We start from the raw sequence: 71,767 nt of genomic DNA on the forward strand, positions 1-71,767 counted from the left end.
GCTAAGCAGAAAAATGTGATTTTGATAATTTAAAAAGAAATTTCCTAGATTTTAGTTATACGGTTCGTGCACTAATCATAAACATGACTTCCTAATTTTATCATGATCTGCGCAGTATAGAAATGTAGAAAATGGTGTGTTTTGCCTTGAAGGGTACGAGCGAGGTGTTACCGGCAGTGACCAAAAACATCGTTTCCAACGGGCAGCACAGACATATTGAAGTTTGTTTTTGCCCTTACCGACCTGTTAAGCCTTTCTGGCAACACTGCAGAAGAAACTTATTAAAAACGCAAGGAAAGCCGACATAATCCTTGCCTGATTCCGACCTGCAATTGGCCGGCAAAACGAAACTAATTCGATGACTAGCGGAAACGCATCACGTGACATTTGAAGGCGAATTTTTAGCCTTTATTCTTCGCATGCCTTTCGTTTTATTGCTTCTATATACGCCGCTTATCTTATTGTCCAGCTTATTTCCGCCAGTTCCCGAGCATGAACAGTGTCGATGGCGTCACAGTTCAAAAAAAAAAAAAGATGAGGTAAAATAACAGCAAGCACGTGAGACTAAGCAGTATCCCATTGAAGAACGTCCGACCTGTGCAGTAAGGGAATATAACTGAGAAAGAAACTCGTGAAACAAGATTACAGCTGCTCAAATCATTTCAATAGTTTTTCGCAGTTCGCATTTTTGGACTGAACGGCTCATTTAGGAAAACTGTCTTTTTTGAACAGCGCAGCCAAAATTGACTCGGAACGGGCTTCCGGGATCCGAATTTTTGTTAGGTTGTATGATATTCAACAACAAGCAGTCATAAAACAATCATATGTTCCCCTTATCCTCTACGAGAGGCTTTCCTAGACTCACCTGTGCTGAAAAAGCGAAGAAATTGCAAGCATTTTTAAAACATTTCTCCTAAACTAACCTTCTCATTAGCTTACCTTCACGCAAACAACTTTTTGCAGTCATGATAAAATATTGAAATATTAGTTATGTTCTCATGGTATAAAGGTGCTGCATCATTGAAAATGTCATCGAAATCATCGCGATGGCTCAAAAATTGACCCTTCAGCACCGCATTCCCCTTAATTTGTCCCCACATTGGCAGCCGGGTGCTTGGCCAGGAGGGAGGGCGAATGCTTTTTCATACAGATGAACCACGTTATGACGAAGTCGAACGTCCTGCTATTTCTTTGTTACAGCCACTGCTTCTCTAGAGCCGTAGCTGACCTTGGCCGCAACTGTCGCGTGCCGACCGAGTTACATACCAGCATGAAGATGTGTTTATGGTTTATGGGGGATTTAACGTCCCAAAGCGACTCAGGCTATGAGGGATGCCGTAGTGAAGGGCTCCGGAGATTTCGACCACCTGGGGTTCTTTTACGTGCACTGACATCGCACAGCACACGGGCCTCTAGAATTTCGCCTCCATCGAAATTCGACCGCCGCGGCCCATGAAGATGTGTGTTGGTGTCGTTGTGGCCATCGTAGCTGGGCGTCCAAACCGCATGCTCCGTCCACAACCATCCAAAACGGGTGCTCGCGACGGAACTGCTGCCGCGCGCCCTTTTTACCGCAGCCTCTATTGGCTTCAGAGCCTATTGATCAGGCTAACAATTCGGAAGACGTCTTTTCCTGCCTACGTTATATCTCTAAGTGAGGCTAGGACAGGCAACCCTGGCGCCTCCACCGATGCGTCCGAATATGGGTACGCCAACTGAATATGTCAGCCTTAGTCACTCTGTTTTCTCCGGAGAGCATAGGCTACAGCGCAATGAAATCGGATCTTGGAGGAATAATGTCTTAGAGGACAGGTGACATCTATTACGAATGATTAGCTCCGATTCTTGACGTTTAAGCCATTATGTGCTCTGGTACAAACGGGGTAACGACGGCAATGCTGTCGCAAATACCCCTGTGGTTGGCTCCCCCGCGAGACGCACGAGCACGTCGAACACAGCAGCGCCACCACACGGTGTCACCATACGACAGCAGTGTCTCGCGGTATGGAATGGATACACCAGACCGAATGCTACCAGCGCTTTGATCATGGCCTGTCTTTTGTCAACATAAATCGTCTAGTGTTTTCGTTTTCCAGCACTGTCACTCATCTTGGTTTTTTGAAACCAGCGGGTTGTCGATGCAGTCAAGGATACCTAACTACCGAATGGACGTACCACGCGACCACTTCGCGAAAACAAGAACTAAGTTGTACACGGCTCCTAAGACGCGCAGCGGCGCGTGCGCAGCTAAGAGGTCGAAGAAGACGAAAACTCCAGTGACATTGACGGCTCTATCGTCTTTGCGACATCGTTCAGCGGGCAGCGAACTCGTGTTTCAGCGAAGATAGCTGCGCCGACATGAAAATTTCGTCCCGCGAAGCCGACGAACCATCCGGAGAAGCGCTGCATGCCATCCTCACTTGAGAAGGGAAACCCTTTGCGCTTGTTTGTGGGTTGCTCGACAGTGCTGGTTATGCGGGGTAGTTCCATGTTTCCGCTTCCGACAACTACGTAACTGCGGCGCAGCGTTACAAATCGGCGTACTCAGTTGCGAAATGGCTAGTGAAGTTCTCTTGGGGTTCGTTATACCACTCGTAGGCAAAAACGAGATATCAAATGCACGGTCTTCTATGGGAGCTTCAAAGTGGAATTGTTATTTATTCGTTATGCCCATTATTTCGTGCCAAACCGTTTAGTTATATCGAATTTTTTTTTCAGCTGTATATCTTAACGAGCTCCTCAATTTCCTTACTCTATTGCCGTGTGCCATGGCATGGGTCCCGGCTCTAACAGCCTTTCCACGGGCAGCTACAGGTAGAGTAAGAAGGTTTCAGCTCAGCCGTTTCTCAACCTCGTTTCACGTGGTACTTGTGGTCCTATAGCGCGTAATCACGGACTTGGTCGCTGGAAACACCAACAGCACTGTGAGGTACGCAGCGGTGGTGTCCACCTAACACGTTACGCGCAACGCGTTACACAGCCGCCGTTGTAACTCCTAAGTTGTTTCGAATAAATTCCTAGTACAAATCTATCACAGCTTTCGTTGTAAAATAATTGCTTTGCTGCATAGAAGTATAAACTGAGCTACGTCCTGACGTCGTAGCTTAGAGGACAGAGCACGGCACAAAACATATTTCAGCCATGGGCTCGGTTCCCGCCGACGGCACATCTCCTTTTCCTCCTGTCAGGTTACCATCTATCTAAGCGAATACGCAATTAGTTTTCCCGTTATAAACATAAACTTATGTGGCTTTCCTACCTTCCGCCTGCAGGTTTAAGGCATTCAGTCATGCGGGCACATTCACGTATTTGGATAAGCAGAGGAAGAGGCGTCGTCTAAACAAGAAAAGTATATGGTGCAAATTTGCATTTTGGCGCATGTTACGGCACGCTTGTGGCACCTCTCTGCTTCGAGTGAACGCATGGTGTCGCGCTGCACGGGCGCTGTTCTCCATGACGAGGTTCATTAGCAATTCCTGGAGGAAGTTTGATTAGACAACTACTTACCGATGGCGGTGGCCCAGTCTTGTTGAGAGTGGTGCCCATGTGGTCGTCCAATGCAGCTTGTGCAACAGCATTCGCTGCTAACTAGGGAGCGCCTCTGCCGAACTTGGCCCGAATGTTTGAGACTAGATTTTCCTACCGGGAGAGAATACAACTCATAATAACTAACTTAATCCCATTGAGACAGACAGCTCGCGTATACGATAAACAAGAATTTATATGCATTCCTTTTCACTGCTAACAATCTCGTTAACAAAGTGTAGCGTATGTGGGGTCGTTAAAAAAATAGTCGTGTAAATAATTGGTTGATCTACGGCATAATTTGTTCTGGATGCGACATGCTGACATTAAAACTGATATATATAAATCAGGTTGCGCTGGCTTCCGCAGGAGTAAAATTTAAGACGACAAGCATTTCTTAGTTGGCCGTTATCGTCGACGTTTCGGCAAGGTCATGGCCTTTCTCAAGACAGAGTTCCAAAGAGCTGTCGCGCATATTTCGAATTCAGTGATGCCCCCCCACCCCAAAAAAAAAACAAGTAATTCCAAACGAAGGAATTCCAGAACCTCGAAAGCTCGAAAATACCTTTCTTGATTTGCTATAGTATACAGCGAACCCATATTACCCCTCTGTGTCAAGTGTGCGAAATAAACAAAACGCAAAACCTAAATCACAAAAACAGACCGCTTTCGTTGGCACAAATTCTAGCAATGCCGTTGCGTTATACTGCCCACGCCCTTCCAGCCTATAGCCGAAACCGTTCGCCTTCGGTGTGTATATGAGAATCATAAAGCATAAAATGGAGCTAAACGCAGAGTTCGATTAGATTCGACCTTATTGCATGGCGCCTCATTCGGGATACTGGTATCTACAATTTCCGCATGTCCTTTCTCACCCACATATCGGAATGACCTCGATTAACGTTGTTGGTGTTCAAGGGGCCTTCTCGTCAGGTGCATTCTAGGTCCATTTTGCCAGCTTCTAATCTAGGCATGGCTTCAAACTGGCAATGTCCGGGGTGAATTCTTAAGGTGTTCATGTTTCCCTGTATAGAAGATATGACGGGTGCCAGTATGCTCAACTGGAGATGAGATCAGGCGCGGTGACCTCGAGAAAAACTTTCCTTTCGCCGGTGCCCTTCGCTCGTCAGCGAGGAGAGCGGCTCTGCATACATACTCGGAACTGGCGTGTTGTGAACTTGATACACGAGAAACTTAAGCATTTTGTGTGTTTATTTAGTTCACCCTTTAGCGTCTCCTGGCTGAGGTCATTGCGTGCTCAACGGGCCTCCTCCCGTGACGCGTATTCTGTCAGGGTTATCCTTCACTCGGTGTGAAAAGACAAACGCTGGGCCTGGAGGTTGGCAAACTTGACACGGTCCATCTGTGACAGAAGAAAATCGTGAGGTCTTCTGGGATACAGGGTGGCTAATTCCCCCTTGTCTGCAGAGCAACGAGAGGCGAGCGGGTCGTGCGCAGCAAACCGCTTGAAAAGCGGAATGGGAAAGGTTTCACCAAATTCTGCGTGCGCTGCGCGGCCCTTAAGACGCGGGAGACAAAACGCGGCATGTGCAATTGCTGCTCCCCGCCGCTGCACATTTAAACGAGTATCGACACCAAATTTCGCAGGCATGTTTTCTTCGCCACAATGATGCGGAAGACGGATCACCACGTGGCATTCGCCTACGACCGCTAAAAAATTTATAATCGAATTTTTCTCTTGTGCTGTTTCGGTTTCAACAGCCACACGATGACTGTGACGTCCAAGTGTGCCAATAGATCACGTGAGGAATGAAAAAACTGGGATATATTGGCTACTTCATGGTTTTAATTCACTAAGATGATATAACCTGCCTGCCTCAAAAGACGGAATGACAATAAATGTAGAAGCAGCGATTAAATTAACCTTTACGCACACATTGACGTCACAGTCATCGTTCGGCTGTTCAAACCGGGACTCGAACAGCACGAGAAATTCGATTATAAATTATTTAGCAGCCGTCAGAAAATTCAACGTGGTAATTCATGCATAATAATGTCTTCCGCATCATTACAAAGAAGAAAACGCGCACCCAAAAGTTCGGTGTCTATACTCCTTAAGAGTCACAGATGGGGGCATCGGTGAACGGTTTTGCGTGTATAGCATTGGTGTCTCAATTTTGCCGTCTTGGAAAAGGCATTGGTCGGTGCCCTAGGGGAACGGTGTTTGCCTCGCATTCGTGTACCGTGGTCGGTATGTAGCGTTTATGTATATTAACAGATGTACGACAGTGCTTGGCACACCTTGTTCTTTCTTTGCAGCACGTGGTTGGAGCCGCTGCGTCACGTGGCATAGTTACAGCGGCGCATAGGTCTTCGTCGTCGAACTGAGGGAGCTGCTGCCGGCTAATCCGCTCTCTTAAAGCAGTCGGTGTATATTTCTTTATTATTGTGACAGCGTACCTTCTGGAATAAACTAGTATCCTTCAGATACAGATAAGCACCGGATTCCCGAAGGGAGTCCAGCAAGGTCCGGGCAGTGGGGCCCCGAGATCCAATCTTCTACATCCGGCGGTCGACCCGGGGGCGGTCCGCATCGTTGAAGCGTTCGCTTTACCCAGCATGGACGGGAAGCATTGAAGGGAAGCGCAAAAGTGGTGGTTTGTCCCGCAGCAAAGAGACAGATACCGTGGGCACGACCTGTCGCATTCAGGGCTAAGCCCCCCGTTAGTTTTTTTTCCTTCCGGCGATTTCACCTAAGAACGGTCTGGTTGCATGCCTGGGTGATACACGCTTAATTGTGAAATGGCGCACTTTCTTGGAGCGAGCTGGCCGCACTTATTCTGCATCTGCGGCGTGATTTCCCCTGAGTGCCCCGACAGGATGGGAGACTGAATGTAAATGGGATAACGAGAAAAACGTTGCCACCGCCCTGCACTGTTTTCTTTTTCTCTCTTTCTCTTTTTTAATATTGACGAATTCTTTCGCTAAATGAAGGATGTATTTCGCCGCTTCAGGCACAAACTAGCAATGAGCCAAAGATACTGCAAAGCAAGCACTTAACGCATGAGCTGCAGCGGTCAAGGGAAACTCCCCTACACATTTTGCATTTACGACTCTGAAGGCAAGTTGACCGGCGATATCTGGCCGCATATTTATACCTGCTTCTTATTGAGGTCAAATATTATAGCTAACATGCACGCTTCGAAAGGAGGAGGAGGAGCAGGAGGAGGAGGGGGGATTTTTCGCTCACGGCCAACGCCGCCGACGCCGACGACACCGGCTTTTCTGCGACACGGGGCCCTTAACGCTGTCGCGTCAAAAATACCAGCATAGCGTACAACACATCAACGCCGGAAACGTTTCCTTTGCTTGTAAGTATGTGTATGAGCACACGGACAACCGTAAATTCCATGGTGCCATAAGCCACGACCCGCCGCGGTGGCTCAGTGGTTAGGGCGCTCGACTACTGATCCGGAGTTCCCGGGTTCGAACCCGACCGCGGCGGGTGCTTTTTTTTTATGGAGGAAAAACGCTAAGGCGCCGGTGTACTGTGCGATGTCAATGCACGTTAAAGATCCGCAGGTGGTCGAAATTATTCCGGAGCCCTCCACTACGGCACCTCTTTCTTCTTTCACTCCCTCCTTTATACCTTCCCTTACGGCGCGGTTCAGGTGTCCAACGATATATGAGACAGATACTGCGCCATTTCTTTTCCCCAAAAATTAATTATTATAAGCCACCGCACGCCTGTATACCAGTGAGAAAGGTGAACACCTCCCACTCCCCATCCCATACTTTTTGTGTATGAAGTTTGAAATATAGCCCTACTGAAAAATGTATATAGATTTGAACGGGTCAGCAAATAGGATTATGGCACATTTGGTTTGGCTTTATAGGATGTACGTCCCAAATCGGCTCAGTCTATGAGGGACGCTGTAGTGGAGGGCTCCGGATAATTTCGACCACCTGGGGTTCTTAACGGGCACTAACAATGCACAGTACACGGAATTTTCACATTTTTCCTCCATCGAAGTGCTACCGTAGTGGGCGTGTTCGAACCCCCGACATGCCTGCACTGTGTGATGTAAGTGCATGGTAATTAACCACAGGTAATGGTAGTTATACGGAGCCCTCGACTAAGAAGTCACTCAAAGGCTGAATCGCTTTGGAAGCTTCATCATATAATGTTAAACGAGATGTGCCATAATCCTATTTGTCTCCTGTTCAAACCTGTACACATTTTTCAATAGGGAGTTTATTTCTTAAAATACATGAGAAATGCATATCATACATAAAGAGATACCAGAGCAATATGCTGTAATGGGACCTCTTTTTTTGCATTTGCACGTAAATATAACCACCGAAGATGGGATGTTGAATCACGCTTCATGCAGTAATCAGCAGGGACAACGTTACGTCAGACGCAAACGAAGTATTTAAAGCTAACCGCACGAGGGAAGAGGACGGATGCAGGAAATTCTTTACATTTGCTATTGGGCGACCTGCCACGCGATGGTGTCAGGAGTTAATGGCGATGTAATGCGTTTTCATAAGCAACTCAAAGCAACTGAATATTCTCAGATGTTTCCCCCTTTAGTTATCTTGATTCACCACTCTGAAGACAGGTGCAGACTGGTTCGCGTTGCGTCATTGCGGGCTTCTACGACGGCTGGTGCCCTGCGGGCAAAATCATAACCACTGCACGACAACATACTTGATTTTCAGTTAGCTTCATTGTATTTAGGCTACTGACGCTCCAGCGCTCAGTTCCTGCCGCTACGTAATCATTACTTTCATGATCGTCAACCTGACTATGCCCGCTGCAGGGCAAAGGACTCTCCCATACGTCTACAATTCACCCTGTCCTGTACCAGCTGCGGTTACGCATCCCCCAAACTTGTTAATTTCATGAGGCCTAATAACTTTCTACCACTCCTGCCGCTCTTGCCTTCTCTTCGAATCCAGCCTGTGCAAGTCTTCCAAATCTGTGTGAGTGCACCAATGTAATGTGCTTCATCCGATTACAGCGTCATGTTATCAGTTTACCACTCGAAAAACCGACATCTGCTCATCAGCGCCGAGTACCAGAAACAATGCATAAAACGTTGTTGCGATTATAAGTAACTATCCTTGAAATTTAGATTTTAAACACCACAGAGGCCGCTTTCGAAGCACCTCGTAGACTTATCAGGGGCACAGCGCTAAACTGCCTGCCTACCGGAGTTTCGGTGCGAGGTAAAGAACCCGAACATTGTAGAAAATTTCCTTGAGCCATTTACTACCCTGTGTCACTGCTCACACGGTCCGTTTAAAGAACAACTCCAAAGGAAACTGCTCTGGGGAAAACCAAAGGGCATAATTACTTGCGTAAAAATTTTAATTACACTTAATTACACCCGCAACGTGATGCACGCCTCATTACCTGATATGATACCACAGTATACTTTCACAATCTATTTCCCGCATGGCATTTTAATTCTACGTGAGCCCGTCCTGTACGGCTTGTCTTTTTTTTTCCTTCTTGTGCCGAGGAAAAGTTGGAAAAATGAGAATGCGGCTTGTCACAAAAATAGACGGATTGCCATCTCCCGTTACAAACATGGGCTATAGAGAATCTATCGACTTCTTATAGACTCTATTGCCTCTCTATAGATGTTTATTTTGTGTATTCATAGTGTATAGACTGTCTATAAATAAAAGTCTACTACAAGTGTATGGCAATAAATCTATAGATTGTCTATGACTGTCTAAATGATATGTACTTCCTATAGACTGTACTCTAGGATTCGTCTATAGAGAGTTTATAGAGAGTTTATAAACAGAAGTCTACGGACAGTCTATAGACTGACTAAAAAATTTTTGTAATGATCTCGTGGGTAAAGTATTTGCATGACGCTGCGGCCTTACCGACCAATGGCCGCGACAGCAGCAAACCCCTTTCAGAAGACATTGAGGAGAAAGGAAAAGAGCGCCGGCTTCATAAGCAGGCGCGCGAAATCAATTCGGATTGGGGGCAAGGTGGCTGTGCGCAGTGAGGCATCTCGCGCCGTTACTGAGGCGGGCGAGGGGGCCTCACCGCCCTACCCCTCCGACGGCCGACGTGGTCGGATAGAATCGCCGACCTTGCGCACATCCACGAAAAACAATTTGCGCGGGCATCGAATCGTGCTATCGTTGCTTTCTTCCGAGCACTGCGGCACTTTGCGGCAAGGAAAGAAATGGAGCGTGCTCGCGACAGGCAGGCTAGCGCTCGAGTAACACTGCGGTGTGGTTCTGCTTAACAGTTGAGACACGTTGGTTAACGAGCAGAGTAGGCAGTGCAACGTCAGCCCCGGCACACTTCGCCTCGTAAGCTTTTCAGGTCACCTGTGAGCGCAAACATTTCATGCAGTTGTTTCTCCTCAACTAACTTCGACCAAGTCGACCGAATCAGGGACTAGACATTAGAACAAATTTATCCCGATCAGATCAGGGATACCAGAAGAATTGTATTCTGATCCCATTAGAATTAGTTCTTTCCATTTTTCGCCGTTGCCCCTAACGACGCCGTATACGTCCGGCTTTACCGGAGTCATCCTTGCAGAAGGCGCGGCGGAAAAGAATGTTGGAATAGAATTGAATAAAAAAATCGCTCTACTGGTCCAGCCTTGGACGAAAGTAGGAACTCGCCACAAATTTTGCTCTGATGCCACGTTCTATTCGATAGTCTGGTAAGTCCTACCGAGGAAAAATTGAATTTGAGTAAAGGAAATGGCGCAGTATCTGTCTCATATATCGTTGGACACCTGAACCGCGCCGTAAGGGAAGGGATAAGGGAGGGACTGAGAGAAGAAAGGAAGAAAGAGGTGCCGTAGTGGAGGGCTCCGGAATAATTTCGACCACCTGGAAATCGTCAACGTACAAACACTCGGGCGCCTGTTACGTTTGGCCTCCATCGAAACGCGGCAGCCGCGGTCAGGTTCGAACCCGAGTACTCCGGATCAGTAGGCGAGCGCCCTAACCACTGAGCCACCGCGGTGGAAATGCCTCATCGCTGCTTTTTATGAAAAACAGTAAAAGGAAACCTAGTACATGTAAAGTCACTTCAGAATTCACTGAAAGCCTCACCCCCGTTGCCCCTGAAGCGATGGGATCAGACCTTCACATCTTCCTCGACATCTTTTTAGGGGGTAGTTTAGACACAGCGCAGGTCAAATACAGAAGCTTTAGTTCTCTTGCAGACATATAATACAACTGGCAATGGTGATGATGACACTCAAGGAGACCACAGGCACATTGCAGTTATTTCAGTATCGTTCTCATCAATGTGGTACCATACAGTGGAACAGACGCGGAGATCCCAGACGATCAGGTTGCGTCTACGGCACAAACTCCTTGTGAGGAGTAACTTTTTAAACTTCGATGTTCTATAGACGCCCACTGCTACTAACCCTTAGAGCCCATCGGGTCCGGAATTATGGACACCTTGAACCTGCGCACTGTTAAGAGTTCATCAATAAATGCCTTTGTCGTGCTTGTTGAAAACTAGATACTTATGTCTCAGCAACTATTTCTTTTAGTTGTCACCATGAATTTGGTAGTACCTTGGTAGTTCATTTTGTGGTATAATTATTTGTCCAGCCAAATACTTTGGACAAGCTCCGCATTCTAGTTCTTAACTTCCGTGTTGATGATGTATAACTTTATGCAATGTAATAATGTGCACTTTCAATCATTAATAATTCTCATATTTTTGTTACTGTACTTTCTGCCCTCTCTACTAAGATCGGGGTTGATGGTACAAAATAAAAATCAGTAAATATGAGCTTCGCTTCTGTCATGCAGAATTGTGCCGTATTAAAATTATAAGAGATGGTGCGTTCTGCCTCCTTAAGCAAAAGAGCATGACCGCTCCCGGAACAGCTCCCCGTCCCTCTTTTAAATAAGTTGGCAGCGTCGGTTTCTCGCGCCAGTGAGAAACCCAAGCAGCCAGCTCTGTACAACTGCGATGCTGGCTGGGTTAACCTTGACATCCTGGTCTTCATTCCTCCTCCTAAGCTCTTAAGGCAAGACGTTCTGGTGCACTTTTTTGTTTTGTTTTGTTTTCCTAAGTACGTATTATCAAGGCATGCACGCAACTTTCCAATCAGGAGCCGAGGCAAGGCCGTCGTGGCCGGTTTACGTCCAGTCGTGGAGTTCCTGCTGGCCAGAGAGCGTGCGGAGACGTCATGTTCCACTCGTTCAGATATTTCTATGCAATGATAGGCTGCCTGCGCTCCACGTCCTAAAACGTTCGTTCTATACACGAATTGCATGCTAGTGCATTTTGGTGGAAACGTATACAGAGAAGGCACTGCACAGAAACTGATACTAAGATATTTGACGGCTTAATCATTACTCGAAGCGCTGATAGCGGCGTCGGGTTGCTTTAAACAAGGAATCTTCCTAACGTGGCCACAGTATCTGATGCGCGCGGGAGTTTCTTTACCTGTCAAGTATTTTTCAGGTAAGAACAAGGAAAGGAACAGTATTGCTTACTTAACACTTTTTTAGACGTTCAGTTACTCTCTGAGCACCAGTTTAAATGACATGTTTGACTTCTTCAGGGACTCAGTAATGGCTGGACTCAGTAATGGCGAACTCAAGCGGTCAACCTTATCCGCGCGGGGCTTGAAATGCCTGTGCTGCAGTCACCACTGCGTTACAACAGTGACCGTTTGTAGAAGAGCTTAAAAGGATCTGTAGCAGAGCGCAAAGGACTATGCCGACTTAAGATTTCTGGTTCGAGACTATGCGATGAAAAGTTGCGTCCTGTTTCAAGCGCTGACGTCCCGTAAGTCCTCATTCTCGTTTAAATGTAGGCTTCGTTACTTTCGCCGACATGAAATTGTCAAGCGACCCTTACTCCGCCCTTTTCAGCAGCATCATGCAATGAGCACCTTCTTTGGCCATCTGAAGAGACCGACTTTCTCGACAAACTACAAGCAGTTTTTTTGTTCCACTGCTTGGGATACTTACCATCGAGTTCTATTAGCGCTCTTTATTTTATTTTTTAACATCTTTCCATTTTACTAATTTTCGCGTGCTCCTCTTACAGCCTTTCTTCCCTCAAACACCTGTTCCTGAGCACAGTGTATAATGTCGGCCCTGTCTGCATGCTGACAAATAGTCTGCCCTTTCAGTGAACGTCTGTATATCACTCTCTACTGAAAAAACTTGCGTAGGAACGGTACCTACAGAAAGAGACCAGATACCGAAAGTTAGAGAATTTAATGTGGAAATGGTGAACCGGTTGATGAGTTGCCTTAAGGGACATTACTATGGCCTGCCATTTCCCTCACAAGGAAAATAAATGGAGATGCACTAGAATGTAAGGAACTGTACGGTGCAGTGTCGAAGTAATACTACGCGCGTGCGCTTCACTCTGTCCCTCAATAGTTATTTACTTATTTATTTAAAACACTGCACTTCAATGATCTGGTCCAAGCAGGAGAGGATAGAAAAGACAGCAGACAGAAAATGATCAGAAGAATAGAGTCAAAGAAGAAAACACACAGCCGCACACGAAAATTCAGCAGTAGAAACACGTTCTGGTTCGGGAACACGATTACTCTGCAACGAAGAAAAAAACGCGTCAGTAATAAAAATAACAGCTATAAAGTATAGGCGGTGCGCTCAGAGTAAGGCTAATAAATGCTGCTCAAGGGTCACAAGCATGCATAGGCTGCTCGGCGACTATCCCAGAGTTGTTCAATAAAACGTGTTCATTCTCTCACTCTCTCTTGAAGGAAGAAGCTTGCATGAAGAAGCGTGGCAAACCTTCTATCCGCCTTTACTCTCTTTTTGCACACATGTGTGCACTTGACTCCATTCCTTATTTTCATATTTCTCAGCGTGTTGAAAGCAAGTAGACGTCGTTCGCTTTCAGGAAACAGCTTTTTACTCTGCCTTTTGTATTTTGTTTACTATTAATGCCACAGCATTAGAGTTGTCGTGACATAAAAACCCCGCCGATGTCCCGGTGTCACGTAGTTCCAATTTTCTTCAAAACGGTGAAGACGTAACAGGTGTCGCGTGACCCCAGGGTACCAACCACAGAGCCCCGCCCTCAGGAGGCAAATTCAAACCACCGATTGGAAAGTGGATTACGACGGATCCACCCGAAGGTCCCGTTCTCGAGATAAGCCGGCGTCGGCAGCGTCACCAAAAATCAACATTGCTCAAGAGAGCGGTGACATAGAAATAAAAACAGTTTCGCTTAAAAGCAAACAGGTAGTCTAGCGGAATCAAAGGCTGTCTGGGGTCGCGAGCTGAGCACACTACCTCTACACTACTGAAGAGTGTTCGGCACGGTAAAGGTAGGTTAGGCGTCATCCAAGTGTTGTGTGTGCGTGCATGCGTGCGTGAGCGCATGAGCGCATGAGCGTGTGTGTGTGTGTGTGTGGGGGGGGGGGGGGGGGGGGGGGGGCGCACACGCATAATGACACGACCTTCTGTCAGAGGCGTCTCGTTACCCACACCGACCACGGCGATTTGTTATGGTCCCGGTAATCTATCGAATATCGACTCTTGGCTTCTCTACTGAACGCCCAGCTTCCTGAGAAAAGGGCGTGCACGGTGCAGCGGCACTGAACTCGTTTCCCAATTAAGTACAACGCGTAAGGTCGACTTCTCTTTCATCGTCCCTTCCCCCAACCCCTTCCTCTTCCGAACACGTAACCGTTTATAGTACGAGTCAGACCCAAAGGGCGTGCCTTGACGAGGTTCGCCTTCTGTTAACGCCGTAACAATCGACTGTCCCCCCTCTCCCGACGTCTGGCGTCAAGGGGGAAAATCCCGGACGGCGGGGCGGGCGTCTTGTTCGGAGAAGGTGCTGCCGGTAAGCAAAGAAGGGGGGGGCGTGCATATCGGGAGGTGGGGCTTACGTCCGGGGTGCTGCCATCGCCACGCATCGTGTAACCGAACGGCCGAAGAAGGTTCAAGGTTAGCCGTGCGCTAAATTGCTCCCGGTATTGCTCAAGCCCGGCCGCTCGCTGCCGGCTTGCGCCCGAGAACGCTCACTCCGCTGTCTGCTCTTTTCCCTCGGTCGCCGCCGACCTCCACGCGCCACCACCACTGCGTTGTTGGCCGCCTGAGTGCGAGACGGCCCAGCTGAGACCTACCGGCAGTTCTATTTCCTTTTGTTCTTTTCACTTGTTCGCCCTCGACTGGTTTCACAGCGCGGCCGGCGAGCCGCAGTCGAAAGGAGACCAACTGCGGTGACGGCATATACGCGCCAAGCCCGCCGCCGCTACTACTCTCTCGGTGAGTCTAGCGTCCGGCCGGGGCGCCGCCTTGTCCTGTATCTGCGGGCATCTGCGAGTCCAGAGGAGCGCATAAATGGGTGCGTTGGGGAGTGCGCGAGTAATTAGCAGAGGCCCTTGTCGGGCCTCCCGATACCCAAGGCTTCGCAGTCCGGCAGTTTCCAGCGTTTCTGTCCACTTTTATCTCCGAATGCACTCAGCGTACCCCTGTTTCTCATTTACTCTTTTAAACTTTCTACTCCGCGGGCGTCTAGCACTTAGCATTCAGTTAGTAAATGGATTAAACTCGACGAAACAGCGCATGCAGCAAATGGCCCCCTTGTGTTTACGCTTACGTGATAAGCGTTTTTTGGTTACAAGGGCGCCGACTGCGATGAACCTGTGAGATTAGGCAGTAGGCTGCGTTTTACTGTCGTGGAAAACGAGAACCTGCATTGTGCAACGTCGTGAATCGCTTCCCGTAAAGAAAGGGCGGCAGAGGGGGAAAAAAGAACAGAAAGACTCGCCGGTGGGACTGGCGCGTCGCGGGAGCGCTTCTCCGCCAGCGCCCGAGAAGATTCGACCCCGTGGGCGATTACAGAGGCCAGCTCGTGGCAGTGCACATTGCCGGGAATGATGCCGGATGGAAAAACCCCGCGGGCCGCAGCGCGCGGCCTGGTTGTATACGGACGACATGGACCCTTGCTTCCGAGGAGCGGTGCACAAGCGGTCAGGTCAGTCAGTCTCCGCACATACCGCAAAGCGTACTCCTCTCATGTTAAGCATGTCTCTTGACTCGCACGATGTATGATCTGACTTTGAACAGTTTCGAATATATTCCATTTACAATTTATCTTATTTCGACGTTTTCCCTCTCGACTCACTTTCCATGCCTCCGATTCCTCGATGTCGCGTTTTTATCTTCTTGAAGGCCTCGTTTGAATTCAGCCCCTGTTTCAATCGGTGTCGCAGTTTTTATTACTACCGGCTTCGTCAGAAGGGCAGAACTAGGAGGATGAACATAACCTTTACTTACTACAGTCGACTTGACCTCTCAGAGGCAGTGGACGAAGGAATAAAACTCAAATCGAACTAATATGGTTGACGAAGTTGAATGCAGCAGCCGAGTACCTCGAGCCATGCATGTACAAGTCGTGTTTCGCTGGAAATTCCTGCAAAGCAGAATATCCCAGTTGCGGCTCAAGGGGAAATTCGTGTAGACACGCGTGTCTGTCTACACCTGAACGGTGCTTGATTTTATGCGAAATGTCAATGTGTAAATGTCAATTTATCTGCGTGAACGTGCGCTGAGACTAGTCTGCACAGCCAGCCGTTCAGTTTGGTGTCGAGACATTTGCAAGCAACATGCAAGCGTATTTTTGTTCATCCGGCCCTCCCTTTTAACCTTGCTGCATGGCGGACTGCTTCGAAGGGTATAGCAAGGTCGTGGGAGCGCTGTCTACAACAATCGGAGGGACTCGTTGCTGTTAGCGTCCTCCGCAGCAGCAGACACTAAAACTGATTCTTATGACTCCGCTAGAAAACACTGTCTGGGGCCTAGTACGAGAACTCTAGTACGTCACGGACAATTTAATGCCAAAAAGGGGCCTCGTTTATCATTCCATAGGCAATGCGGGTAGTCAAAGGCATTCTGGGAGTTGAGATATTCTTTGTAAACTTTCCTCTACGTTTTTCCTTCGTCAGACCCGTGCTCAATGGCTATAGGTCAACCTTTCTATTTCATTCATAAAACCGGACCTGTTTTTTTCTGTAACAGAGCACGCGGTCGTTGTGTTCGGACACGCCGGAGCGAGCAACGACGCGATCGGTATTACCACCTAACAAAATACGGTGCTCTTGATCAAAACAGCTGCACGACCTGCATTCAGAACGCCCTAGAATATACACGACCGCTTCGACCTTTCTCGCCGGCCTTTTTTATTGTGGGAAAAGTGTTGCTGAGGACAGGAAATAACCCTGCTTCGGGCAAAGCCGAGCCGGTTCCGTATTCACGTGCGTAAGCGCAAAGTCGCCGAGTTCGCTCTGAATGCCTCTTTGTAACGCATGAATGAAGGCCATAAGTGCTTTCTCGGAAGCGCGCCCTTGACGCTGTTTAGTTCTTTAGTTTATTTGAGTGGAACGTTTGCCATCGAGGGTGGGCCAGTAAGTCTGCGCAAACCGCTTCCTGGAAAGTGCAGCACACAAGTGGTGAGGCTGCTAGCAAACGATTATTAATTCATGACGAAGCCAATCGCTTCTATCAAATTCCACCACGTTTCGGGTCTTATCGAAGGCTACACTATGTTATATGTCAGAGCGCTATTGCAGGACTGAAAGGTTGGCACAATGCAAGTTTTTTTCACTCTGCATACTACGATAGCTCTCTTAATATCCGTGTATTGTCATTAGACTGAGTTGGCTTGCAAAAAATATACGTGATGTCTTTGGTGATTTTTAATCCTTATATTGGTTTGAGTGGTTTATGGGTTTGAACGTCCGAAAGCTACTGAGGCTAATCCTTAAGTGGTATGGAATGTACCATTCCGTCTTAAGTATTCGGCATTCTACAAGGTTTGCGCCGCGTGTTCAGTAAGATCTTATAAATCACAAGCGCAGATTAAACCGTGTTAATGTAGCGAAAGTTATTTCCCATGTGCACAATAAAGCAATGGCCGCCACCGCAATAACCAGCCATTTCTTAACTAGCCATTTAGTGAGCATCCGCCTCGTATGCGAGAGGTGCGGGGTTCGATCCCCAGTGCCGCCAGGTGCCCACCGGTGATACAATGGGTACACTGGTGCTCGGCTTCTTAGGGTGAAATGCCTGGGAAATGGGTCATTGACCCTACCTTGTGAAATGAAAACTACCTTGTGTCATGGCCCTCCTTGGCCAAAGCTGCCATTGCGCCATAAAAATTCATCATCATCATCGTCATCATTTGTTAATTCTCCTTGCAGCACTATAAGCTTCCGAGTAAACTTCTGCGAGCTTCTGCAAGGTTAGTATCTTTCCGTCCTCCATTGTACACTGCAGCGCATTTTTGGATGCCGCTGGCTTTTGTTATGAAGTTGACGACATCAGGTTAGCACTTGTCTCTTGAAGTAAAAGAGCCCAAATAGTGTCTGTTCTCACGAAGGTGATCGTGAACACTGTCACATTGTAAAGCGTGCTAAAGCTTCCTTCCCGGCGTCTGAGGTTGCGTAATTCTTCGCGCCTTTCCTCATCTTAGAAAGGGACCAAACACCGAGGGACCTTGATACCTGCCCCAATGTGTTCTATTGTGCGGATACAACCGATGCTTGCCATGTACCGTGATTATACCGATTAACAAGCACGAGGTATACAAAGTGGCTAGAATATTTCTTCACAAGGAAGAAACCTATGAGCGCTGTTCGACCAACACAGCCTTGTTTAAAGTACTTTTTTCGGCGACTCCCCAAAGCACCCATACATGTGCCTTTCATTCAACAACCTCCCCTTTAGTACGCAGCCTGGTTGCAGTGTAAACTTTGTAGTAACTCCAGGCCATGCTTACCCCATTACCAACCCTGCCGACTCATGTCAACTAAAAAACATGACCGTGAAGTTTCTCACATCTCGACGCAACAGGCGTGAGTAGGCGTTTAGTACACCGACCCCTCGCTGCGCGCTAACCGCGCTGCGCCGAAGCAGGCCACACGTAACGAACGACTGGGGACGGAGCTATCGGCGCGGCGGAAAGTTCAAGGGCGGTCCGGCGCCTAGAAACGTTGGGCGACTCCTGGAAGCGCTGGCACAGTGGGTGCAAAGGGACGCTTCTGGAAACGCCGCCGTGCACGGGAATACAGTTGCCCAACTCGGCTGTTGACTGTACAGAGCCGCGCGTGCCCGGTCTCGCACCGTGGGAGCTCCGGCGGGCATCGCATCGCGGGCCATTCTTTCCCCGAAGGAAGAAGGGGGCGGTGTCCCTTTGTCGCGACGACGACGCACTTCCTCGCGCTGCTTTCGCTTACCTTGGGTCAGTATGCAAATATGCCCGCGTCCGCAGCCGCCTGTGTTGCTGCAGCGCTTACACGCGCTCCGCGCCTCGGCAGGCGCGGTATACATGCGCACGGAGCGGGAAAACAACAAACGGCGAACAGAAGGGCGAGCGGGCGCGTCTCGCATGCCAACGCGGAGGCAAAAGGCGCCCAGCGGCGGGATCGTCTCGCGCGGGTCGACTTTAAATGGGTCGACTTTTCCGAAACACCTTGGCTCAATCGGCGCCGCGCATCGCACGCTCGTGCTGCCGGCGCACGCGTCACGCGTCCGCCTGAACGGAGACGAGACCGCCGGGGCCCCTTCTCGTTTTTATTTTTTTTTTCTTCGTTTCTGCAGCCTGGCGTGCCGCACGCCTTCTTCTCTGGGGCGAAGGATTCCCGCCAAGCCGCCGGGCAGCGCCGCGGCGCACGCCAGTCGCCGGCACCGTTGCCTCGGGTCTCTCCACTCCGGCTGTCGCCGCTGCTGCTGGTGCTGCTGCTGCCGGCGTCGACGTCGGCGGCGGAGTCGACGCCGCCAACCGGAAAGGGAAGCCGCCGGCCGTCGGAGCACTGGAACCGGTAATAGCCTTTGCAGCACACCCGCGGCTTCCTACTTGCGCACACCCGGCCTTCCTCCTCCTCCGCATCCTCCTCCCCCGCCATCTCCGCCTGCTTGCTTTCGGAGCTCTCGCGCCTCGGCTTCCTTTTCGCCGGCAGGACTTTCTCGAAGTGAGCGGGTTGCGGAAACTTTTCCGGTGCTGCTGCTCGCTTTTCCGGAGCTTTCCGCTCGCCGAGTGCAGGGCGCATGTCGTTTTCGTTCAAGGCCTCCCCACCTCACGCGGAGTTCTCCAAAGGCTGCTTGCCGCGGCGGGATCTTTGGAGAATACTAGTCAAGTTTTACGTGGCCATGCTTCGCTCCTTCCGTTAGTATTCTTGGATAGCCTGTATTAAACAGCTTTGCATCGTATCTGTGACGAGTTGCGCAAGTCTTCTGCATTGTACGTTCCTGATTTTCTTTTTAGTGTGTGCATTAGCATTACAGCAGTCAGTGCAAGCAGAAATGGTAACCTGCCCAACGGGCTACAAACTTAGTGTGCTACCAGACGGAACTTAGTATACTACCTCGAATAGCAAACCTTTGTATGCCACCTCGGATATAATGTCCTTAATTGCGCTAACCACGGATATAACGAATTTTAGTGCGTTAACCTCGGATATATGGAACCTTGCTGTGCCAGCTCGAATATAACGAAATTTAGTATGTTAACCTCGGGTATACCGAAACCTAAGTGTGCCACCTGGGATATATAAAAAAAAAACTTTCGAGTGCTAACCTCGCATATAACGAATTTTGGTGTGTTGACGCCGGATACATCGAACCACAGTATGCCGCCTCAGATATAACGAACGTTTGCCTGCTAACTCATTCATACGATCTGTCGAGGATCGCCTAGAAGCTTTTTTTTTTCGCTTTATCAGTGCGTAAGGTGACTAGTACGTCACTGCTGTGGCGACTGCCTGAAAGGCGTGGGCGTTTAAGCAGAGTAGTTGACTGCTTCACCTATCATACTGAAAGAAAATAACATTAGCAATAAACACTAATACGTTTTCAAGGTACGTTTTCAAGGCCCTTGGACATGAGAGAGGAGCCTTCAATCAATAAAATATATCGCGCTCTGAGGCACCTTCGTAAAACCGACTGTAAATTTGTTACTCTCCCTTTTATTTATTTTGTTTGATACGCGTGGTTTTGGAAAATTGATATATTCGCCTGAAGATGATGTGCGATACGGTTCAAAAAGGTCTTTTTTTTCTGGGTGCCAACGTTACAGGACCAATAGACATAACAAAATCGTCTGTCTGTTTCATCGTTTAATGAGGTGTAGTCAAAGGAGCACAGCGCTGACTTCCTGGTTTAAGAAAAATTCCACATTTTCCCGCGTGCGGAATTCAGTGTCGAGCAGTATTTTTTCACGTTGTCCAAAATGACACACTCAGCTCTCTTGGATCTCCAATCACTCCAAAAAGAAAAACTCAAATATCCAGTTAGGCTGCTTATTTACATAAGGCTCACGAGTATTACAAACGGAACAACGCAATTTACGCAAATACCGAACGCAGAATGGATGCATGCCTCGTTGTGTCGTTAACCGCCTTGCTGAGGCCAGCGGATGGTATTGATATTTCTAGGGCACATTGTACAGTCTGACCTCGTTATAACGAAACGACTTATAACCAAATAGTGGGTATAACGAAGCAATGACTATTCCCCTTGGAAGCTCGGTCAACGCAAGCTATAACGAAGCTACGGCAATAACGAAGTAATCGCCGGGCCCCTTCAACTTCGTTATAAGGAGGTTCAACTGTATTACTCTCCGGTTTTGCCAATTCTCTCCCTTCACATCCTTGCACTGAAGTCCGTAGCACTGCGACCCTCAATGAGTTCAGGCACAGAGAGGGAAAACCATTTGGTTATATCGGCGTTACTGAATTGAAATAAAAGAATGGAACAGTTCCGACAAACTGCGCCAACAACCGCTGGGACTCTAAAGTCGCCGCGTGATGTCACAAAGTCCTCTCGCTCAGCGGCTACTTTAGCTCATTAGGTGGAACTGGCCACCGAAGGCGACAGTGTTACGCATAATGTTCAACATGTAAGCAGTCCCATTGTTTTCCGGATCAGTGACCCGTTCGATGTCCTGCTGCGCGTTATGCAGCGTGTGCTTCATTTTGACACGACCCGCCGCACTTTGTGGTAAACGGATGAATGCTTGTAGCAAGACTTGATGTTCTCTGAATAATATTAGCAGTTTCTTTGCATCAAAATTGCAAAACATGTTTACTCATGTTTCGAGAGTGTTCAAACCACTCTTACCATGTAAACTTTTCAGCTTGGTCACCCATCTTAATACTGTAATCCAATGCGAATTTTGTGTCATGGACCACAGCCAGAACTTTGTGCTTGGTATCACTTGGAATGATTTCTTTATTTTTCAAAGTTTATATTGCGGGATGAGCTTCTCATCCAACGTTTCAGTTCGTAAACAAGTGGTAGTCCCAGGTAAGCCCGTTGAAGCACATTGTTGCTTTAGCGCAAAGAGCTGGCTCTATAGAAGGAGCTAGTTAAATTAGCGGCATATATTCTAGCTCTGTGCTTGTCACTCTGAATATTTGGAGGGCGAGTCCACACCAAAGCATTTGTATTGAATTGTGGTCATATTATACCCAAGGATGCAAGCGGACGGAGTATAGCGTTTGAAAAAAGGTTTGCCCCAATGAAATGCACTGTATGACAGGTTGAGCATAAAATTTTCTTCTCCGGCTTCATCCTGAGCCAGTGACGTAGATGGAACAAACGTTTTCATCACAACGAATAAACATTTTGAGGAAGCGTGCAAAAGCAGTTAAGTTGGTTCCGTCGACTAGTTGTTCGAGACGTCAACTTCAATGAAGCAGGGGGGCGTGTCACTCGCCAGAAGGATGGATTTCTTTGTCAACTATTCCAAGGAGCTAACACTATCCGGAAGCGTAAAACCAACACATCGCTTGCACATCTTTCGTTTCATTCCTGATTGGTCTGAGCGCCTTTCGGCAAGTGAATAGACTCGCTCCTAAAGAACCTGAGGAGGTAGATTACCACGTGACAGGAAGTGTCAGAACTATTCACCTCTTATGTTCAGCCTTAGTCCCCATCACGTTTTTCGCTGCAGTCGTTCTAATCGATGCTTTTCGAGGACGGAAGCTCGATACCTCAACGCGCCGCTGCGTACCTTCAACGCTACAGTGGCAGCCGGAAGGGCCTTAGTATAAGCACGCACTCGTCAAGGACCTCGGCCTGTTATTAATCGACAGCGCGGAAAGCACGTCTCGCGGCTTTCTTTCGCCTTCTGTTCTTCTCATTACTCCAACCCCACTACCCAAGCACGAACGAATACGGACGACCTTGGGCGTTTGGTACAAAGCAGGGCTGGACCGCGGGTAGTATGCAGGTCTGACGCGCACGACCGCCTTGCATCCACGGGGCTGCTGCCGAGACAGACCTTGCTGCAAGCGAACAACGACCCGTATCCTTCCGGCAGCCCGATGAATCGAACACCTCTCCGATAACCGCATTCGTGCCTCCTAGCACCTCGTTCGACGCCACTTTCCCGGCGTTCTTTTCTATTGGCCGCGACGCGCCAATTACGGCGTGACATCACCTTCTGGCCACTGCCGGGAAACAGCATTTTCTCTGACGTCACGTGGTTGCGACACCCGACGCAACGATGACACTACCTGCGACCGGCCGGAGCAGCAGTATAGGCGGCCCTCATCCGCAACCAACATCATCCGCAACAACGGAGGAAGCCGGAGTGCTCGAGTCTTGCCGCGCTTAGCCGTAATAGTAATCCCGCAGCACTCGGGGACGCCGTCAGGCAGCACGTGCGGCCACAGGCCGGAAGAGGAGAGACGTTTTCGCCAGGGAGCGCATCCGTCGGGAAGTCCGGAGCACCGGGAGACGGCGCGCTTGGCCAGCGGTGCAGGTGTCGCGTCGCGCTGATCTGGGTCGCGCTGCGCGAGAAAGAGTTGGCCAGATCAACCTTGCCCGAGGCGTGCCTACTGACAAGCTCGTATAAAGGCTAGCCCAGCAGCGGTGGGTGGAGGCCTGTCGCCACGCGTCTCCTCTCGGCCGCTGCAGCTCTCCTCGCCGGCCGTGCTAAGGTATGTGGTGGCTGCTGGACGGCGCCGTTCTTTTCGCTTGCGGGCGCTTTGCCTCCCGATCAGCCGGGCCGACAATGAGCTCAGGTGCTACACCAATTACGCGCATTGTATCCGCGAGTGAATGGAACTGGCTGTTGTTGCACCTGCCGGTGTGAATTGAGACCTCATTAGGCGCCTTAGCGATTATAGCGGTGGACCCGCTCTTCGGAGAAGTGTTGCCGCCACCGCGGGAAATATGTTTCTTTTCCTGACGATTCTGTCCTCCGCAGTGCTTGCGTGTTGTATGTTTCGCGCGAAGAGGGTGCACTGAACTCGCGACACAATTGATTTGTTTTTTCTTTTTTACCTTACCCCGTGCGGCGCGGACTAAGCGTCTGCTGTTCAGTTCCCTGCACGATCGTGATCGTGCGATCATGACGAACTTTGACCTTCTGACATTGATGGCTGTTGTATTGGAGTGATGAATGAGCGCGGTACAAGGGGCACACGCGAGCCGCTCATCTTTTTCGTGAGATTGACGTAAGTGCTGTGGGAGCTCCCATTTACTTTTAGCCCCGGAGGAACGCGTCCTTGTCCCGTCTGCGCCTTGTGCCAGACATTGTTTCCAAGATGGTAATTACGGCTGTCTGGAAACGTTATTATAGCTTTCGATCGTGTACTGATGAAAAGGTGCACACGGCGCGCCCCATGCATCCGTCATGGGCGGTTTTCTCCCATCTTGTGACTGTTTTTATATCCGTGTATTCGCTTTTAACATCCATGTCCCGTCCTTTCCTGTCCGTGCATGTGTTTCTCCTATCCGTGTGTGTTTCGTGTTTTTGTATATATATTTTTTTATTTTCCCGCTCATGCTGCGTGCATCAAGATGTTTTGAATGCTTCCTTATAATTTTGCACAGTCAAACCTATCACATACTCAGTAAGCAGTAAAAAGTCATAAAATCGTTAAAATCAATTACGTTCGCTTAAAAATTCAAATAATTTTCTGTAAATAATAATTGATTCCACAACGCACGCTTTCGCGATAAAAAAAAAGATTCTAAAAACTTTCAAGTTGCGAATAAAGAAAACCCGTCGCAAAATCAATTATGTTTTGTTAAGAACTTTTCTAGATAATCACACTTATTTATTTCACACTTATTTATTTATTTCTGCTGTTTCTGACTCAACGATATGCACCGTTCTGCACCGCTATCAGCGAATAAGAATGAGTTTTTAAAACGCTGTGCGATCCGTCGTCTCTCATTTCACTCCATTTGTTCATACTGTCAGCTCTAATCAAGGGGCTATTCGTACAGAAGTGGATATCAAAACGTGGCACAGAAAAAAGAACAAACATTGAAACCAACACAGAATTCTATACATTGAAAATTCGCCACTTATACATATTATATCCATTGGTTAAGGATTAAAAAAATACCGACAGGAAGACTCTGTATTTTATCGTACATCGCCTAGAAACATGTCTTTGAGAAAGTTAGTTAAACCTGAACGCTAAATGGTGGCAAGAAACTTCTCTCTGCTAGAGAAACTTGAAGTAAAGCGCAATAAACTTTCTAAACATTCTGCACTCCGCGAACCTTCAAAATTCTTTTTCAAGTTTGGAGAGCAGTATATTTGCAAAAGCATGTTAAACGCCTGTAAAATTTCAACAAGGATATATGCGTCTAGGTAGTTGGTTTCTCTCGCGAAAATTCGTACGTCTTTATGCCTCTATACTAAGTGGTATTTGAGAAATCAAACCGTCTACATGCAAAAAAGTTTCGCTTGGCGGCATCCTGGAAAAACAGCTGTGTATAACTTTGCAAATACTACCTCCATGCGTTGCATCATGAGAATATCTCGACAACAGCAGTGTCGCCAGATGTTTCATTATTAAGCAGTGCTGGCCACTTAAGCATCGTAATGTATATCTCAAGCAGCACGGCGCCACGCGGGAAAGAAAATGTCTTTCCTACATTTCGTACACTCGCACACCAAAAATCACTTAGCAGTTTTTCTGCAAATATGATCTGTTCTTGAATGCGGCAGCACTGCTATCCTGTATGTTATATCTTGTGACCGCCCTGTAACGGCCTCCACGCCAACAGCAGTGATGAACACCAAATAAAAATAAATAATAAATTTTGCTGAGAACACTCGCATAAAAGATTTGTCGACGTGTGTGCGGGACGGCGCGTGAAGCAAGTGTTTGGCCTTGCGTGTAAGGGAGTGCAGTAAAATCCTCCCAGGTTCATAAAGACAGCCATTACATTACATAAGTGCCATAACGGATTGCATAATTTCTTTCGCTAAATTTACAAAAAGAATGATGCTTAATATCTCCTCAGTAACGGTCAACGTAGCACGGGCGGTAGTTCGTCTTCCTCGCGCGGACGACCAGCGGCAGGCGGTGACGAGAAGCGGAGAAGAAAAAAAGGGGAAAAAAAAAAGTCAGCTTTCGGATCGCCGCCAGCAAGCTCCACCATGGCTGCGCTCCACGCGAGCTGGCAAGCAATCAGCATCCTTTAACGCATTTAATGCGCGCTATTACGAGTCGGCTGCTTCCTCCACGCAGAGAATGAGGGGGAGAGAAGAGTGGTTTCGCTGAAAAGCGCTTAGATTCGTCGGCGATAGTCTCACGGTCATGGCGTGCTTACGAGGGCCTTACTAAAAGAGCGCCTAAGAGACTTCACGAAAATAGAGGCCGGAACGACGCGCAAGGGCGTTGCCTACACACCACACCACAGCAGCGCCGCCGGCTAGCGGGACTTCGCCTGCCGCAGGGTATGCCTGTGCCGCGGCGTTTGTTTTTTTTTTTTTTGCTCGCTTGTATTTCTCCTCCGAATCACGCATTCCACTCGATGTCAACACTCCGCCGCGAAGTGTACGCACGGAGCTGTCCGTCGCTTCAGGGTACGTAGACGCATGCATGCTTCTATCAATGCCGTTCGGGCTCGGTATCAGTTATGATCAACCGTCGGTGGTAACATTTCGTCTGGAAAGAAAACAAAACTAATCTGCCGCGTTCACATTCCCGCAATGCAAAAGCGACGTGCAGGGCACGCGTCAGTTGACGTAGTGTCGGCTTTGTTTATTTTTTTATTGTTCGTGTCCAGGACGAAGTTGTCCTGAAAAAGGAAGCTGCCCACAGCCAGCTAGTAGCAGTTGGCCTGTAGCGCCAAGTAGTTGCACGCTCGGTAAGCCGAAGCAAGTGACTGAAAAGTGAGTAGCTAGGAAAGAATGCAGGCGCAAGGTGAGATCGCAGTGGTCAGCCGGTGTTGTTGGCTGCCGTCATGAGGTATGGCAGGCTGGGCTGCACTGTTTTTGTTGGCTGGTCAAACTGGTCAGAACTTTCGGTTGCGCGCCATGTCCCTCGTGGCGATAATGACGAACTCTAAATTGAAGTGTAATTGCTGTAGACATGTTTTCACGGCACTTTAGATAAAATCATTCGGCACTACGAATAACGACAGTATAAAGGCTTCGATGGAATGAAACTTTACGTCTCTGTTCAAGCTTTTTTTTCTCTCTCTCTCTGAAGGTCCCTAACCGAATAATATCACATTGTACGATACTAAAGACGAAAAAAAAACGGCGAAAACTGCGCGATTTTTATGCAACTCGCCAGAAATCACTCATTTTCAACAGGCTTTTCTACTACGCCTTTTCTGCTACCATATGCCCAAAGAAAAGTCAAGGAGAGCCTTAAGCAGCAATGCCATTTATCGCCCAGGAGGTTGCCATCGTCGCACCTCCGCCGTGCTTTTTGCGATGGTGCCTTCTGTTTACAGTATACTGTCTTGTTAAGAGCGACTTTCTGTTGCATTTGTTGGTTCTTGTTTCTGGCACCTTTGTTAGCAGGCCACGAAAGCTATAAAGTAGACCGACAGCTACTGCTGTGCGTTTGAGTTGCATACACGACTGCTTGAGAATTAATAACTTGCAAATTGTCCAGTGACATGGTAGAGATTAGCAATCCTCTATGTAAATGCATGTTACGCTGCGTCTTTCGGCAATATTGCCTTCTACAGAAAACAAGGAAAATTGGCAGAATGAAATCAGTGCAAGAAACAGGGTTCAGTGGAAGCGTTTATTATGCTAAAAGATCGCAGCGGGCACTCATTTCAGATATCTAGCTTCTTTAATAATGTTAACACCACTTAGCACTGTGTACCGCAGTTATAGCTTGAATTCGCTTGGCTCTAATAAGTCTGCAGGCGATTGCTTCATTTATATTTCATGTCTTGTCTTCATAAATTCAGCATGTTTCGAAAAGCAGAAACCGGGGAGGCTGAGTTGCTGTGTCGTTCGGCTGCTGATCCGAACGTTCGAATCACGGCCGTGGCAGCCCTGCTTCACAGTAGGCAAAATGCAAAAAGGCACCTGTATGCTGTGCGATGTCCAACACAGCGCCTGTGTTTGCGTCCTTTTCTTCTCTTGTCCGTGTTACTACTGCGCTGTAGTCGTAAGTATGCAGTACGTACTAGTCAGTCATTACGTATTAAGCACGTTAAAAAACTTGACGTGGTCGAAATCACTCCAGGACCCTCCACTATACGACGCCCATCACAACCCACGCGGCGCTTCGGGACGTTAAACCAGCGAATTTATAATTTACAATTTATGCTCTGAAAAGCACCTCACCGAAATTTCCTTGCGTCCAGACCTTGCGCAAAAGACCTTGCGTCCAGACGTCCTCGCTGTTATATACGTGATACAGCAAGGAAAGTAACTTCTATGTTAAGCGGCTACCTAAAACAGGAGTTCCACAGCCAACTTTTTATCTACCGACGTGAACAGAATTCAGCGCGGTTACAGTGTAGGCGAACAATGGAACTTTACAAATCATATGCACATTTTTTCTTGCATCCTATCTCGAGCATTTGTTCATTTCCACTATACTGGCTGCTGGCGCATGTGAAATGAGTAGTTGCTTTATATTTATTTTTTTCATTACTACCTGCGTGGAGCGGGAATAGCCGGCTTCAGCTGAGTAATTGCAGCGCTTTACGTTTCCAGGCAGGCCAGTAAACAAAAACAACAACAACAAGGTCAGCACGAACAAGCTGCTAGCCTAATCACCGTCTTTGCATTATCGCACCCCTGTGCGATTGTTCACGCTGTATGCTTGTCTACAGTGAATGCGGCACGACGACCCTGTAACTTAGTAGCGGGCCGAGCAGTGTATACCTCGTATCTGTCCGGCAAAGCGTAAAGTGTAATGAGCCCGGACTAATTTGACTTTGCAAATTAAAAAATAAAAGCGATAAACTCTCCAGTGCGCCAGCCTTGTGCATGCAGCGTTCCCGTTAGGGGCGGAGCGTAAGACGCGTGCCGCATGCCTGATCCTCATCGCCGTTTCCTTGGTCACGACCTGCGCTGGAGGCACGGCCTGGTCGAGCGGTGTGTGTGCGTGTGGCCATATCTTGAGAAACAATACCGTTGAAGATGCAGGGCGTGATTCCTGTGTCGGCGGCAGCGGAGCGACGGGCTGCGGTCGGGCCTTTTCGCCTCTGCTGGCCCAGTTCGGACAATAGCCTTGCATACGGGACGTATCTCATGACTCGGGCGTCCCTCTCCTCGTTCGAGGCGAGGGTATCGACCCAATGGCTAGGAGGGAGCGTTTTGGCGCCTCGCTGTGGAAAGGAGTGTGTCCGCTTTGCGTATGTTTGAAAAAAAAAAACGCTCTTTCTAGTGCAGTCTGTTCCGTTCTTCCTTCCGCTAATCGCCATGATTTTGCGCTTTCGGGAACTTGCTAGGCTTGTCGATAACTTCGAGACATATTGCCAGGGCACCGAATGTTTTAACTATCATCTTAACCACAGTGAATGAAAGTATGTTGAGTTTTTATTTTTAATTGTACACGTATGGATAAAATAGAGGTTCGCATTTCGACATCATAAGCCGAAGAGTCGCTGTTTCAAAGGCACAAAAACAGGAAAATGTGGTAAAGCGGTGCGAATGGTAAAAAAAAAAAGCTGAAAAAAAATTGAAGACTGGTTGTTTCTAATGGGGAAAAGTATAGTATGGTTCTTTACAGATGCACACTTTATACTTTTTATGGCGGGCAATGATGGCAGCGGCCGTCGAAAGATGCACAGATAATGAGTCATGAGGTAGCGGATAAATACGTCGTTCGCACTCTGGCAACTTGTTCCCTCTTATCCAATTTACAGGATTTAAAAGTAACTTCCCCTAGTCCGGGCTAGTTTGTCATAACGACAGCAGACTCTTTTACAAAGGTCTACAGCTTGACGTGTTATAATGCCACTTGAAAATAATCCTCCTCTCTTCGACGCCCCCCTCTCTCTCTCGTTCCCACCTCTTCCAACTGTTTTCCTTTATTTCTCTTTGTGCAAGTGAAGGTGACGTGAACGTATGCGTGAGCAGATTTATTTTTTCCGCCTAAAAATAGAATAACGTGCAATAATAAAGTACTCTTCCAAGTATTTCTGCAGTAATGCCGTTTCTATTGCGGTGAAAGCAACAGTCAGAAAACGGGGGCACGATTCTGTGTTCCAGGTAAACGCTGGTAGCATTTCAACATGCGGTCACTGCTGGTTGTCTTCTGGGCCTCGGTTGCCGTCTCACAAAAAGTTCCCCCGCACATCATCTTCATCCTCGTCGATGACCTGGTAAGTCTGTGTCAGCTGCCAAGGTTGGTTTGGTTTGGTTTGTGGGGTTTAACGTCCCAAAGCGACTCAGGCTATGAGATGCACAGTAGTGAAGGACTGCGGAAATTTCGACCTCCTGGGGTTCTTCAGTGCTTCACTCGGCAAAAATGGCATTTTCTTCATCGATAGTTTCCTGCTTCTGTTGGTAAAAATAAAAAAAATATTTCGTCCATTCGCAGGCCTTTATGAAAACTGTGTGAGGAGGAACGCATAATTTATGTACAGTCGTGAGAGTATGAGAGAGAGAGAGAGAGAGAGAGCAAAGTTTGAGCAATCTTTTATTAACTGGTGCGTAATTGTGAGAAGCACAGTTTGTTCTGTTCTCTAATTAGCTTTCCTCTTGGCGTATAATATCCAAAACTCATCCTCAAATTTAATCAAGAACTAACCTGAAAATTTGTAATTCTGCGCCAAAAGTTCGTTTCTTCTCCTATTGCTCATGTCCTGCGTTACAGTGATATCATAAGCTGTGCTGAAGCAAAGTTGTGAAAAAGCGATCAAAACTGCTTCAACGATTTTGCGCGTAAACATTTTTCACACGCAGTCTGCTAAAGTTGCAATGATTTGCTCTGCAGGCTGCGAAACTGTCCTGCGCAAATCTTCAAAGAACCCGAAATTTTCGAAAGACAAAAATTCAGGCTTCCTGGAAACGTACTTTCTGGAAAAGCTGCTTCCTTCAGAAGCGCCGCAAGTTCTCTCAATTCCATGGGGAACCCGCTTTGCAGACAATTTCTGTGTGGTCCGAAAATTACGCTAGCTGATTTCTACACAAAGTTGGCGCAAGGGAACGAACACAGGAAGACACAGAGAGTCTTCTTCCTGTGTTCGTTCCCGTGCTCCATTAAACTTTTTGATGAACCAACTAGCCCAACAGCAAGTACTTCTGCTTTCTACACCGTGCCTTGACCATAATGTAATGTCTTGACTCTTTTTGTTTTTTCATCAGCAGGCCAAATGCAATGCTATGTGTTTAAATATTTATGAAGTATCTTGCATGCAGTTCTCCACTGCCTAATTCTGGTTCTCTGCACCGCGTGGCAATACACAGGCGCACTCGGACATTTATTTATCCTAGGTATAAACCTTGTACCAAACGCCCAACACCGAGTACGCAATGTCGAAGCCGAGGTCTTGACAATTTGGGACTATGTGTGCACTGCGAGCCATATCATTCAAGCTGCAATGATATAACGGGGTCAAAATGTGAAAATAGTGTTTTGCGTAACTTGAATGCGGACCTTCTAGGCTCATTTTCTCCTGAAAAAAGTCCTAGCACGCATTTCCTTTCTTGTATTTGTTATTTAGTGAGACAAAACTACAATACGAGACTTCTTTGACTCAGCTTCTTGTACTTGATTCTCTACCGTGAATATAACTGAACGGAAAACCGGCATTGTTTCTGCAAGCAGGCCTTGATGTCAATCTGCCTTGACGTTTTTCCGTTACCTCGTGTATCACACAAACACAATTTAATGGCTAAGGTGCTACAAGAGGGACTTCCCGGAAGAACTTGTAACAAAATTACTGTGATCAATACCTCTGAGCGACCGCGTCAGGACGCTGAAAGCAAATTATTAACGAGCTATCTTCTGGCAGGGATGGGACGACGTCAGCTTCCATGGCTCATCGCAGATCCCCACGCCAAACATCGACACCCTGGCCGCTGACGGCATCATACTCAATAACTACTACGTGCAACCGATGTGCACGCCATCAAGGTCGGCGCTCATGACCGGCATGTACCCCATACACACAGGTGAGGTGTAGAGAATGCTGTTCCAAAACAGCTTAGCGACGCTACCGCACGCAACTCCATAAACGTACATTATATGCTTGTTTTAACTGAATGCAATGAATTTCCTTTACAGTAAATTCTCTTAAGCTTACTTTACTTTTAATTTATTGTATTCCTATTTATTCAATACTGCAGAGCTTGTACATGTCCAAGCAGGGTGGGTGAAAAGGCAAACAAAACAAATGTAAAGAAAGCTTATAAAGCACGAATGTGTGACAAAAGGCAATAAAGGATTATTTCAGTCGTTTACCCTGCAAGTAACGACTGAAAATTTCAACAAATGTGTTCATCTAAAAAAAGGTATCAGTGAGTCAGTGCAGAGATGGTGAGTATGCCTCCATGTTGAAAGCGACAGAGAGGGTGAAGGCTTATTTGCTAGACGTTGATTTCAAAGAATGAAAAGAAATCAGCAAACGTAATTTTTTCCTTCTCTGCTCGAGAGATTGAATGCCATCAGCCTACTTTAATTCAGAGGGCGAGTTGCACGGAGAAAATCCTGAGCAAATAAACGTTAGCTTTCATCTGCAGCTTTTCCAGGCTGTCAATTTCTTGTTTTGTAAACGCGTCCGGAACTACGCGCACATATTCGAGTTTCGGTCTAATTTGTGAATAACTGAGCAAGCAACTCTACTTTAGATAGTGAATTTTTAAGGTAATGTCTTAAGAAGTATAATTCATAGACAGCACAAGAAATATATATATATATATATATATATATATATATGTGTGTGTGTGTGTGTGTGTGTGTGTGTGTGTGTGTGTGTGTGTGTGTGTGTGTGTGTGTGTGTGTGTGTGTGTGTGTGTGTGTGTGTGTGTGTGTGTGTGTGTGTGTGTGTGTGTGTGTGTGTGTGTGTGTGTGTGTGTGTGTGTGTGTGTGTGTGTGTGTGTGTGTGTGTTTTTCTGCTGCTTTGTAAGTAGTTTTCCCTAAATCAAGGATTAATCTAAGTATTATTCTCCCACTAATCAGCACAATAAATTAAACAAGAAGAACCATTCCCCTATGCACCTATATATATATATATATATATATATATATATATATATATATATATATATAATAGTAATAAGCCTGGCCTCCTACATTTAACGCCACTCAAAATGTTAGCATAGGGTGGGCGGTTAAGCACGCAGACATCCGCAAACAACCTCAATTGCACGTTAGGATCAATTACTGTGATATATATCGTTGATTCATTATTTTTAGGAATTTGAGCACAAGTTAGGATATTTATTTAGTTTCCTATTTACACTACGCAAACAAGAATCTGGGCAACATGACTCCTCGTTCTGACCACCACGAACTGGTGTACGTTGAGCGAACTCTTACAGCACCGCAGCTGGACTTCGAGGTTGGACTTCGAGGTTTTAAAATAATGCCCCAGGCAGAAAAATGAACAGGAACATAATGAAAGCAAAGAGAGCAACTCAATAAATTAGTGCGTGAAATTGTCTTTCAGACTGGCTCTTACAACAATAAGTAGCCGGTATGCTTGAACTTGAAATATAATTGGTGCGTTTAGCTTTTCATCGCAATAACTTTTCTTTTCAGAAACATTAGGGTGCGATCAGTCTTCGGCAATTCTTGGCCAGAAGCCACATCGCCTCCTGCCTCCTGTAAAACAAACGGTGTTTGATTAAAATGAAAAGGCACACAACTGAGCTATGTGCACGTGCTGTAAGATAATTCTGCAAAAGGCCAAATTTTAAAAATTAAGCACTTGCTTCAGCCGTTCTGTTCATTTATAGTTGTCATATTCCTGATCAACTAATGTGATTTGCATATTCGTGAGAAACTTGGTATTTTGGCCATTTGTCTTGAGCTCAACCGTCGGTAAACGGAAGAGAGGGGGGGGGGGGCGTTTTGAGCGCCTTATGTAGTCTGGTACCCTGATGAACTGAGCAGAGGAACCGTAGGAGGTTGCGTAGGGCCCCGTCTGTAGCTTACTATGAGGGACGCTTATGCCTCGTAGGCCCTTTGCATCTAGTAACTCCTCTTATGGAAACGTTTGACGCTGAAGCAGCGTTCCTTGTGAACAGGTTTGTATAGAATGCAAAGCATATGGCGTAGCATTAAGGGGGCTCCGAACGCGGTACCCTAAATGGGACGCTAACTGTATCAGAGGAAAAGTGCTTACAGCACTGAGTAACGATTATGCATCAGTTGTGCTTACTATGGCGGGGTGCAACCTTTCTCGGTATGGCGCAGTCCTCACAATGTTGTCTTGTCCTACAGGCATGCAGCATTGGGTGATCAGGAGTCCTGAGCCATGGGGTCTTCCGCTGGAGTTGAAAATTATGCCGCAGTACCTCAAAGAACTGGGCTACGCAACACATCTGGTCGGAAAGGTGAACACTCATACAGTCCTCATATCGTCATGTAGAACTCATACAGGAAAGAAACTTGAATAGTGCTACACAACCAAACTGTTGAAAAAAAAAAAAGATGAGGGCTTCTGATGTCACGTGTTAAGAAAATACTTCGGTCTTTCAAGCAATATTTCTTCTCTGTGTTTGAAGTTTGTTATCTGGTCAGCGTGTAAGTGTGCATATTCACAGATATTCGACTTAAACATGCACACGAATTTAAAGCGTTACTCCATACCAATTCATCGCGTGTTCGGTCCGCATAACGCCCAAACAGCGGTATTGAAACAACCCTTATCAGGTGCGTACTTAAGTACATGTAAGATCATGCTACATCCAATCATCTTTCCCTTCATCCTTTTTTTTTTTCTGGGGCCGTACCCCACGTGATTATACAGCTAAAGTGTCCACAGCTAAGCTACTACACTGGCTCAGCTTAAAGCACACGCGATATTCATCACAATCACTGTAATGAACCGATGAAAGGTGAATTTCACTCCAGGTCATGTTCACTGTAATTATTCCTGCATGCCGATGGAACAGCTTCCCTTATTAACTTTTCTCTCACGATTTCCTCTCCGGAAGTTCTCCTTCCTCTAGAAGCACGCATGATAGTACCTGTTTCGAAAATGCCGCTCAATTTTGCGGATTTCGTATGCTGCAACAACTGTGCATTATTCTTCCTGAGATCCACACGGCACACCTTTTGCTAGGTCGTTAAAAATAATTGTCGTTACAGAATAGTGTGAAGCCCTTGTCTTCGAGGCAAGTACAAACGCGTATATTATAGATGGTCGAGTAATACAGTTGTCGCCGAAAAGTCTTGAGCCCTTGTCTAATACGAATCACGTATTTTAGGTCACTGAGTAATGTAATTGTGGCTGTACAAGCGCCGGAAGCAGCTTTAATTCAAACAGCGAGATTGCTCTTAATATGTTCCGTTCCAATAGACAACTGTGAGATGTAGTGCTCCAAAGTACTTCATGATATCTCCTTTCTCTGTTGCAGTGGCATCTAGGTTATTTTCAGAAAGAATACACGCCAACATACCGTGGCTTTGACTCCTTCTTCGGCTACTACAATGGCTTCATTGACTACTATCAGTACCGGAATCAATACGTAAGTGCAGCGATTGTCATTTGTCTTCTGTGTAGTGTCTTTTTTTTTTAACTTGTTCCAATAAGATCTTGTCGCTTAACTATGCTCATCCAGCAGAAAAAAAAGTACAGAACAGGTGGCTTTGAACCGCGGACAAGTGAGACGCTCTGGATGAACAGCGAAGGGCTCACACACGAGGCAATTTAATCTCTCTCACTTATAGACCCATCACAAAAATTAAAAGTCAGTACTTTTTCTCGCTTAAGTAGCGCACATCATTTTGTGAACATGTGTACCTTTTACAAATTGTCACTGAATAGAAAAGCGATTGCTGTTAATCTCTTATGAGCAGAAGCGCTCAGAAAATCAGCCTATGCTGATAATGGAACACCAGAGCGGATAGCGGTTAGGTTGTGTAACTGAATAAATATACAATTATCAAGCGATAAAAGGAGGCAAAGGAAAACTCCATCAGACTTTTCTTCTTAGTAAAAATCGGCTATGTGGCTCTTTCTGGCTATGTTGAAGCTCGTCTCGCAGGAAAAGACACGTTTAGTGTCGAGAAATTTGGTTTCGTTTTTCTTCCCGCCCCTCAATTAGAATTAGTGACCTCAAGGGCGAGAATGGTTTTGTGAACACGGTCGGGAAGTGAATACTGGTACAGCCTTGCCCACGAGATCCACTCAAAAAACTTTCTCGACGCACCCCTTTTGCCTCCGAAAACAGCCGGTGGTGGCGACATCTGTAATATTATCTTGTCAATCTTTTCTACCTTATAAAGGGTGCGTTTTCAGTTAAAATAGTGTACTTCTCATTACAGCGCCGCAATCTATCAATACAGGCTAACTCTGATTTGTACCCAGAGTCCCTTCGAGTGCAAATTGTCTCCTTACAGCAATCGGTGAATGAGAAGAGTGGTATCTGAATGTTTCACACGCACGATACACGGAGCATATTTACGAACTATAGCGGGTCTTGTCGAATAGGTGTCACGTCTCATTGCGTTAATTTTGTGCCTCAGAGAGCACATAAAGGCCTGAAAACATTTCAAGGAGAAAAGCGTGAATATAGAGCAGCATATAAAACTATCCTCGGTATCCATAAAATCTATTAAGTAGTAATTATCGAATGAAAACATGGCACAAACAGCAGATGCTACATATTCGAGGATAGCAAAAGCTTTTTCGCGAGCACAATAGCGCTATCGAGCCGCGAAGTGTTCAACTTATACTAAACTGTCATCTGTGAGCATGAACGTAAACTCTACATCCAAATTATATTTTTCTGTACCCTGAATATCAGCCACCAACATTTTGTTTATGCGTGCATTGACAATGCTCCGCACGTTTCTCAAAACGGAATCTGCAGCTTGAATTCACTATTTGGGGTGCCTATTGCACGTTTAATTTAATGCAGATTAACTTAATAAAAAACGCTAAACAGAATTCTGCTGTAGCACCGTACGGAGATTGCGCTCAAAAGGCTAATGAGAAGTTTATTGACACTGCTGAGCACTCGTATGACAAAAGTTATATTTGAATGTAAGACTTATTGCTGAATAGAAACAGTTTAGTGGGAGAAATATGTGCTTTTATTTCATGGTATGCTATTCTAGCCCTCACGTAAACAACTCCGTGACGTTAGGCGCACAAGTCACTGTCAACACAACGTCGCGCTGTTGTCATGCCATTGTCACGTCTGTGGTGATTTGTGTAGAGGCAGTGTTTTGCGACTATTGTCAGTCCCTCAGTCTGTAGTGCAAGCTTACTGTGCTAAGTATAACTACAGATATTACATTACAGACTACAAATTTAGCAGCGGCATTTTAACGCAAAAGCTATTAACTGAGGCCGCTTCAAGGTCATATCTGCGCCGTAACATGACCTTCAAGGATTGTACGCGAGAAGTATAGCTTTCGCTCCAAAAGCCTGGAAAATATTTTCTTCCCTCAACATTCCGTATGCTCTTACATATGGTGCTTGTTGTGAAGACTAATTTCTTTCGTTCCAGAAAAGGCACGTTGGCCTTGACTTCCGAATGAACATGGCTCCATCCCAGAAGGGTTCTGGTCGGTACGCCACGGATCTTTTCGCCGACCATGCCATTTCAGTCATCCAAAACCACAACAAATCCCAGGTGACTTGCTGCCACAGCCACATATTTCCAACTTGACTTTGTTTTCCTGAAGTTTCACATGGTCTCTTGATCGCCTAAAAACAATAGAGCGCTAGAGTGACAGTCGTGATAATTTTAATACACAGAACACCCGGTCTTTTTCCATAACATTAAAGATCAGGTTAAAGATCACAAAACTTCTTTTTATCCCAATTCGCATGAAGATTATCTGCCGCATGATCAATGGCCGATTACAACGAGAAAGAAAATCAACCAGAACGAGAACCAAAATCTCTGCTCAATCGCTGTCTTCATTTGCTGACGAGAAGGTTTTAGAATCTGGCCTGTAGTATTGCGCTGATACATTGTTTTTTTTTTCTGGCATTATAGTGTCCCAAAAGCTAGGCATTTCAGAACGGCAGGAATGTCGTTCAACGATACTGAATTCAGTCAAATCTTATATTGTATTAACATTGATTATATTAATTACATTAATAATAATTACCAGCCTGTCTACTATGTGTTGCGCGTATTTCTCTTCGTCGACACATCACCTAAATCACGAAAGGCAATATTCGTACTAAAAGTGCCTCCTAGCCATTGAAGGATTTGTGGCAGACTAGATTAACATTATTGGATTGGTTTTAGACTGGTCAGAACTTCACGTTTTTTTGTAAGCTGCCATCACTGACAAGTGCAGGGTGCCGGCCGGTCATTAAGCAAACCAACAACGAAACTGTGGCCCTGACCCTCCGTGACCTTAGTTCTTACGATTACAAAACCGTTTCCGATATATCGGCTGTAGTTAGCATGACGGATTTACAAGTAGGACTCATTCTGCCAGGCAGTGAGTGAAATAACGCGAGCTATGTTCCTTTCGAAGGAGTTGTCGTCAGGGCCGCTGGCGATCAAGCGGCCATTCTGCCGCGCTCCAGCTTGACGGACACTTGGCTCTTCTTCGTTATTTTCGGTAGCCTCTGTTTTTGTACCTCAGCCACCTGGCGCCTCACGCAGCGACGGAGAGAGAGCCGCTGCAGGCACCCGACGAAAACGTCCGCAAGTTCGGCTACATAGCTCATCCCAACCGGACACTCTTCGCAGGTGAGGGCGCTCCACGGGACAACGGAAGTCTCTTCACAGTCGTAGTTTTCTTGATGACAGTGGTTACCTTAAAATTACAGAGTAGGTGTGACCCGTGTACTTGCACGTAAAGTCGCCGAGGGTTAGTTAAGATTATGCAAGTGCTCAAGGTAACAGCTCCCCGCAAGACGTTGTTCGCCGCTGAGTCACCCATTATTATCACATTTCAAACATTTCAAAACTGAAGGTGCTGTTTTCATTTTGCTTTCGTGCTCAAGGTAGCAACCTATGTCAAATTTAAATAACGCCTCAAATGAAAATAAACAGATTATGCGAAGTAATTCCGGCTGCCGGTGGCTCTTTTTTTTTCTGCGCAAGGAAATCCTTCTGGGCTGGACATCCACAACGCCCGTAATCTAATTGCTCAGTGCCATAACGTCTGATTTGCAAGTGAGTAGTGTTGGAGGGAAATAATAATAATAATAATAATAATAATAATAATAATAATAATAATAATAATAATAATAATTGGTTTTGGGGGAAAGGAAATAGCGCAGTATCTGTCTCTTATATCATTGGACACCTGAACCACGCCGTAAGGGAAGGGATAAAGGAGGGACTGAAAAGAGAAAGGAAGAAAGAGGTGCCGTACTGGAGGGCTCCGGAATAATTTCGACCACCTGCGGATCTTTAACGTGCACTGACATCGCACAGCACACGGGCGCCTTAGCGTTTTTCCTCCATAAAAACGCAGCCGCCGCGGTCGGGTTCGAACCCGGGAACTCCGGATCAGTAGTCGAGCGCCCTAACCACTGAGCCACCGCGGCGGGTGGAGGGCAAAGGACAAATTTCATTTCTCGCTTCTGACATGACGTTGCAGGCTTCAGAAGTCAGCATGCATTTGCTGCATTTGATTAAAGAATGGCAAAAATAGTGGAGACTCCAGCCCACGTAAACAAATTTTGAGCCCAATTCCCAGAAGTTTTTCGCGGGTTCTTAAAATGGTTTCTGATTTTCCGGTTCCTTGGACCCATTACAATTGCAGATTGCAATAAGGAGCCAGTGAGATGCTACGGTAACGGGTTGACCGGAAGCGATAGCAGATCGTATTACTTGCCATCGTAAAGAATGACATTTTTGATTTTGAAATTTGATATGAATTCGGAACTTTATTCTGTTTTTCGCTCACCCGCCAGCATCTTACTGAAGAAGGAAGGTGTGAATATCTCACCGGCAAAAACGTTCTTTGGCTACTCGGCGTGAAAAATACCAGGGGACTGCTTCGAGACGATGAACACCTCCGCTCCCGGATCGGACGATTTCATGTTAACAATCAATTCGCTCTCTGTGTACTTGCCTGCCACATCGAATCGTACATATTGACAGATGCAGCGCCATTAATCCTGTTATACTGCTAATCTCAGCCGTGCCTGCAGTTTTGACTCAAGCTTCTAGATTTCATAATCATCAAATCCTGATCTCCCTTATAAGCTCGCTCTGAAAAAAAGCGGACCCGGAGCTCATAGCTCAGACCCGTGCTCTAAGTTACTCAACTCCTTCCTTTGTTTTGCAAACGAGGTTTCTTGTTGTTCACATTATCAGCTTTCTCGGATAAGAAAGCCTCAATTTCCGCGATTTGCTATTGTGATGAGAATAAATGCAGTATACGACTATAAGCAGGCCTGTATAGAGAAAATCAGTGGGCGGCGACACGAACTACTGACATAGTCTGTATATCAACCTTACACTCCTTTTCCGCACACCTCCAACACTGAGCTCAATCTGACGTCGCGTGCTTCTTTTTTCCCTTCGTCACAAAGCCGTGAAACTCTGCGCCTTTGTTTTCTCACGCTCCTCTCCGTCTAACGATTTGTTCCATATTCTGTCGCAGGCATGGTTGACAGCTTGGACCATTCCATAGGGATGCTCACACAGGCGCTACAGCGCGCCGACATGCTGGAGAACGCCATAATTGTGTTCAGCAGCGACAACGGAGCCCTGCCGTACGGCCTCCACGCCAACAGCGGCTTCAACTGGCCTCTGCGAGGGACGAAGATGTCCCTCTGGGAGGGAGGGGTCCGAGTGCCAGCGTTCATCTGGAGTCCCCTGCTCCAGAAGCGGCGGCGCGTCTCACGGCAGCTCATGCATATCACCGACTGGCTACCGACCCTCTACGCAGCCGCCGGTAAGTTCTCCTACGTGCCATTGCAGCCGGTGGCCAACTGCAATGAAAGCAACCGGTGCCAGTGAAATCAACAGCGCGCGCCAGGAAATCTGAGCTTGTGCATGCTCTCTGGATGTGGAACCATTTCATGACTTGCTAGCGCCCGTCACTTCGCTAACCGTGACAGTCTGGCGTACGACAGCAAACTGTCGACCACTTGCGCAGAATTCCAGAGGGTGAAAAGCTTTTAAATATTGTCTGCCAATTTGATGGCGATAGCTATAGCTTCTGCTTCAGCGTCACTACATTGTGAGGAAGAGTACACGATCACCATGGCAATCAGTGCAATCTACAGAGGTATCCTTTTATCCCTGGGGTGTGCGATGGCCAATGCTTGTTTTGAAGCCATAACCTTGAAATGTGTTAGTGTGGCATATGGTTTTAAAGGCTGGTATTTCCCTGGAACAAATGGGGACACAATGGAACGACAAGACCGCGGGCCAGACGCAGAAATCCTATACTGTAATGTCACTCTCGGATTAGAAGTAATGCGAAAATATTGGCGCTCCTTCCGGAAGAAAAAAATAATGTTCAGAAGATATCGTTCAGTTGCTATGATCCGCGCTATCGTTTCCGAACGTGCGAATTCTGATTCTTCGGGCCAAGGTGTGGCATGAAATGGTTGCCAGGCGCTGGGAAGTCGCCCTATTTTTTAAAAAGCTAGAGGCTTCCTGTCGATCCTCTAGGTCCTCCACCTTTCCTCCGCCTTGATCGCCTTCACCGGTCGCTGCTAGCATGAGTCCACTTTGTTACGGCTTCCTGCTACAACCTCATCGCTGACTGAGCATACGGAAAGTTAATTTAAATGAATATGCTTTGGAATAATAAGCATAGCGACTACAAGGCCTATGTGGCATTCCTGCAAGACCTATTCTCGATTGCTGTGCTATACTCGATCCGCTGTCTCGTGTATAATTCTGTGTGCCCGTTTTCTTCTTTCCTCCTCGACAGGGGGAAACCCGTCTAACCTGGGTTACGTGGACGGCTACAACATGTGGGAGACCCTGTCCCGTGGCTGGCGGTCGCCACGCAAGGAGGTGCTGCTCAACATCGACCCAGTGACGGGCGCAGGCGCCCTGCGCTACGGCAAGCACAAGATCGTGTACGACATGCCCGTCAGGGGCTCGTCGGACACCCACCTCAAAACGACGGGGCATCAGCGGCCTATGGCGGACCCCGAGGAACTTGACCGGCTCATGGAGCAGTCGCTGGCGGCCAAGTCACTGCGCATGTTCTACAACACGAACCGGCTGCCCTTGGGGCCCCACTGGAGGAGGGACGCCACGGTGGAGTGCGGCGTGCTAGCGTACCGCAGCAACTTCGTCTCCCAGCAGCCGCCGTACCTCTTCGATCTGGAGATCGACCCGTGCGAGATGTTCAACCTGGCAAACATTCGGAGGAGGGTGCGTCTGTCTCTAGGCAGTTCTTCTGCATAGATATGCATGCGCCAGGAGCGCTCTCTTTCCAGTTTCTATAACGTAGACTTCCGTCTTTCTGCGTCCTAATCCTTCCTTTGAGCAGGTATCGAGTACCATTTAGCAAGCTTCGGCCATGCTGACCCTCACAGTCACAACGGCGCGATCTAGCGGTTGTTTCCTTGTTTTCCGCACGCAGTCTTCCAGCAGTGGTTTACAGCAGTGTCTACTGGGCATCTATTTTCTTGCATTCTGCCTTATCTAAAACGCGGGGCTTCAGCGACCCTGACCATGAACGTACCTGCAAGTAGTATTGTGAAACATCCTTTATGTATACAAAAAAAAAACATGGGAGAGGAGAGAGCACACGTGCAGCGCAAACGCCGGACATCACCTGAATTTTATTCACAAAAACAGGCCTTTATCTACACAGAGAGGCGTGACTGGTGACATCAGTACTCAAAGATAATCCGGAAACCAGGGGACGATTATCCTAGGCGGCAATAAAAAAAGCAAGCAATCAAACAAAGGCATTTTTTATATCACTCATGTACATTCTTGCACAACTTCGTCCTTTTCTTTTATCTGGCTTACGCGATAAACACGTTTGCCCTTAGATAATATTATTACTTTCTCCTGAGCCCAACAGAAGGGGCATTGACGCAGTAATATTTTTCTTCAAAGATACAGTCCGGGCTTTTCTGTGTGCAGAACTTGCACGACACACGTGTTCGTTCCAAAACGTCTTGCATGCTTGCTCGTGCGAGCAACTGCGAATGTGGTCAGCTAAACGACTTCCGCCGCTTAGTGAAGCAAATGTCTTGCGATGCTCTAGCAAGCTTTCACTGATACAGCGCCCAGTCTGGCTGATGTAACATTTGCCACATGCTATAGGAGAATGCTGTATACCACGCCAACCTCACAGTCAACGAGGGCTTTGGTGTGCCTAATTTTGAAGGCCGGCCTCTACTTGATGTCATTTGCTGGGTGGCGCATGCGCCCCAGCTTTTCCGGGAATTAAAACAAAAGACGTGCACCGCACTTGCCTCTTACCTTCTTGAGGCGGTGTGACACCATATTCCAGGTCGCTGCTGCGGGCGCGCATTTTCAGCCTGCCTGCGCTTTTAACCACTGAGTCCACAATTTCTGTTTGGAACCCTCCCTTCTCCAGTCGCCTTAGTTGGGGCATCGACGCTGTCCCGGACTTTGCGATCACACGACTTGTCTAGAGTAGAGCGGATACAATTTTTTGCTATAGTTTTTTTTAATGAGCTTGGATTGCGTCGATTGATAGTTAAGAATTGTTTTTTTTTTCGATCGTGGCTTGTACTTCCAGCACACGCGCATTTCCTCAAAAATGGGGCACATATCGAGACACTGGATGCGCCCTTCCTGCGGCAGTCCATGCGTGAACCTCATGCCAAAGGCGTTGCAGCTAGACAAAAATATCAAGAATGCTGTTCACGCCAATACGTCTATCCTGAGTCTCGGTCGCGCTCGTTGCTATGACGTATAATCGTGAGACATCATTCCAGCCTACAGAAACACACGGACAAGGAGAGTAGACACCACCGTGGTGTCTAATCTCTGTCTAATATCATTGTCCGTGTGTTTCTGTTCGCTGGAATGATGTCTCACGATTATACCCAGAACCAACCAGCCGATCTCTGTACGCTTAGTTATGAGCTAGTCGTCTACACACCTCAAAATTTCCTGCATGCTGCCGTTCTAAAAAAAAATGCTTGAATGCGCTTGTCAATAATATAGAGAAAATAAATCACTTAAAAGCAGCGCTAGGCAAGAGCCTATGCACACTCCTTTTTCTTGGGTGAAAGAGCGTTCATTAAATGTGACGATGGATGACGACAGATAAAATCTTAAGAGCCCTAAAAAATTGTCATCTGATAACCTTGTCATGTTCTGGAAGGCTACAGGCCCCGCGTCTTCAATAATGGTTCTAACGAGCGCTGTTTCATCCTGAATGAAAGAGTGTGCGTAGACTCTTTCCTAACACCGTTTTTAAGTGATTTTTTTTTTACTACTCAGAAGCGCATTCAAGCGTCTCTTTACGACGCTTGCGTGCAGAAAGTTTTTTTAGATATGTAGACGAGTACCTCGTAGTAATTAATGAACGCGACCGACGCTCTGGACAGCGATATTGGCGTGAACAACGTTCTTGATATTTTCCCCTGCAGCGCCTTCGACACTAAGTTCACACAAGAAGTGCCGCAGGATGGACGCATCTAGTATCTCGGTGTGTGCCTTTTTTTTTTTTTAGAGGGGGGGGGGGGGAAGTTGCTCCACTAGGTGGCGGTGGTCATTTAGCTGACCACACTCGCCGTTGTTCGCACGAGCCAGCATGCAAGGCGTTTTTGAAACAAACACTTGCGTTGCCCAAGTTCAGTACTCAGAAAAGCCGGGAAATTTTTCAAGCCCTCTGCATCTTTAATGATTACTGCGTCAGTTCTCCTTCTCTTGCGCTCGGGAGAGCGGAATTAGATTATCCAAGGGCAAACGTGAGTATTGCGTCAGCCAGGTAAAAAGGGAGATGTGCAAGAATGTACGTGATTGAAATGAAACTAACGCCTGCATTTGTTTGTTTGTTTGTTTGTTTGTTTGTTTGTTTGTTTTTTGCCGCCTAGAATTATTGTCACCTGGCTCCGGGATTACCTTTGAGCGTTTAATGTCATCAGTGACGCCTCCCTGCAGCCTGTTTTTGTGAATGATATTCAGTCGGTGCCCGGCGTTTCTGTTGTGTGCTTTCTCCTCGTCCGTGCTTATTTGTGCGCCTAAACGATGTTTCAGAATGCAATTCAGAACCACCTAGCCCAGCTGTCTATGCAAGTAGTGAGATTCCCTGTGCTTCTAACAAGGTATTTCGACGGCCTTATTCACACAGCCTGCAATAAGCCCACATTCCTCGTGATTCATGTCATAACTCCGCATTCGAAGGAAACGAAATCCTCGGAGAGAGAGCTAACTCCTCAATTAAGTTTATTGTCTCTCTCGAAGGCAGCCTCTTCCAGCTTCAGAACAATGCCCCTGTTCAAGCCACTCCAAATTATGTTCTTTATTGTATTACATCTTTATGTCGACATTGCGAGTCCGCTATTAGATTCTTTTCCATTGTATTTTCTCAGTGCGCACCACTTTGACCTCTGGAACCTAATTAAGCTCTCTTTGGGGCCTATGGGTTCGCTTAGTCCGCCTATTAGAAGTACACTTTGAGATGTGCCTATATTAGATGGGCATACTCGTAGAGAAACTATTGGCAGATAAACGTCCTTACGTCAGTAACAGATAAGCATAAATACGCGGACGAGGAGAAAACTACTCGCATGAATGACTGTAGGTTAACATCAACTCCGCAATGGAAATTAGGGCAAAGCGAGACACCTAGATTTTTGCCGTAATTTGCATGGACAACAATACATTCATGCAATGGCGCCGTTGCTTTCGCGTTTATTTGTTATTGCTGAATTACTCTAAGGAATGGTGTAGCCGACATGCGCAGCGCAGTGCATTCATTTCTTCGCAAACAGGCTAAAACACAACAGTTTCGTCATAATGGCAGGGCATTCCATTTGGTGCCATGTAATGTCAGTGGTGTACGCCTCTAATACGGAAATGAAAGATATACTTGGACGAAAACTGCAACATTGATGCAAGCATCCCTGCTTCATAGGACATGATGCATGCATGTAACATGACTGGAAGGTGCCCATACGGAGCAGCTAAGAACGCGTTATTTGCTGTGCCTATCGAAGGGCACTTATACTGCTGGTAAATTAGATGACGCCAGTATTTATGGATTCGGTTCAGGCATGAAACACTTGTGCATGCATATTTATCCCGTTTTATCAACTTCAATGAATGTCTGAATTGACCGCTTCCCATGAACAAAAGAGCAAAAGGCGCACTAGAACCTCTTCACTTTACGAAAGGCCTTCAGACTAGCAAACTTCTTCACCAGTAGCACAAACGAAAGGTTCCAACGCAGAATGCAGTTTAGTTCTCTAAAATGCTTCTTAAGTGCCACAACCTCAAAACCAAAAGCTAAAAAATAAAAAAAACGACCTTTCGCTGTCAGGGTTCATTCCAAGTTTATTATTTGGTTTCGGGTACTTTCTTTTTGTTGACTGTCTCCAGCATACATGTGTAACTTACTTTTCATTTCTTGACATTGTGACCAACAGACGATGGGCATGATGGTGCGTATGCTGCAAAGCTACGAGGAAAACATGATTCCACACCGGAACGAGCCCGAAGACCCACGCTCCTATCCGGAAAAGCACGGTGGCATCTGGACCACGTGGAGGCGATCCAGCTCGTAGCGACCACACTGCCCGTGTGTTCCGATGCACTGTACAAAATGTTATTGTTGTTGTTGTTTCTTGTTATTCCTCCCCTGCCCCGCCAACGTTACTCGTTTTTTTTTGTTTTTGTTCTGTGCGCTTGACATCCATCCAGCGTGGCGCTTTATGAAGCAAAGCGAGGTGAACAGCAGGCTGCTCGCCGGTGGCGAAAATTCGCTCGCGTTTTATGAAGCGCTGTGGAAAAAGACCCGCACCGAAAACGGACTCTATAGACGTGAAATGGACGTTGCGAAGCAAATGGCACTCCGACGATTTTGGTCCAAAATAGAGACCGAAAAACATCGTGGTGCACGCCTGTAGGCTGTGAAACATCACAGCGATCTCAATAGTTTGCTCAAATGCGGATTCTGTTGCTCTTTAGTGCTTAGAAGAAAAAAAACGCTTTGCGAAACGGCAAAGAAATAAAGAGAAAAAAAACGCGTTTGGCACTTGTGCATTTCTATTCCACAATCCACATTATACAACACATAGTATGTAAAAAATCTGAACGAACACTTTCCGGAAAATAGTCTGCCGGAGGCCCATGGTTTGGGCCAGGGATTTTGTTCCTATGAGTTTGCAGAGAGGAAACGACTAGCCCACGGCTGCCAATTTCACCACCAACCCTCGTTCGGCTTCTGTTGTAGATTATAATCAAGTTCACATTTCACATGCTTCTTATCAAAATTTACCAGGCTACTATTCTCCCCATTCAGAAGACCCCTCTTCTTATTCCCTCCCCGCCGGAGGCTTCTAGCCTTCGTACACTTCCTCTTAACCTCCAACGTCTGCAGTTAATTATGAAAAAGGACAGCGAAAAAAAAAAAAGAGGGGGAACGAGACACTTGAAAATAGACACGATAAGCGCTTGTCGTGAGTACCTTCAAGTATCTCGTCCTTCTACGTGATGAACCATTACCAACCAACATGCCCAACTTATCGCCATACCTCATGTCTCCAGTTCTGCATGCTGACCGCCGGCATGCTGCTGCCTCTCATCATACTCCTCCCTCCGAAACTCAAGGAGTGGCGTACACGGATGCCTCTTACGTGGCTCCTGGCGGCTCCGGTAAACAGGTCCTCCCCACCGTTCGCGCCCCTTAACATTTTCATTCGCTCCCACCTCTGCTTAACTGTACCATCTTGACGTGAAAAAGAAAAACGGCGAGAAAAGACACAAGACCAGAGGAAGACGCACACAGACTGTCGCCGGACTTTCAACTGAATTTATTAAGGTTCCACCACATATTTATAGCCACTACTTGCGCAGGCGCACATACATGCCACATTCAACGAAGTCCGGACGTCATTGCTAGCCAGATAAAAAATTCCATTCTTTGTCAGTGAGAATAACAGATGGGTCGCTGATACAAACACGCTCGTTCTTTTTTATTAAAAACGCTTCTAAACGCTTCTGTTATTCTCACTGACAAAGAATGGAATTTTTTATCTGGCTAGCAATGACGCCCGGACTTTGTTGAATGTGGCATGTATGTACGCCTGCGCAAGTAGTGGCTATAAATATGTGGTGGAACCTTAATAAATTCAGTTGAAATTCCGGCGACAGTCTGTGTGCGTCTTTCTCTGGTCTTGCGTCTTTTCTCTGTTTTTTTTTTCACGTCAACATGTACCAACTCGCCCAACAATTCACGCTTCTGTACCATCTACGCTGACTCCCAGGCAGCCATTCGTACCACTCAATCAAAAAACACTTCCACCACATCTGTCCACGGACCTTGAGGCCACACTTGCGTGGCTGCAGCCTTTCCCCGTCTTCCTACGATAGGTCCCTGGGCATTGAGAGCAATAACCTGGCTAATGAGCTGGCCCGTGAAACTCTTATCCGTGCAAAGCGGAGCCCCTGGCTCAAGCGCTCTGAAAGCGGTGCGAGACTGTCCAGCATCAAAAAGCATTACAACGCGCTCCGCCTTGATCGTTTCTCTATCTCGACCCTTGAGCGTCATTGCGCGTGTTTAGCTGTGTGAAGAGGCCTGGCATTCGATCGCGTAAAGCTCTGAGTGGTCGGTGGTCGCGCCAAAATCTTGTAGGCACATATATTCGCGGGTCAGCACCATGGAAATGGTGAGGCGAAGCCAACCAGTGACTGCATCGTACGGCGTCCAACCTAGGCCTGACATCTCATGCCTCTGCCATGGCCCCAGACTGAGAAAGTTATCACGCGTTTGATTCGTTACGTAACTCTTCTCCCCTTTGTAGTGTACGATTTGGTGTTTCCTTTGAGAAAACACAGAAAATAACTACCTCCTCCTTTTTTTTTTCTCGGTAAAGTAAGATTGCTCGTTTTTTTCACAGCGAAACGCTCTTACGTGGAGTCTTTGCACGCCGGGCTTTCACTGAAAATCGTGCGCAGCGCAACGCGGGAAACCCAACTCAACCAGCTTTCAAATGCGCGTTTTTGACACAGTACTTCGAAACACATTGCTGAGTCAGAAAATTTCAAAACTGGGCTCACGTCGAATTTTTACAGCCTTAAATTTCGCAATAAAATCGTGTCCCAAAAATCAAAAATAAAAGAGTGGATTAGTTAAATTTAGATAATCGCTTCATTACAGAGCTCTACCAGGTACATAATGTCAGTCGTGCTGTAGAATCCATCTTCACAAAGCACGCTGTCGCATCTCTGATGGCTTTTCACTGAAATATCTGCGCTGAATAATTTGAAGCACCTGGCATCTTGCGCATAAGCCCGTATATGCGTGTCCTGCGTGGGGTATGCTTCGCCTAATCAGGTGTGAATACCTTCTGCACACAATGAAAAGAATAAAGACACAACTTTAGCCATATACAAGTACAAACATATAAAAAACATACAAGCTTTAGCAGCTAAATGCATGTTGTCTCTCACCAACAAAACGTTCTAACGAAGAAGCACACAGCAGTGTGTTTCTTTCCAGTCTGCTACTGTTCTGGGAAAAAATCCGTACTTAAATTTGTTCGTTTAAACAAGAATTGGAGCAAGTGACTGTTGACGAACGTTACGGGCTCTTCTCACTGGAGAAGGTTTGATTCGCTCAGGAAGCTTAAGTTTAATTTTCCCTGAGAAGCTGTTGTAAATAAATGCTAATGGACTACTTTCCCTGTGGGATTTCAATGTTTTAATACTGTTTATATACATTAACTGTGACGAGCAGTCTTCTCTTCTAAATGCGTCAAATACGTATTAACCTGACACCATTCCTATTGACTGTTTCAAGCTCCATGTCATTTTTTTTCTCGTACTGATCCCACACTACTGATGCATATTCGTGTTAAGACCGCAAATCTCTAATTTCTTTTTAGTTTAATTTCTTTCTAGTAAAGCGCTTTTTAGTTTTTTCAGCAAAAACTACAAATTTCAAACGTAGCTGTTACAAAAATCACCAATATGTGATGACCAATTTAAATTACTTTCAAGTTTGATACCTATTGAATTAAATCCTATTAATTACGTTGAAAGCATTTCTAATATCAAGTGAAAATATTAATCATCCATGTCTGCTGAGTCTGATATTATCCATGCTTTTCTTTATTTCGGTGAAAGCTATTATATTTGAGGTGTTATTTTTTAATCTATATTGGAGTTGTGGAAATAGTTTTGTACTGTACAGAAGATAATAGACTCAGATCTTTATCATTTTCTCCATGGTTTTACCAATATTGAGTCAATTGCGATGTGCCGGTATTTATTAGTACCTACTTTGTCTGTTGTTCGTACTTTAGGAGTTAAAATATCTCAAGACTCTCTCAAAAATCTTGGAAGATATCTAGATTATAAACATGCGTTGAAATGCTTGATGAAATCTTTATGGATTGTGCAAACAGCCTGCATGATTGTAGCGTTTATCTTTTGTAGCCTTGAGGCCACGCCTGTTCGTAAGTTCCTTACTGTGTTGTTGTCCTCCTGTTCTTGAAACGTCGAGTCAGAAGTTCTCGTTCCTTATTTTCCTTTCACCTCATGTGCGTAGTAAACTCCCTATCACGCTATTTTTTTTTCTATAGAACGAAAATAGTATATAATTTATCATTGCTTCTAATGCGATTGTTTTTTGTTCATACGTTTCCAACAACAAAAACGGCAAGAAATTTTTGGTTGCCCGGTGTAATGTGCTTTTGCAATATCAAAAATATGACAGCAATGCAAAACTTGTCAACAAAGGCTTCATATATCATATAGCCTCAAGTCAGAAGAGAGATGTATGGTTTAACAGTATGTCTGAAATTTGCATTGGTAATTGTCAACAATGTCATCCTTTCAAGACACAAATAATATGCCTGCGTTTACAATGCGTTGACTAGTTTTTCAGAGGCAGCTTGTTATTGCTATTAGGCGATAACTCAAAGAATCAGACCACACCATTCCTACTTTGAGCACTACAATAAACAGAGCCGTTTTCGCGCTTTACGTGACTTGCCTTCCATGTATAGCTCGTTAAAACGGCAGAGAGTAACTGGAACCATGCCACTGTCAAGTTTCAGAGAAAGACGTAGTGAATTCCACCTTGGCAGTACGTATCACGGGGCCCGCTTGCTCGACATAAGAGTAGAGCGGCAGCGCATGCCGCAGGCAAGGCCACAGAGAAGGCACGGCAGGAACTTCATTTTGCCAACTGCACTGTATTTACAATACGGCAGCGTTTGGCGGAGCTGCATCACTGTAAGTTTCATATTCTGCACCCGAGCTTGAGATTGGCATTTTTTAATGAAGAATGCATTTACCGATCACATTTTCACTTTTACTTGTCTGTAAATTTTTGTTCGTCCGTACGTCAGCACCAATAGAAAACTCGCGAAATGAAATTAAGCCTGATAAAATTATAGGTTTAAGTGGAGTTTGAACCCACGCCTCTAACCACACGGGTATCAATTCTTTTTTTTTAATTGATGCAACAGAACTTAGGTCGGCTTCTCAGAAAAAGTTTCCGGCTTCTTGGCCACCAAATTCGAGATATGTCGAGATATGTCCCGTGACCTTGTGACGCCATCACAACCTGCCCACCAGATTGTGAGCACACTGTTCCCCGTGGAGGATAGCTGATAAATTATTGATTGCACCAGAGAGGCGACCTGACCTTGCGTGGCCATCACAACCTAGCCACCATGGCACGGGAAAGTGGCGCATCGCTTAACCGCTGCGCCACTGCGCCAAACCAAACTTTTCAATGCGTTTGCGTCTCGTTAATATGGAAACTCGCTGTCCGGACAATGGATGGACAGAGCGAGAATGTACGGAGCCCACTGGGGTCCATGTATTTTTGTCCTAATGATATGGAGAGCGATGAGAAGAAAATCCCGAGTGCCCCTGCCAGATGTTCCGCCCCTTATAATTTGAGTGCACAATACCAGCGAAAGGCAGGCGAATGTGCAAATGCCTCAGCAATGGCCTTTTGTGCGGGCGTAGTTTCATGCTTTACAGTGGCAAGGTGCCCCGTCGATGCGTCTTATCATTTTCCGCCATTGCATGACTGGCTGCGAAAAAAAAATCATTTTATGCTCCATTGAAAACCACATTCAGCAGCTCTCAGCCGGGTGAATACAGAGTTATTGGGATGTGAACAGTCGGAGTAAAAGATACGTCATCACACCAAGAGGCGCTGCCACGCGCCTCTGCTTCAACCATGTGCTTCAACCTTCGCTCCATGATTTTCAAGATAATAGCCACCTGAATAATGGCCACCAGCTTCTAAGATTGCCCGATTTTGCACCTCACTGCCCACCACTATGCACAGAAGCGGTCTAAAATCATTAAATGTACTTTCCCATTTCTGTTTTGTTTTTATTTGTGATTCGTCATTACGGACGACTCGCTTTATGGACACTTTTGCCCGGGAACCGAAGTGTCCATATTAAAGAGACTCGACTGTACAAAGTTGCTAACAGTCCATTCGTACACCTACTGTCCTCATGCTTTGCGGCATTTTATTTTGTTCGAGTGGATATGTTCACTCACATTGTTAAAAAGGAAAGTTTTGTGATTTGTGGTATTTGTAACAGATGGCGCCACCAATCCAAAAAAATTGCGAGTATTTTGTTCGTTAACTTATTGAGACAGGCTTTGGTCGAGCCGACGCCTTACTAGCGAGCTGTGTCATTCACTGCAACAGTAGCCTGCTTAGCATAAAGGAAGTTCGGCAGCCAGAACCAAGCGGATTATGCCTGCACTCGCGCTAAAGACTGCACTAAGTCTGCCTCCTGCATAAAAGAGTTGCGGTTTTCCCTCATAATCTGGATGCTTGGGGGAGCAGTATGGCTTGATCGTAAACCAACAAGCCCAACTCTCCACTCTTCTGGGCAATATGGAGCACCTTCGCGCAACAACAAATGCATGCGCACAACTGCGCGCAACCAACGTTATTTGACGTTGCGCTTTGCGCGCAACTCTACGTATTACACATGACAGAAGCCAACAGTCGCCGATACCAAGGAACATAGGGGACTTTTTTTTTAATTCGTGATGTTCATCAAAGAGAGATTAACAGGGTAATTGTTTTGAACATAAGTCATTAGAAAGCAAAAAAAAAACACATGCCGCCGGTGGGTTCGGACCCCACCAGCAGCATGTGGTTCTTTTTTTCTTCTCCCTTCTTATCAATTACCCTTAAGCCACAAATTAATTACACGATTAATCTCCAGTTAATAAACTGAAAATTAATAATGAAACATTCACTATGCTCCTTCGTTTCGGCGGCCGCTAGCTTTCGTCATGTACGTTATAACGAGCGCCTCTTTCCCCTTGTGTGCTCATTACAGTAACTCTATGCAATAGCAAAGTCCCTGATCTCGCGCCCCATCTCTTGGCGCTGAGGCGCACTCTGCGCGCTCGTAGTTGCAGCAGTCGCCGGATGCCAGCGCCACTACGACACATCAAGTAGAGTCAATGGATAACTCTGATTCAGAGTACCCGCCTTCTTTTTGTCCCGCGCCGCCGGGACTGGAAGAAATTCTGGGGACGCTTAGTAGTAGTAGATCTCTCAATCTTTCAAAGGTGGGATCTATTTAAGCAGGAGGTAAAGAATTTGGTATTGATGCGTCATCCCGGATCTCATTCCTGAAGCGTCTTCACCTTCGCCAATTGGGGCGCACCCTCAATGGATTGTATGAGCGGGAAAGAATTGCCCCGGGATCGTATATTGATGACATAAACAGCATTAAAGCACAGTTACAGCGGCTAAGCGCAGAAAAATATCAGGGTGCCTTGATTACGTCGCGGACGCGGAGGTTTGTTGATGGACAACCATCTCGCTGCTCGTTTAATGATGAAAGGCAGGCTGGTCTTTTCAAAGAGGTTTTAGAAGTTCAATACGGAAGCGATACACACACTGACACGCCATAATCTTGGTGCTTTCTTTGCAACCACTCTCCTGCGGTTAGTAATTTTTCTCATCTGTCTGTAAATAGTTTTGCATTGCACTCTCTTCTGCTCAGTATTGCTGTCCTCATTATAGCATAAACAGCTCGTGTTCTGTTGAACTCTGGTCTCCGCCTCGCTCTCTGCCTTGCAATCGAGCGATGAAGGTCTGACACCGAACGGCCATCCACTTTGTCATTCGGCAGCGATGTTTCGGCAGTGGTTGTGGGGTTTGATCGAGGATTCCTCGCGAGTGTAACAGAAACACGCACTCACTCATTATTGGTCGCATTTCAAGAGCATAGGCGGCGATCTTTCGTGCTGGACTCTAGAACGCCTGTGGTGCACTCGACCGCCTGCCGGACTTCCGCTTTGTGTGAGTTAGTTCGGTTATCTCTCTTTACAGTGCCCTCAATGCCTAGCCTCATCCCTCTTTTACCTACCTCCCGACTTCTCCGCGCTTAGTACCAGGCCCGAGCTATATACTCCCATCTGAATGACCTCTAAACTATCTTTTACAAAAATAATCTTAGCTTTTTGCGCCGATAAGCTGCGTGAACACAAGCAGTCAGCTTTAGAAATAAGTTCACGCTGCTTCGTTGGCGCGTTTAAATATACTACTCTCGAGAAGTTGTAAACTGGCGTCCTCGGTTCTCACATGTCTCTGCTCCTGGTACCGCTGGTTTGTGCCACTGCTTTCTCAACTTATGAGCGTCATAGTACCGAAAAAGAATTCAGCTCAAACTCAATCCACTGATGCGGCTCAAACTCAATCCACTGATGCGACTTGGAATTGAGCCTGTCATCATACTGGGTTATATTTCCAGTAATGCAGGAGACGAGAAAGCTTAACGACGGCCTAGAAATACTGACCTCCAAAGTATTCTTAAAGATGTCCTGCACTTTGCATGGATATCAAAAGCTTCAAATAAATTATTAAAAAGTACTTAAGCAAGTTGTACGTCCACTTTCTGAATCTACCGAGATATCTACCGAGGTAGGACTTTAGGGCACGCAAGCTTTTGGTAGGATCTATCTGCCATCTGTGGAAGCCACGCAGTCTTGCAGCTACCCCCCCCCCCCCCCCGTTCAAAGTGACATCCAATTCAAACCGCTGTTCCACTTCACATTTACCTCATCCAAAATCATTTATTTCATCCTTTTCCTATGTCATTAAGATATTGACGCGTGGGTTATGGCGCTCGGCTACTGATCAGGAGTACCCGGGTTCGATGCCGACGCGGCGGCCGCGTTTCGATGGAGGCCAAACGTAACAGGCGCCCGAGTGCTGTGCGATGTCAGTGCACGTTAAAGATCCCCAGGTGGCCGAAATTATTCCGGTGCCCTTCACAACGGCACCTCTTTCTTCCTTTCTTCTCTCGGTCCCTCCTTTATCCCTTCCCTTACGGCGCGGTTCAGGTGTCTGCCGATATGTGAGACAGATACTGTGCCATTTCCGAATTTCCCCAACAACCAATTTAGACGGCCGGATCTATGGGCCACTTGTGGAGGGCAGTCCTGGGTGAGGATGGAAATTTCAATTGTACGATGAACGCCTTGTAATTTTTGCGTCAAAAAAATGTGGTCCAGAAAATTTTTTATGCAAAATTAGTCGCTTAGGCGGGGGGGTGGTCATTAATCCGCCTCTGGCGCACGACATGGTTGATTAGAAACATCATGAGAAAAACGAGTTTGTGACGCAATTTGAAGTTTTTTGTTTGCATTTAATATTAAAACAAAACTACGCAATTCATTACCCTGTATTGCCACTCATTCCCTTCGCTTGAAGCAGCGAAAAATTACCCGCTGCAGGTCTGACGCATGATTAATCTTTTCTGTGTCAGATATAAGCTCGTAGCTACGCAGCCAAAGCTGCTCATAGCGAGGTACCTTACGAAGGACGACGCGCATTTTATGAGGTTCTACCGGATCAACTTATAAAGTACTGATTTCTTGACTGGCCTCTGCAAGGGATTGCATAATCAAAGACTGCAAGAATGACTGAAGGAAGACTGAAGAAAGACTGCAAGACTGCCAGAACCAAAACACAATTTTTTTTTTAGACTAAACTCAGTGGATGCCGGCACCGCGATGCAAATGCACGAATTATCCGACCATGGAGCACAAATTTCGTAGAAAGGAATATTTACTGCTGAGGCGTTTCATATCACGGGGTGTGACCACGCTATCCGCATGTGCAACGTTGATATTGAGTCATGACCGTTCAAGTTGTGGTGAACATAAAGTGCCCATGCCAGTATTTTTTTTTTCTGCCACGCGTATCCTTATAGAATATATATCTTGTTTAGCGCCAGCCGCGTGTTATGATTATGATTTGGTAATATAATTTTGTTTCATTGCCCTATAGCGTCCCTACTGTATTGAGACTAAGTTATTCATCCCCTCCGCGCCGTCAGTTTCGTTTAAGCTTTGTTAGTCTTCGAATACCAGCTGAAAAGAGGAGTTGGTCTCTACGGAAAAAGAAAGCCAAGTCAGGCTCTTGGCAACGAAATTAAGAGTATTTTTCTACTGCTCGTGTTTGCTGCAGAAGAAGGCCGCAGGAAATAATCCCCAGCGTAAAATATGCTATCAGCAAGTTTACAATCGCGCGACCGTTGAGTAACTCACAAAATCTGGATAGATTCCCGCCGTAGTTGCCCGCGACCCCAAGTATTTTGAAGATGCGCGGAACGCAACGGCTAAGCATTAATGTATGCGCCGTTTCGCAGTTCCGACTGGCTGTGTCATCGCTCACTCCACTCACGTAGCGGCGCGCGGTCTAATAAAAGAACAGCGGCCGGCCGGGAGCGGAACAAAGCGACCTGAAAAAGAACACAAAGGGCTGCTGGCAGCGGCGCGTACCCACACCCTCTCGTTGTGCACTACTGCGCTACTAAGTACCGCTGCCGTTCGCCGCCGCGATCACGACACGACGTACTGTTGGTCACGTGGTGGACTGCTTAGTCACGCCGCCTGGCGGCAAAAAACAGAAGCACGCAAGGGGTGAGGACGAAGCAACTCCTTTCCTCCGTCCATCGCTGGACAGGAGAGAGCGGAGAAGAGTCGTAGGAGGGCATCACGTACGTGGCGCGGCAGTAGTCCTGTTAATGTGGAAAAAAACTGGGGACCTGATGTGTCGAGATTGATGACTATGCTCATGTGCCTTAAATAACAGTGTGTGGTGTAAGCCTAATTACTATGAGCAGAGACACTAACCTTTCCTGGCAAATTACTGAGCAGAATGGCTGGCTAAGGCACAATAACTAGCACGAAAACACGAAGAAGAAGAAAAACTTGAGGGGATACTTAAGCTCGCCTTAACGGCATGACGCGATAGAGTTATTGGGTCCCACTAGCGGTCTGTGGTCCTCTTTTTGTATCATTTCGCAGACACGGATACTGTTCTTTATTCTACCGTCGCATAAAGCTTAAACCCTAAGAGTAAAATGCGATAGGATTAAAGGTCCCCCCCGCGCAATTGCTCCTTCTCTGTCGCCTAGGTTCTGCCTACATGCATGTATATGCGAAACTGGCCATTCTCTACATTCATAGATCGCGGGAAGTACCCGTAACACTCCCGGCTCAGTGGTGCAGCGGTTAAGCGATGCGCCACTTTCCCGGTAGGTGGCTGTTTCAAAACACAGACACCGGTCGGTAAGGTTTGCGGACCCGAGCAACCTCTCGCAGCTTGCCATTTATTTAACTGCCGCCTACCATAGTGGGCAGTTTGCTCGCAATGAAGTGCAGGTTGTGATGGCGTCACAAGGCCACGCGACCTAGGTGGCTGGTGAGCCACCTGCTTTTCCGCTCACAACACAGACGACAACGCATTTTCTGCAGAAGGGGGCCTTAACTATATCGCATTCAATGGGGTTCTCAGTGGCCGTGGCGCTGTGAGAATCGTCTTAACTTGACCTTTGCGTTTCCCCGCAAACTGTCTCAGCTATTCAACGAGCATTAACTCGCCCAACTCTTCCTTTTTTCTTAGGAGGACTATAAAACGCTATTCCATGAGCGCCTCACACCTGGTCATTGAATACCAAATAAAGGTATTCGTTGTTTCAATGAAGCGAATACCCCAGAAGGTAGTGACATCCAACAAAAGTCAACGGAATGTTATAGAAACCAATGAACTTCAACTTAAATTGTTATAAATCAGTGGCATCGAAAGGACGTCAGAGCGGACGTCTTCGACTACACATAGAATGATATCCCTAACCAGCCTCATCTGGTCAGTAGTGATTTATGCCTCTTCTCGCGTATACGCGTATATTTGCGCGCGCCAGAAGTAATCGCTGTAGAGTACTCACAAGTTCGTATGGCTGCAGCTAACAAACGAAACCGTTATCCCAACCAACGTCTTCATCTAGCATGTGAGCAAATTTAAAATTATGAACCACTGAGGCCCTTTCCAATGAATTCCTCTAAGATGAAATTATCGTAGGAAAGCAGAAGGTAGAATCATCTAATGAGAAGTCAATGAACTGGCTATGGGTCAAAGGCTAAAGCCTGGTGCCTAAACACCGATCTGTACAGCTGTGCTCAAAATTCCGTAAGCTAGAAGGCTTGCTGTTGGTCCATGTAGTGTGGCACTTTTAGCCTCCATAAAGCTCCGAAGGGCCAGAAGGATAATGGGGAGTGTTACCCGACGCGTAGACCTGATTTGACCGCGCGTTCTTACGGACATGTTTCAAAAATTCACACGCGACTTTTCTTTAGGGCTGATAGCGCTCGAATGTTTTTAAAGTACATTTATTTCAGATTATTTCAGAAGTAAGCTCGGTTAAGCTTGGAGGAGCGTCGCGCGAGCTGCAGCCAATGGAAGGAAGCTCGGGTAAGCTCGGATGATCGTCGCGCCAGCTGTAGCCAGAGGAAGGAATTTCGGGTAAGATCAGAGGAGCGTCGCGCCAGCTGCAGCCAATGGAAGGAAGCTCGGGTAAGCTCCGATGGGCGTCGCGCCAGCTGCAGCCAATAGAAGGAAGTACGGGTAAGCTCGGAGGAGCGTCGGCCAGCTGTAGTGAATGGAAGGAAGCTCGGGTAAGCACGGATGATCGTCGCGCCAGCTGTAGCCAGTGGAAGGAATTTCGGGTAAGCTCGGATGTGCGTTGCGCCTGCTGCATCCAGTGGAAGGAAGCTCGGGTGAGCTCGGAGGAGCGTCGTGCCAGCTGCAGCCAATGGAAGGAAGCTCGGGTAAACTCGGAGGAGCGTCGCGCCAGCTGTAGCCAGAGGGGGAATTTCGGGTAAGCTCTGAGGAGCGTCGCGCCAGCTGCAGCCAATGGAAGGAAGCTCAGGTAAGCTCCGATGTGCGTCGCGCCAGCTGCAGCCAATAGAAGGAAGCACGGGTAAGCTCGGAGGAGCGTCGCGCCAGCTGTAGCGAATAGAAGGAAGCTCGGGTAAGCACGGATGATCGTCGCGCCAGGCGCAGTCAATGGAAGGAAGCTCGGGTAAGCTCGGAGGCCGTCGCGCCAGCTGCAGCCAATAGAAGGAAGAACGAAGGAGCGTCGCGCCAGCTGCAGCCAATGGAAGGAAGCTTGGTAAGCTCGGAGGAGCGTCGCGCCAGCTGCAGCCATTGGAAGGAAGCTCGGGTAAGCTCGGAGGAGCGTCGCGCCAACTGCAGCCGAGTGTAGATCTAGAGAGGGTGTGAAGCTCGAGAGCGAGAAGCGCGGTTAGGGAACTTACAGGTGCCAGAAAGAAGAGGCGAAGGATGAAGTCGCTGTAGGAACGTGCAGTGCAGCAAGCGATCAATAATGGATGAAGCGGCTCCTTCGTCAGATGACGAAGCAGAACGGCGTGCACGAAGCAGAACAGCGAAGACAGTATCACCTGGCTAAACGGGATGCGGAAACAGATGAAGTGACAGAGTGAAATAAAAGAGCAATGATAAAGTCACCGGAGGAAAATGCACTAGAGAGGCGTGTAAAAGTGGCTTCAGAGACAACCGAACTGAGGGAACGGCGATTCGAAACGCAACGAGCAGCTCAGGCGCCTTATCGCAAGACGAAATCCGAGGAACGACTGCAATAAAATTTGGGTGCGACTCGAATTTTCAAGCTTATAAAAAAACTAAACAAATATAAACAAGCCTAAACAGGAGCAAATCTTATAGCGCGCTTAAGTCGCATTTATATTAACCGGGAAAATCAGGGGCGAAGTGTTTCGTCAAAATAAGCTTTGTGCCTCACCCTACCCTTTTACACCACCCCTTTTTTTTAGCCTCAGTAAAGATATATTGGAACTGCGTATTACTGAAACAGCGTCAGAAGTGAAAAGGCGAGCATATACACTTGAGTTCAATGGTTTGCACGTCACTTGAATATCCTGAACAACCATGAACACTGAAGACGTACGCAAGTAAGCAAAAACACTATCAAGTGAGAGAGAGAGGAACTCTTTAATGGAAAAACAGAGACTCTAGTCGACGTGTAATTACGAAAACACTACAGAATGAAGACGTGTGAACTCCACTGTATTTTTTTTTTTCAAATGTCACTGTAGTCATTTCACTTCTCTGTTGTTCGCAAGATATTTAACCATTAATATCACACCAACTAGCCCATCTTCGCCAGCGGTTAGACTTCAGTAGACTGCTCAGGAACTGCCACGATTCTGAAGCAGGATTATCTTTCGTCACTTCATGGTGCCCAGCGTGGTGCTTCCCCTCCTAACGGGGGTATTTTACCTCCCGCACACCGAACGATAAGGAGAGAGAGAGGCTACACAGCAGCGCTGGAAGACTGCGAAGGGAGAAGCGGCAGCAGCAGCAGCAGGAGCGGCTAAAGTCCTCGCTCCAGAACGAGTTTCACTGCAACGCCGCCAGAGGGACAAGCATTCCTCCGGCATCACCGGCTGCTAGCTTCGCCGCGTGGCCGGCGTTCCTGCCGCTGTTGTTGTTGCTGCTTTTTCCTTTCGTGCTTTTCGTTTGCCGCCAGCGCGGCGAAGGCCACTGACTCTCCTCCGCTCGGCCGTCCGCACGTCGTCCTCATCGTGCTCGGCCGCCGCCGAAGTTGCAAAACTTCAGACGACGCAGTCGGGCTGCTGCGAACAAACAAAAGCGCCAAAAAAGAAAAGAAAAAACAGGGAAGCGCTGCACGGAAGTCAGTCCTCCCATCCCTCGCTTTGCTCGTTCGCCCGGCGGGACGGGCTGCAGCAGCAGCAGTAGTAGCGTGCGTCGGCACCGCTCGGGGGTCCGTGCGTGGTGCTCTGCCGCAGGCAGTCGGGACGGTTGCGCGAACGACAGCTCTTCTTCCCAAGTCGAATTGTGAAGATCTCTGTGGTGCGCCACTGGATTGTGTGCCACAGCCCACTGGATCAGACAACTACCGCTCCGATCGCTGGATTCTTCCCGAAGCCAGCTGTTGCCGCTGCGGCTGCTGGGAAAGGAACCGAGATTATCGGCGACAACGCACGTGAGTCACGAAAACGTTCGTAACCATGTTCACCTTACTGCGGGGCAGAGTCTGACAAATGTGAGAGAAAGCGTACGTTATGGTTGATCGTGGGCTGCTGGGAACAGTGAGCAGCGCTGCTCGTGACATCTGTCAGAGTGTTCTGTGCACTCTTTCGAGCGGTAGGAAATTGAACGCGCGGTATGGCTTTTTCTTAGGGAGTAGCGTGTAGACTTATACACGTATTCTAGTTAACGTGCAAGCGCCGTTAATGCTTAATTCGGATTTTTTTTTCTGAAAAAATAATTTTGGCTCACTCGTTTCCTGTGTGCCATAACCTGTCTTTTCCACAACGAAAATACTGACTTAACGGCTAGCTTAAACGACAATGCCGCCGCCTTTTGTACTTCAGTTGCCGTTCTTACTACGCACAGAAAAACTACGCACTGCTCTTAGGCAAATACTATGCACAGAAAAACTACGCACTGCTCTTAGGCAAATTAGTCGGTATTATTTCCAAAGTTCTCCGCCAGCTGTGACGACAGAGAACGAAGCCCGTGTTTTCTGGAGACTTCGCGGTGTGTTTTTATTAAATTAGCGGTTTGCTATGGAACTTCCGGAATTTCTTTACGGGAGATCCAGGAACTCTGGCATACGAGCTCAGCTGCCGCTGCCTAAGTAGTCTTGACATAGTTTATGGGAAGCTCGCGTCATTTACTGCGCGCGTTTGGGGCGCCTGTGAGCGGCTCACAGTTTGCTTCCAGCACAGCTGCTTCTCTTCTGGAGAGCAGCAATGCCTACTGGGAAATCAGGTGCAACGCGTCCCGTAAAGAAGACTTCGTTCCTGTTTTTATTTTGTTCTACGTGTTGTACTTTTTTTTTCTTGCCGGCCTCTTCTTTCGAACGTTAAAGGTCACGAGTTTGGTTTATGTCACGATCTACTGCAGAAAGTTCCTTTTCTCTCTCTCTCTCTCTCTCTCTCTCGGCGGGTTAGTACTTGTTTGGGAAAAGAACTTCCCCTAACGACGTTCAAGCCCCTGGGTGAACTCAATCGCTCATTGTTTTATCCGCAAAGCTCCAATCATTTTCACTTAATTTTTTTATTTAATTTTATCCTCCCTCCAATATAATGAATCAGCTACACCGTCCACTTGGTTCGAAGAGTTTTCTTTCGCCATTAGTCCTCCACAAATAAACGCGAACGTATGTCGCGTTTCATGATTCATCCAGATTGTGGCGTGGCATTTGGTTTCGCGTTATAAGCAGCGAGAAGACAACGTCCTTTTACTTTGCATATTTCACCGTATTCAAGAGCGTTGCCGAAACGAAACCAAGTCTCTTAATCACAACATATCATGCCCAATGCCTTTAACACTCTGCTCTGTACAAAGAGGCCTTATCGACGAGTGCGTGCCACGAAGTTCATACGACATGAGACGGGAAACTCAAGAGATGCACGGGCAGGACAAGGCACTTAACGGTAATGTTGAAACCTTCGGACAAGGTACTTAACGATTATGTTGATGCAGAATGAAATCCTTAAACAGGGCAGTAGTTGTGCGAAAAGAATTATGAGGAGGCGTGTCAATACCATTCCCAGCTAGCATGTCGAAATTTAATCAAACATTGCGAGGAAAAGTGTGCGTACAAGTTTCGACATCTTGAATAAGTTTTTATGCATTGCAAGAGAGCTCGGATCATTATGCCAAGCTTGAGGAAGCAGAGGTCACTGTCAAGGCAGCGCCACGTATCTTGTGACATTATTTATCTAGATGTTCGCGGGCGTTATGCACGATTGCAACTGCGGCAGCTGCAAAGACAAGACAGTAGCTACTGTGATGCCAAAACACCTTCACGCACACATGTTCCAAAACCACTGGCTTGCAGCCTCTTATGAGCGACTTTATTCATCACAGTGCTAGCCAAAACAAAACTTAAGTTTTTCGTAGGCAGAAGCAACAACCACTGCAGTACAGGAATATTAATCAATTACTTCTGATTTGAAGAATGGTTGTCTTCGTGGGAAACTTTCAGGGTAGGAGATAACAAGTATACAAAAACAACTTCTAACAGCACCCAATGAATTTAATGAAACAATGGAAACTTGACGTTTGAGCACCTTCACGCGGCAAGTGCAAGGTTCGATCCCCAGCGCTTCCTGCTACCCAGTGTCTTGCCAGTGGGTACAAGCTTTCCTTGGTGTGGTAGTCAGCTCCTCTAAGGCGATATATGTCGTAATGATGGGTCTTTCGGCCCCACCTCGTGTACACCAAAAACGCTTAGTCGTGGCACATTTTGGCCAAGCTCCCTTTGGGAAATCGCCATCATCATCGGTTTATTCATGGGAACTTAACAGCTTTAAATACGCGCAAACAGGCACATTTGGGTGAGAGCTTGCACTGAGAAGCCTATAGCAAGGAACCCCAGCCAATCTTCTGACTTGTTTAATAGGCGAAAAACAGTAAACAATAGAAAATCTCAGGTACCACTGTACCGCTGAGTTTGTTTCCTCTGCTGTGCCAAAGGATCGTTCTGAGCGGCATCAGTGAGCTGTGCTTCATGGAGCAAAACCATCTGTATAGAAAAAAACCTGCGAGCAGTTTGTCCCCAAACGTGTGCATTACTAAGAAAGCACAAGAAGACAAAATCATGACATATGACACAATCGCCAACTTACAGCTGTTCACTGGTTATTGAAGCGGGGTATTTTACATAGACAGTATCATAATCACAAAAATACCGTCATGCATGCACATGAACATTTACATATTTGGGAAATATGTTTCGTGTTTGGACAGATGATCAACCAGCAGGCGTCAGTGTTAGCATCGTCATCAGTGTCCCCTCTGGTCGAGAAAAGTGCGAGCCCAGTAGGGGCACATCTAGCACAAAAGCTTGCTCGTCTCTGTCTGGGTCAGTGAACACGTAGTCTTGCCCCTAACGTTATACCGCAGAACAGTACGCTGTGTCGCTACCTTTCCTTCGTGCCATCCAGCAGTTACCGATGCCGAATACGGGGTTGTTGGGCTTGCACTCTACTACAGCAACCAGTGTTGTTAAACACGGTCGCGATCGTAACCACGCGTGTTTTTGGAGCCAAACCGGCGCCACCCCGAAAACACAGTAGTCCTCCACGACGAGCTTGCAGTCAGCCAGGCAAATCATATACCCTGCGCGCACTCAGGCTATCCGTCATCTCAGTTCACCGTGTGAACCGTTGGCGCTGCCTCTCCGCTCTTTCGAAACTACACCGGCGCAGCTGAAACCACTCAGCACCACGCGACTGCCAGCGGCTGAACAGATCGCCGAAGGACGCAACCGCGGGGCGGCGCTGCAGCAGCCGAGAGTGTCGCTCGTCTTCGTGGTCGGTGTCGCGCAGGCAGTGCAGCGATGCCTGTGCTTCCCATACCCTCGCCCGATTGGTAAGCGGGACGCCAGTGGCGGCCACGCTTCGGTGCCTGCGCCGTCTTCCGAAGGGAGCTTGACACTTCCTAGTCATTATGGTCCCAAACGAGTTTTTCGCCTCTCCCTGCGGGCTCCCATCGTCGTCGGTGCCCGAGCACGTTGCGTGCTCTCCCGGCTGCTGCTACTGTGGGCACCGCGGCTTGTTTTGCTTCCCCTAGAGAAGGGGGGCAACACGGTGCAAAGGCCACCACGCCGAGCAGAGGAGCATGCATGGGCGCCGTATAAAGCGCCTGCGAGCCGCTCTCGGTCGAGTTACGCAGTAGTCCGGAAGTGTGGCAAAGCTGGTTGTTGGTCAAAGGGCTGACGTGAGTGCGAGTCAGCTTTTGAGGCCCTGTTCGCGGGGCTCAGGTTTCGCAGGCGAAAGGTGCTCTATTTATGCGCACGCCGTCTCGACTGCAGCGCGCTTTGTGTTTTACTGTTCCCGGTAGGGGGCGGGGAAAGCGCGGAGCTCGGCTTCGTTCTCTTTTAGGTGTGAAATACAGCCTTTGGAGGACCGATCGCGCCGGAAGTGCCCAGCTTTGTAAAGCTCGAAGGTTGTGAGTGAGTGAGTGAGTGAGTGAGTGAGTGAATGAGTGAGTGAGTGAGTGAGTGAGTGAGTCATGCTTGCTGTAAGCTCTAGTAGCTTGACTTCCAAGAAGCTTTTGGCAACAACGTTGTGAAAAATTAATGTAGTATGTAAGATAGAATTCTACACTGGGGAGATTCCAGTGACCGTATGAAGTAAAGCATGGCAGATCGACTATTGTCTCAGTGGGCAGAGGAGACTGCTTAGAACCATCGACCGGCCAAACCTCCCTCGACCAGGAAAGAAAATTCGTTCTGACCACCCGTGGGCACCTCCACTGATGATAATAATTGTGGCAAAACGGCGTAAACAGCTTACGCAATCAGGAACTACAGATAAATACACTCTCTGTTACAAGAGCACTCCGCGCAAAAAAACTCCTTCACGGAATGTTTTCGCTAATTGATGAAACTCCTTATTGCGAGCTTCCATTTCCACCGACTTTTATCCGCGGCTGATCGTTTCACGCTGCCTGATGATCATCACGCGAGTAGACGCGGCTGCCAATGGTGGCTGCATGCCATGCACATCAATTGTGTGGCGCGCGCATGCAGGCCCGGCAGTAAAAGGCCCCGCCGCACATTGGCGCGCCGCTGATTGCAGCCTTGCCAACAATCTCCATACAATCAACTTCCTCCCGAACCGTCACCATGACCGTGAGCGGTCACGACTTGATGGCTTCATAGCGGCGTGCTAAGCATTCCCGGCGTTCTTTCGCGACGAGAATAGACGCCGGAAATAATGCCGCGCAGCACGAACACGTATACACGGGCATAAGAACAATACCGAGCTAAGCGCAATTACGTCGCTATTTGGCCGGTCCCCACGTGTTAGGGTCCTGTTAGGCCAAGCAACAGTGCCCGCGGGGAATTGCTAACAGCCGCAGGTTATAATGTGACCGTGCAAGGTCAGGAAAGTGCCGCGGTCATCTTCACTGGAGTACTGCCTGCTCACCTGGGTGATGAAGTGTGAGACCCTGCTCCGTGCAATTACACCCAATCTGAGGCAAGGGGCAGCTCCAACATACAGGGCTGCACGAAGAAGCTCTCAGAAATATAGCATACAGTGTATGTCAAAAAACCTCCTCTTAGAAGAACTGAGGATTGGGCGAGTCGGTGGTGATCCGTCGTACTAAAACCAGCGCTAAAGAACACAGAGTAGAGACGAGACGCACTGAAGGCGTTTAGTGTGTCTCGTCTCTCCTCTGTCTGTGTTCTTTTGCGCTGGTTTTGAATTCGATGGAGGTCCTCTTAGAAACGGGCCGTAAAAGAAGGAAACGTCCTCCGTGTAAGTGAGTGAGTAAAAACTTTATTGAAAGAAAGTGTAGATTCGTGGTCATTAAGTGAGGTCCAGAACATGTAGGTCTCGTACCGCGCAGGCCCACTCGACAGCCTTGACTTGAGTGCCTCGGTCGTCGCTGACCTTTACTGAAAGCCACGCGTCAGGTGAGGGAGCAGCCATGAGATCTGGGGGTGGGGGATGTGCTTTACAGTCCCAGATTATGTTGTCTAAAGTAGCTTTTGCACCGCAGAAGCGGCAGTTAGGGCTGGAGGTTGTAATAAATATGTGCGAGTACACATTTGGGTTGGGGAAAGAGTCGGTTTGTAGTCTTCTCCACGCCACCTGCTGCTCCCTTGGCAGGGAGGGGTGCGGCGGCGGGAACTGCCTACGTGCGAGTCAAAAATGGGTGGTGTGGTCGTGATAGGAGGTTAGCGCTTCACCGGTTGCCTCCGGGTTCGGACCGTCTACTGCTCGGCCGGCTTTAACTCGAGCTTGTGCGTTGGCGGCCTCGTTTCCGGGGTTTCCGGCGTGCGCCGGGACCCATACCAGGTCAATGTCTCGGAGGGGGGATGTGTCTTTAACATTTTCCAGGATATTTCTGGCCGTGAGTGAGATGCGGCCTTTGCAAAGTTCGCAATGGCATATTTGGAATCGCTAACGATGGTAGTAGCGTCCGTAAAGGCGATAGCAGCTTCTTCCGCGGTTTCCGCGTTCTTGGTGAATACTGTAGCGGCCATGAGTGGAGTGGCCGGGTCCGGGTCCTGAGGATGAGATACCCCACAGATGGCGAATCTGTGGGGGCTGTCTTGGTAGTTGGCTGCATTGACGTATATGACGTCTGGAAGACTGCAAGCGTCGATGCAGAGCTCTGGCTTTTGCTTCCCGCCGACCCTGTTGGGTTTGCGGTTTCATGTTCTAGGTTTTCCTCAGAAGGATAGAGGAGGAAAAAGCGTCTTCTTTTTACCCATTTTTGTTTAAGGTGAAAAGGCTGTGCTGGTGTTTCCGCGTTTTCACGACACAACAACTTTACGGGCAAGGGACTAGTATGTCGGCACTTATAGTTTTGCTTCGCAATTTAATTTTTGAGGCAATAATTAGGACAACCGCTATTGATTTCGATGTACTGCATACAACAGCATGCCATGTACGACGGTCAGGTTGAATTAAATTATCTTAGAGCAGTAGTTCGAGCTAAATACATGATCACCACGTCGATATTGTCTTACGCTTGCGATGTTACCGTTCTAAACCTAACAGGTGGAACCCCAGTCACCGTGCTAACAGCAAGAGCACAACGCAGGCAAAAACATCTTATTTAAACCGCTTGCGTCAAAAGTTCCCAGACCACAACGTATTCTTTTAAGTAGCATACCCGATAATTAAAACGCCTATTAAGCTACTGAGGTCCTCATATGTGAGAATGATGTATAAACCTATCTATCCCCTGCAGAGGTTCTTGAGCTTCGGGGGGACATGTGTTAGTGACCCGCTAGAAGGCTGAAAAGCAGACCATGTGGCCTGATAACTTTTGACGCACCGTGTAGAAACGTCTCATCACGGAACTTGTTCAAATACATTCATGTAACAACACCCTGTTCCGATATTGCTCCACACCGTCTATAAAACAAGGACACGTCCGCCCGGTAGCCGCAGTCTCTCTGACGCAGACTCCCCTTCGCAAAGGTCAGGCCCATACATGCGCGGCCGCGTTCTGGTGGGTTTCGACCTCCCCGATCACAGGTCGCTGCGTTAACTACTGCCATCCTGTACCACGTATTTCCTGCTGGACCGCGCTTCACCTCCGAACCCAGTTCTATCCCCTTCCTCATCCTTCCGCCACCCGTGCTCGTCACACGCACCTGCTCATCTTCTCCGCTGCCGCATAGTTTCGCTTTGCACCGTCTTCTGGGACATCACACACTGGCGGCCCCTGTTCGCACTGAATCCAGGTGTGCGCCACTGCTGCACACCTCGACTGCTGTACGTCGGTGCTGAATTTCACGGTTCAGAATACTACTTCAAATGCGGCCAGGAGATTACAACGCTATGACATGTTCATCGCAGTGAAGAGTTAGCGGGGAGTGCTTGAACCAAGAGAAACGTTCAGTTCCAGTAAGGACGGCCGAAACCAAGACTACGGCGTTATTGGTGCGCGAGACATTGTAAATACCGGCTGATATATAATATCCTTGAAGTCATAACAACGCCAGCGTGTGTCGGAAACGTGGCATCACGTCAGCTGGCTGTACTTGAATGCCGTCTTTCCATGTAAACATGTACGAGGCTTTCAAAGCAGTAACAAAATCATTTATCGACCATCGCTTCGCAGGGTGTCTATGGTACGCCCTCAGAGCTCCTGTTGCGAGCCTTGCCCCAGTTTATCGTGGCCACCGTTTAATGAACGACTTGTATCGAGCGGCCCGCGTCTACGTATTCGCGTTGACTCCCGAAGCCCGCGTTTTTATTCCGCGGGGTGATAGCGAAACAATGATATGTAGCTGTGGTCGTAACAGCACTCGATGAATAAGCGGTGCAACGTGGTATTACGAAGCCACACGCGGTCGTTTCGGGCGAACCTGTGTTCGCGTAACGAGCTTGCATGATTTGATAGCATGCATGGCAGCGGAAAAGCACATAAAGACTTAATGCGTTATCCCTGGAGTATAACATATCGATTACACCTGGCTGTTGCGGCAGTTTGTCGAGGCTGAAGTGCGGAAACGCACGTGCAGTGAAATCTGTATGCGCATTAAATGACTGTACGAGTAATAAATCAATCGGGAGCTCGCCGATACAACGTCTATCATGGTCCTAACGCTGCCCGGGAGTGGTTTTGCTGGCTCATTAAAATTCTGACCTGGTATCTCAGAAGCGTAGCGCTAACAGTGCGGTGGTGCTGTCAGACGCCGGTCTTGATCTGATTAAAGATGTGTCCTGTCGCTTAATCACATGACTTCTTCTACATGCCCTCGCCAGCATTTATCGTTCGCACATTCGAGCTAGAGGTGCGAGTCTATCTCAATGTTTTATTTTCTTTTGATTGGCCTGGGAAACTTTGAAGGTTATTGCTCCCTAAGAGCAGAACGGCAGTTCACAATACCTTCATTGTGGTCGAATAACAACCAGAAAGACACAAAAAGACACGCTTTAACTCTGCTCTTATCCTACACTGCCAATGAATATTGATCTATTTGTACAGTCCTGGACAAAATTTCACAGGATGGAGGCTACGGAAAACAACTGTTTCTGCGAGGTCAGACATACCGGTTCGCTGAAAAGCCAGCATCAGGGGCCATGCATGCTCCATCCGCCAAATGAATGCGCACTTGTTGCTGTTGCCTTAGTGACATGAACATTACTCGATACAAAGGTGATGAACAGCATGATTTTTTTTATTTTTTTTTCCTCAAGTACATCTCTTAAAATGTTTTCTATGACCGCACTGTACCATGTACAACGTGCTAGACCAACATCTGACACTGTCTTTAGCAGAGCGTATACGTATCTCTTGCCTAATTACACAACACAGCGGGTGGCGGTCTGCTTTTGAGCTTGAGGTCGCGGATTCGCCAGCCGTGCGGGAACCCCCATGGGCAGACATATGGATACAGGCTGAGTAACACAAAGTGCTTGAAATCAAAACAGACTACTCCATTGCAGTATGCATCCCTCACAGCTCAGAGTGCAATTTTCGAGAGCAAATATATACTGAACAGACCTGCGCACAAAGGCGACAAAAGTTTATTGCTCTCCTACTTTCCGTTTCATACATCAGGTGCAACGCTGTGAAAGGTAGGGAACTAGTCAGGACGGGAAAATAAAGGGAGGCGTGTTACTCCGCGCTTGTTCTGTGCCCATGTGATCTATGGCACGAGGAAGCGACAGCGTGTTGTCAGAAATAACAGTGCATTCAATCAAGATCATGACAAATGTGTCACGTGGTAAGCCTACAGGCAAAGCATTTGCTACGTTTCGCTCAGCGGAAATAACGCACTACTTTCTGGTCGCGGATGCAGGCGGTGCAAACAAGAGCGCCAGCTTTGACAGCGTTGCGCATGATGTTTGGACCGTGCCGCGCGCCGGCCGTAAGAGGGCCAGTGCCCTCCCCGTTATTAAACGGCAGTTTTCGTTTGCGACGACAGTGTCCGCCTGGCGAAAGGAAGAGCAATCGTCCGAAGAGCACGACACGTGGCAACAGGGGTGCCTGTCAGCCTGCTCGCGCATATAGGCCGACGTTGTGCCGTTGCGCGCGTGGAAGAACAACGCGTGCATGGCAGCATACGCACGCAGTGCGCGCCGCATCCGGCAGCGAGGAATGCGTCGGGTCGCCCGCTTCCTGCGGTTGTGCTCGCAGAGCGCAGCTGCTGCTGTTGGTGCTGCGCTCCCTCGCCACCACTGCGCATCGACGCGCTGGGGTTCAGCGCTGAGAGAGGGAAAGCTGTCGCTCGCGTTATAGCACAGCTGCGCGATCGAACCCGTATACGAAGTACGTACAGGCGCGTAGTACGCTATTTCTCATAGGGCAGCATTGTTTTTGTGTGTGTTCGTCTTCGACTTAGGATACTGGACTGCGGGGATCAGGCGCCATTCATGTGAGTCACGCTTCGGGTCAGTACCGCGCGCGGAGTAATCGTTAGCGGGTTTGTTAGTTTTTATCGGGAATTCGAAAGACGCGGGCGCAGGTAAGCGGTGACATCTGTAGTGGCTGTACATATGTACTGAATCGGCTACGTCGGTGGCAGTCGTGTTTTACTATAACAGGGTACTATTTTGTGAAAAGAATGTGGCCAGTTGTAGCTTAAATTAGCCAGCAAAAAATGTAAATTAGGCCAACGAAACTTCTGTGTATAGTGCCAGAGAAATTGATTACGTTAAATGGCCCTCATTTAATGTGACCTAGTGACAGGGAGTACAGACACTAAAACAAAGTAAGACAGCAGGCATTCAGGCAAAAAAATAAAAGTGTAGCATACATGCTTTTGAAATAAAAAAGGCACCTTGACAGGTCTTATTTTAACAACAAATTGAAAAAGCGTTGATTGTAAATATTCCCTAATGTTTACCTCTTTACAACGCTCAAAATTACAGTACACTTTTGGCCATATTATTCGAGAATTGTGAGATCATACCCCCGAAATAACGCCACAGAAAAAGACATCCTCTAATGCGCAAACTTCA

General features: G+C 47.3%; 2 protein-coding genes across 8 annotated transcripts in view; both read left to right on the forward strand.

Annotated features, from left to right (window-relative positions):
• Positions 1-14,323: 14,323 nt before the first annotated feature.
• Positions 14,324-47,009, forward strand: LOC144125609 (arylsulfatase B-like). Of its 6 annotated transcripts, none has more exons than XM_077659135.1 (11): positions 14,324-14,344; positions 19,105-19,325; positions 29,951-30,063; positions 31,699-31,858; positions 34,131-34,243; positions 35,270-35,380; positions 37,370-37,495; positions 38,449-38,575; positions 40,446-40,739; positions 41,730-42,181; positions 46,390-47,009. In XM_077659135.1, exons 3-11 carry the CDS (start codon positions 29,974-29,976, stop codon positions 46,525-46,527), a joined length of 1,611 nt encoding a protein of 536 aa, XP_077515261.1. In that variant the 5' UTR covers positions 14,324-14,344; positions 19,105-19,325; positions 29,951-29,973; the 3' UTR covers positions 46,528-47,009. The 6 variants fall into 6 exon arrangements, with proteins under 6 accessions (XP_077515261.1, XP_077515258.1, XP_077515259.1 ...); XM_077659132.1 differs by lacking the exon at positions 14,324-14,344 and adding an exon at positions 14,461-14,769; XM_077659133.1 differs by lacking the exon at positions 14,324-14,344 and adding an exon at positions 15,274-15,481.
• A 14,006-nt stretch (positions 47,010-61,015) lies between these two features.
• LOC144125610 (uncharacterized) overlaps positions 61,016-71,767 on the forward strand; it is a 281,500-nt gene continuing 270,748 nt past the window's right edge. The window contains exon 1 of one of the 2 annotated variants that reach the window (XM_077659139.1): positions 61,016-61,299. The gene's annotated coding sequence lies outside the window, so the exon portion shown is untranslated. Of the gene's footprint in view, positions 61,300-71,067; positions 71,182-71,767 lie in introns of those variants that run through there. The other variant, XM_077659140.1, reaches the window with a different exon arrangement.

Source organism: Amblyomma americanum, chromosome 3 (assembly GCF_052857255.1).
Source record: "Amblyomma americanum isolate KBUSLIRL-KWMA chromosome 3, ASM5285725v1, whole genome shotgun sequence".
NCBI lineage: Eukaryota > Metazoa > Arthropoda > Arachnida > Ixodida > Ixodidae > Amblyomma > Amblyomma americanum.

Coding starts and splice junctions, on each gene's coding strand:
- LOC144125609 (XM_077659135.1), top strand. CDS start 29,974: ATGCGGTCACTGCTGGTTGTCTTCTGGGCCTCGGTTGCCGTCTCACAA. Junction 30,064..31,698: donor TCATCCTCGTCGATGACCTG/GTAAGTCTGTGT, acceptor ATCTTCTGGCAG/GGATGGGACGACGTCAGCTT. Junction 37,496..38,448: donor AAAACCACAACAAATCCCAG/GTGACTTGCTGC, acceptor TATTTTCGGTAG/CCTCTGTTTTTGTACCTCAG.